Below are 59,898 nucleotides of genomic sequence, written 5' to 3' on the forward strand. Positions count from 1 at the left end.
CTGATAAATTTTAGTTTTGAAAACATAATTTAAAGTTGTTAAGCACAATTTTCGGATCGAATATGGGCTGTTAAATTATGGTTTAGGCACCACTTCTAAATGACAACAAAAAATCACCACACATCAGAAAATAACTTTTGGAGCTGAAAAAAAATTATAATTTGAAAAAAAAATCAGAACTGAACATAACTGAAATTTTTTTAAGTTGGAGCCAAAAATTTGTACATCCCCATTTTGGGAAGGGAAACACTGATCGCAAAAATGTACGAGCACTTGTTTAGAGTATACACTAAGATATCCACGAACTCAAAGAACACTATTGCATCGAACTAACAAGTGTGGCTATTAACATTTATATGCTGCAGTTGTTCATTTTCATATATTTTCCAATTATTGCTGAATTATTTACTTAGCTGTTTTTTCATAATCAAATGCCATACATTAGAGGCACTTAGTGGTAAGTTCGTATCATCCCTGCTTAAGTCAACGAAATCAAATATTGCTTCAACTTGAAACTTACAATGTAAACGTTGACCTAAATATATCCACTTGATTAACCGATTACTAACGTGTAGCAGTGATGTTATAAATTATATTTGTTTTTATTGTTGATTTTCACAGAACCACCTTGTACATAGGACCGTTAGAAAATGTTCGACAAAGAAAAAAGTGGTCAGACGATACTACAACGATACAAAAGTCTTAGATACACAGAGTCAATTAATGTATTTTGCTTCTTCATCAAGATTAACCTTTAGTTATCAAGTTTGCTAGAATCACCATAAATTGCTAGTTTGTGGAGATTTTTTACAAGAAGCTAGCAACCCTACTGTCATTGACCGAAGCCTTACAACCTTTAGTACGACATTGAACATAGTTTATCAGTTAGGATACTCTTGACTTCAATCAAAATATTAAAAATCAAAAGTGACATTGTACGACATTGAACATAGTTTATCAGTTAGGATACTCTTGACTTCAATCAAAATATTAAAAATCAAAAGTGACATTGTACGACATTGAACATAGTTTATCAGTTAGGATACTCTTGACTTCAATCAAAGTATTAAAAATCAAAAGTGACAGTCCTTTAATACGTACAAAGCTACCAACTATTTCGACGCAATATTTAGTCAATTGGACAAAACAAGCTGAACAGGCCGTGAACATTGAATTCCGCTGAGTTATGCTAAAACGGACAAAAAAAGACATGGATGAGTGTTAAATGACGTTAGACTGGATAGAATCAGTGGCCAAGCAGTCTAACCCTAGTTGGCTACTAACTCCAAGCTTTGTTGTTCACTGTCCAAAAATAGACGACAAACATTTTTCAAACCAACCCCGCTTTTTCAACAGAGTGAAGAACTCTCTTAGGTGACCTTGCGTGAGCAGAGCATAATTTAAAAGTCAGAAAACCATATATCAACCAGGCACACGGACCCGCAATTTCAGTGGCCCAAGACGACGCTTCAACGTCCAGTAGCATCAGCATTCCTGAATACGCAGTGAATTCCAAGTCTGAAGCACAACTCTAACAACAGATTCATCGAGAGTCGAAACCGATTTACCAAGAACGTCCTGTTGGAAGAATAGTCTACCGGTAATTCATACGTCATTGCTGATAATGAAATTGGTCATCAAAAATAATACGCCTTTGCAAAGTCATACGCTCACACGCTTAGGGTGTTTGGTCCCGTCGGATAAGAGAGTACGTACCCAGGCCCACTTTTGCGGAGCAAAAACTTAAGACCGGTTGCTTGGTTTGGGTAGCAGATGAAACAATGGTTTGGGTTGCAGAAGTCCGTTACGGTTCCATTAGCGTCGCGCCCTCCGCCATCTTACGTAGGTCAACCCGTTCTCTCGTTCGTTTGCTTGTACCGCTTGTACTATTTTTCACAAAATCTTCTTCCAGGACTGAGGCTGTTATGAAATAATTGAAAAAATGTTGTCCAATCAGAATCTAGTATTTCTAAGAGTTTAAAACAAAAATTAAATACGTTATAATTTACGTAGAGAGATTCTGCGTATATCAGAAAAGTTTGTTTTACCTAATTTTATGTAAAGAATCAGTGAAACACTGTGAGTGCAAATGGCACGAATCATTGCGGACTTCGCTGGCAGTTTTGTGCGACCAATAAGAGTCAAAATAGCACATGGAGAGCCAAACTGGCCAGTCGTGAAGTTTGCGCCAGTATTCTTTGATGTTAATTACGAGATAGATAACAGGGCCAGCGATTTTGTTGCCACTTTTGAACAACAATAAGAATCTTAGACAGCAGAGAACAACTATTGAAACAGAAGAAACTCAAAAAAAAAAAATGTTATACAAAAAATTTGTACACAGCCCGGTTTTGTGAAGGTAAACCCAAAGGTATTAGCAATTGAATAGGGTACATTCTCATTCTATGCTACCCACGAGCCCAGCAAATTTTGTTGAATCAAACCCACAAGTGCCTCTATTAACACTTGTATAGTGCAAAAGTATTTTTTTCCAAAATTATCCAACGATTGCTAAATATCCTAATAAATTATTTTTTAGTTGATATTATTAATTTTTAGTTGTTTCTTCATAATCAAATGCCATTTATTTGAGGCATTTACTGCTTCTTACGTATCATCACTGCTTATATCATCAAAACAGTGCAGTAACTTGACATTTACCAATTAAAATTTGGCCCTAATCTTTCTAGTGTGTTAACCAATCACAAACAAGTAACAATGACGCTATAAGTGATATTTGTCTGTTTAATGAGTTTCAACGAATTGTTTGAATAGTGGAACCGCTTTGTATTAGAACCGTTAGAAACTGTTAGAAGCTGTTGATAGATCGTAGAATCGACAAAAATAGCTCATTTAAGCTTGCTTACAAGAAATTAGCAATATTACTATCATTGGTTGAAACCTTACAAACGTCCATACAACATTGAACATTGTTTACAACTTAGGATATTCTTAACTTCAATCAAAATTGAAGTTACATTCTTTTTAATACGTTCAAGCAACTAATTGTTTCGACGCAATCTTTGGTCAATTGGAACAGAGTGAAGAAGCAAGCTGACGTAAAACTCGAGAACCAGGCCGTGAAGACTGGGCTCCGCTGAGATTCTTGAGCAGCCGCAAGATATGGAGTGAAAATTAACTGCAGCTCGAACAGCGGCAGCGCCTTAGATCCTGTGATAGCTTGCCAACGTTGGAACCACAAAGCGACGGCATCCTTTAGTTATACAACAATTGCGACGTAATTAGCGGAAACATCAACTTCCGCGCAGTAATTTTTGCAATGTACCTAACTTTTCCGAATAGATTGAATGTTCCAGAATTAATGCATATGATTTGATGTTGTTTGTTTCGGATACGTTGCACTCGACAAGATCAGGTTTTGTTACACCGCATTTGACCGAATATACCATCGTTGACTTCTGATTTAATTGCTTCAAAGCCGCGTGTCGCTGTAGCTGATATGCAGATAATATATTACTAAAATTTTACTTTTTCTCCGCTTATATACTTTCGAGTCCCATATCAAGGAATCCGCGGGCAATCAAATATTTCAAGGCAATTCCTCCTTGGGTTTCATCGTGGATGCCCATTGAACCGTTTAAGAGTCGTTGACGCCGATGAAAAAGTTCATGGAATAGTTGTCTGTCATATTTGTTCTCCAGGTAAAAACAAAATGTTAAAACTTTGGAGCTCCAAGGGCGAGAAGTGCAATTCTGCAAAAAAATTACTTTGGTAAGCGGACACATGAAAACGTTTGGGATGTCAAATGGTAAAAACCACTGCCACAAAGTTTGCAGATAATCTGTTCAGTCTATTTAAGGGCCAGAATTTTGAAATGCGCAGTAAAAATATTTTTTTGAGAAACTGTTTTCCAACTTGTTTTCTATTTAAGTATAATAGAAACTAAATGACTTAATTGGGCGTCATCGAGGTTTTAATTACGGGCATCTTCTAACGTCTCTCAGATTTTTTTATCTCTCATTTGAGGCAGTTTTCAAAATATGATATTACTCTGTGGTAGAACACAATGACATCGAAGCGTTTGTTTTAAAAAAATGTAGACTAAATAGTAACAAAACATGGTACATGTATCAGAAATATAGCATTCATTGACAGTTTTCTACATATTTCCCATGTTTCAGATTTTGAGCCCATTTTCTGACAAAAACCCATTTTAAAATGTAACGTTACCAACTCCACTCGCGAGGAGAAAAAAATGTTGATCAAGTCGTTTCTTTCTTCTTTGGTTTTCCAGAGCCGGAATAAGTCAGAAATTCGTTGTACGGAATCTAATATAAACATTAGTATGCTAAAGCTGGCTAAGTTTGTCTCAGTAAATGTTGACCAAAAAAATTATTGTCGAATGGAATGAGCAGGAGCAATGGAATACAATAGTTAAATATATGGCGCATTATCAAAATGCCACAGTTCGCCGACTATGATGCGATAGAACAGGTAAAGAGATCGAAGACGAGTCATTTGTTTGGAGAGACCCAATTTTGTTTACGATAAGATTCTCTCTTCACTTATAATATGAGTTTGTCAAACATTTCCGATACTACTTTGGTCCAGGCCTAGACTAATGAAATCCAAATAATCTAGTAGGCAGAGGGTTCAATTTTGACCAGAATTAAACATTCGAGCTTCTTAATTAAGTTCCAGCAAAAGTCTTTTCATGGATCGAGCAAAAGACTTTTTTTTGGTCAAACATGGTCTTCTCATTAGCTTTTTGCACCGAACCTGGCCTTTTCATGGGTCGAGATAAAAACTTTTCATAAGCGTGATTTCTTGCAAATGTGGTATTTGCGGGTGCACATAGTAAGGCAGCAATGGAACCAGAAAAAACAGCATTGCATCACTGCAATGCAACTTAAAACACAAATTGATTAGTCTGGGAAATTCCAGACTCATGAAAATAATTTTGCTCTCAACCAATGAATTGGCAATAGCTCTGCCCACTTTTCACTCTTCTATAACTTAGTCACAGAAAACTCCAGTGCAGCGCCCAATTTTGCTCGACAAAAACTCCAAATTAATTTTCGGGCTGAAAAATTGACCAAAGTGGGGAACAAAGTGGGGCCAAAAAATTGTCCAAAAATTTGGTTCGCGCAAAGGTCAAAGGTGAGTAAGAAAATCTAGGATAAGTCTAGGGTTAGTCTAGGATATTTATAAGATAATAATTAGGCCAAAACGTCTCCTAATATATGTGGAGCTCAAAAACTAAAAACCACACTGACCGTCGTATTCAAATTTGTTATAAAAAAACTGGTGAAATATTCCGGAGAAAGGAGTGCAGTTAGGGTCCCTGGGCTTCAAAGACGAGGAAAAACATGATTAACAAATTTATGATTCTTAAGATCTCAATTCGCGTTCAATTTTTCTGAAATATTTAAATTTGTGAAAAGAACAATTAAAATTTGAGTTTTGTTATATTTGTGGACTCATTTGAAAAAAATACCCGAGCTTTAGTTAAAAGAGGGGGATATCATTTGAACTGCACGCTAACGATGATCATTCTGAGAAAGTCACGTATCATCGAAAAACGAGCAATTCGAATTCGAATGATGGAAAATTTTTGAAAATTCAAATGGTTGCGCGAATAAAATTTAGAAGCCAAGCTGTAGAGGTCGAAAAACATTAGAACTTTTTAAAACTACGGACCTTTGATCAAGGTAGCTCAATAAAATCTGGAAGGAAGAAGGACTGAAAGTTGAAAGTTAATTAACTTTTTTTGTAACGTTGTTTGAGGCAATTTATAAAAATTTTCCAATAACAGGTAACAGTGGGCAGCAAATTACTGCTTTCAACGACTTTAAATAAGCTGCAAACAATTTCTAGGTTGACTTAGAAACAGCCGCAAAAAATGATTTTTAGATATTTTCAGAAAATTATTAAAAAACCAAAAAAGCTCATCATTCAATGACATTTAATTGAAAAAATACCGTTAAGGCTGAGAATGAAAACAAACAAATTGAGGCACTTCAAAGTTGTAATGACTACCTCAGTTTGCAGTTTTGAGATGAAAAAACTGGCAGTTTGCAGGTTTGAGAAAAAAAGGGACACATAATCTATGTACTTATGTTTTATGATAACTTTCTATCAATCGAACAAATAAAACAAAAACCGTTGTTATAAAATCTTTGCAAAGTCCGCAACGTTATTTTTTTTATACAAGCCATCACATTGTTTTAAAATTAAAATTGGTTTTATTGAACAAAATTATGTCTGAATTTCGCAACAAAGGTATTTAACCAAAAAAAAATTAAAGACAAATTTGAAACGAAAATGATGAATCTGTCATTATTTGGAGATAATAATTTAAAAATTGACTTTTTTCAATTGCCTTTTTCCATTAAAAACAGTAGAAATATAGCTGATTGAACTAAGAACGGGCTTGTGAAAGGTTTTCTCTGAATGTTTTTTTTCATTTGTGACATTTGAATCCGAAAAGGCATTGCAAACAGAATACGTTGATAGTAGCTTGGCTAAATAATTTATCACAGAACTAGATTGATCGAATATTATTTTTCAGAAAAAGTTAAAATTAATTGATACGTTTCATCAAATCTTTCAAACATTAAATATTTTTTTAAATATTCTCCTCGGAAAAAGTGATTATAACTTTTTTAAAATGATCTAAATAATAGCCATGGCTGTACAAACAGGATGGAAAACGCTGATTTAGTTGGAAGCTAAAAGTCATATCAAATTTTAGAAAATTAGTTTGTTTTCATTGCGGTAGTATCTACAATAAATTTTGTTGGGTGTTTAAGCGTTCCAATTTAGAAATTACTAAAAAATGTCATTTGTTTTGAAAAGGACTGGGTTATGTTTCATTTCCATCAGAGGCGAATTTTGATTTTTTTTTCTCAAAGATATATATCAATATTTTAAGAAAAATTTTCAAAAAAATGTCGTTTTAAAGTTTTTTGAACTCCAAAGCCACGACAACACTTTTTTGTGTAGTTAGTACAATAAATTCAATAAATATTTAAAGAGGAGAACAATTTAATGAGAACAAATTTTACTGTCAATTTTGTTGAGAAAATGAGGAAAACCACTATTGTTGATACAAATTTCAAAAAAAAGAACAGGTTTTTTTTTAGAAAACGTAAAAAGCTCTAAAATAAATCATGAGAAGAACATTGGTACAATTTGTTTTCTAAGTCTCTTTGCCCTTGACAAGATCGAAATATTTTAAAGATCACATCTGACGGCAAATAAACAATAAGTTCCCGCTTTTTCTATAGTAGCAACTTAATATACTTCATACTAAAGCCTCTATTCTCTCACCACTCACTATACTCCTCAAAGTTCTTCGCAAACAAAAAATTGGAAAAAAATGCTGAGCAAACAAACTGAACGACATTTTGACGCAGAATGGAAAAAAGAGAGTAACACGTGTTAACCGCTTGAAAAAAACGTATATTTCCATTTTTAGTTTTCTTCTTTTGACATGTTATGTATTTCAACACTTGTTCAACATTTCTAAAGAGTTTATGTACTACTACAATGAGTAGTGATGGTAGTGTGTGTACAAACGCAGCAAATCCAGTTGAACGCTCTTTGTGACAAAAAAAGAGAGAACGTATATCTGGCTGGTACCGCTGGTAGTGTGAATTTCGATCCTTGAAAAACGCTTCAGGTTAAACCGTCCACATTTTCCTTGTTATCCCATACTTGTTTACTCTGCTGTTAAGTACACTTTACTCGTTTTTATCTGCTACGATGAAATGGTTCAAGGTTAGTTGTTTGCTATCTTTTTTGGCTCAAATCCTGACACCTTGTCAACATATCCGATTTCAGTATATTTGGATGTTTTCAATTTAAGGCAAGGTTTTTTCTGAAAACTATATAACGTTCCATATATAGTGATGAAAAGTAATTCCGAATAACTTTTCGTTGACACATGCTCAACATTTGTACACATTGTGAACAGTTTTGAGTGATGCAGATTTCGAAGTTAGGACAAAAATTTTTTATTGACAAATATTAATATTCAGAAATCAAGTTAGTAAAAGAGAGCTGCAAATCAGAATAATTATTCAACACCAAATAGGTTTTTGAAGACTAATAAATATATTTGCAGGATTCAATTGATAATCAACTATGGTCATGAGCTCAACACATTGGCAGTTTAATTAATAACGTATCAGCGGTTCATTGCACATCTAAACATGTCTCTGATAAAACAATTTCATAATCAGTAGATCGATTTCAATTCGTTTCAAATGTAAAGTATAAAGCAACGTATAGCGAGAAATCAATAATAACAACGCATTAAGACTATAACGTATTAAGTATAGTTCGTACATAGCAACTAGTGAGAGTTTAGACGGCAAGGTTTTTTTTGATGCTCTTTTACTGGTTTCTTGTCTGATGTCATTGATGTCAGAATCAGTTAATAATCGATCAACAATCGTCTAGAGAACCTAAAAATATTAAGCCTAAAACCGCCTTATTCGATACATATCATGGTATTATTTACTTAAAATTAGGTTATACGAACTTTTCCGGAACTTTTTGTGTATATTAGACGCAATTCTATACGTAATTTAAATACTCGATTCTGATTGGTTAATATTCTCGCTTAGATTTATTTAGTTACTAACATCCTCCGCCCCAGAAGAAGATGCTGGGAGAATTGGTACTAATTTTACAAGCGGGCGAACGAGCGATCCGGAGGACGTGCGCAATACGGCGGAGCGTGCGACGCTGTCGGAACCGTAACGAAGTTCAGTGATCCGAGCAGTGGGGTAGTAACCCCTTGGGTTGGTCTCTTCAACTACCCAAACCAAATCACCGGTCTTAAGGTGATGCTCGGCAGGCGTCTGCCACTTGGAACGTCGGTTCAGCGCCGGTACGTATTCTTTGATCCAACGAAACCAAATAGCGTTAGCGTAAGACTGCGCGCGGGCGTAACGTTTACGGTGATCAAACTCATCTACGCCAATGATGGACGGGAGACTACGTGCTTGGTTACCGAGGAGAAAGTGATTAGGTGTTAATGCTCCTAGGTTAGACGGTTCGGCGCTTACGGGCGTTAGCGGACGTGAATTAAGTGCATGTTCGACCAGACAAAAAGTGGTACTTAAAACCTCATCCGTGAGGCGACGCGTTCCAAGGATTGTGTAAAGTACGCGCTTGAAACTACGTACTAGCCTCTCCCAGATGCCACCTTGTTGTGGCGCACTGGGCGGATTGAACCTCCACTTAATGCCTTTGTGGGCAAGTTCGACGGCGATGTTGATGGTATTCCACTTCTCGATATTCTCGTGTAGTTCTTTTTCCGCGCCAACAAAGTTAGTGCCATTGTCTGACCAAATGATGGCAGGTGTACCTCGACGGGAGACAAAACGCTCCACTCCCATTACACACGAACTGGCGTCCATGGAAGGAACAATTTCGACATGAACGGCACGAGTAGTTAAGCATGTGAAGAAGAAACCCACCTCTTCTCGGTAGTCCTACGTACAGTAACATAAAACGGGCCGAAGTAGTCGACCCCGGTGTTCGTGAAGGGAGGAGACTGGTATGCGAGTCTTTCTACTGGGAGGTCAGCCATAATGGGTTGAATAGTGGCAGCGCAGAACATTCTGCACGTGACGCAGTTGGATTTATTTGAACGCAGTGAGGATCGTAACTTAAGGATGGTATAACGTTCTTGTACTTTAGCTCGCAGGTAGTCATAACCTTGATGATGATGTTTAACGTGGGTGTGATTGAGGAACAACTTTACAAATGCATGGCGTGCGTCAAGAACAATAGGATGTTTTACATCAAAGTCAACTTCGACCAACCGCTTGATGCGGCCTGCCGATCGGATAAGACTATTTGGCCCAAAAAAGGGAGAAAACGGGGCAATACGGCTACTCCGTTTGACGGTTTTGTTTTCGAGGAGATCTTTTCTCTCCGCATTAAATGACTCCCCTTGGACAAGATACTGGAGATGACGCTCGGCTTCTTCAAGCTCCGTGGGGTCTATGATGCTACCATCGGCATTACGGTAACATTCGTGAGAGGTAACAAGCGGAGTGCGTACGCTGTTATCCGTAGCAACTTCTGATAAGAACTGTACTTATCGAAGAGAATTAGTTGCGGGGGCGGTTCCTTAGTTGACTTGGTTACGGATGCGGCCAATGATGTATTGGTGTCGTCAGTTTCCTTAGTCACTATTCCAAGTTTGATGTTTTTAACTACTTCGATGTTTGGCTCGAACGGGAATTCTTTGGTTCTTAAGAAATCTGGACCCCTCACCCAGCTACTTGATTGCAAAACCTCAGCGGACATACCACGAGTACCGGCATCTGCTGGATTATCGCTTGAGGCAACGTGGTTCCATTCGTCAACGCTAGTGTGTTCTAAAATCTCGCATACGCGGTTTGCAACAAATATTGGCTGCTTGCTTGTGGAGTTGAGCCACTGCAAGACAGTAGTGCTGTCAGACCACATATAAACTGTGTTGACATGCACAGTAAGGGCTCGACAGATATCTTGTTTCAACCGAGCGGCCAGTAAAGCAGCTTGCAGCTCTAGCTTTGGGATTGTCATCACCTTCATAGGTGCTACACGAGCTTTACCCAGGACAAATGCAAGCTCTGTTTTTGGCCCACTAGAAGTGTTTACTTGAGCTCGGAGAAATGCAACAGCGCTGAAGACCTCTTGGGAACTATCGCCAAACATGTGTAGTTCCAGGTGTTTAAAGTTTCCCGAAAAGTAGCTCCTAGGAATAGTGATTTCTGCAAGCTTGGGTAGTTCTACACTCCATTCGAGGAACCTTTCAACAGTGTCTTTTGGTAATTCTTCATCCCAGTGCTGCCCGCTGACACGCCAGATGTCCTTTAGTAACAATCGGGCACCAACAGTAAATAGTGCCACTAGGCCGATGGAATCAAACACCTTAGACACTAGGCTCAATACCAAGCGTTGTGTTAAGGACTTAGTTACTGTACTGGAGGTACCCCGACTCACAACTAGAGTATCATTGTTGTGATCCCATTTCAACCCAAGCACGTGCGAAGAATCCTCCTTAGATGAGGCAATTACTTTTGGTTCGGTAGACTAAGTTGACCCATCAATTCGATCAGCCAGATTTGGTACTTTGCTTACAAACTTAGTAAGCTTGAACCCACCTAGATGGAGAAGATGTACCAACTCCTTCGATCTTTTGAGAGCCCTCTCAGGTGACTCCACCGAATCCAAGTAATCGTCCATGTAGAAGTTTCCTAGGACGGCTTTGGTTGCTTCCGGGTACTGATTAACATTGTCTCGGGCCGTGCGTTTCAGTGCATAGTTAGCGCATGTGGGCGAGTCTTTAGCCCCGAATATATGGCGCGTGTATTGATATACTACAGCATTTGTTGTGGGGTCCTCCCGCCACAAAAAACGCAGTGATGGCTGGTCCCAATCAGGGACACCCACTTGGAGGAACATACCCTCGATATCTGCGGACACGGCAAACTGATGTTGACGGAACCTAAGTAGTACGTGGATTAGATTTTGGAGCAGGTCAGGGCCAGTGAGCAAAGATTTATTCAAAAAATTACCGTGGAACTTTGCTTCACCATTTAATACCCTACGCACTTTTCCCGGTTTGTTCGGATTGATTACGGGATGGTGTGGTAGGTACCACTCTCTATCCGACCGCTGCTCTACCTTGTGAGCATCAGGGACTGTAATCAAGTATTCTTTTTCCAAGTCTTCACGGATGGTATTAGCATAAGTTTCTTTCAATGATGTATCTCTCGATAGCCGCTTTTCGAGAGACTTGAGCTGTACCTGTGACGAAAAGTAGTTATTCGGGAGCTGGGTGTTGTCATCAGCCCATAACATACCGAAATCGTATCTTTGGCCGTTATGGAAGGTTGTTGTTTCAAGTATTTCCTGCGCGCGAGCATCCGCTGCGGATCGTGGGTCAACTTGCTTGAACGCGCCGTATGATTCCATATCATACCAAGATTTAACCTTACAAGCTAATTCAAAATCCTGTTCAATATTGGCTTTGAAACACACCGAGACTAAACTTGAACTTGACGGGAGTGGGCCACTTAAAACCCAACCTATGGGCAAGCGGACAGCAAACGGTGAGCACTTTTCGTCGGCTGAAAAATACTCTAACGGGCGGATGGCATGGTAGACATCCTGTCCAAGCATCATCTCAATTTCTCCATAGCTATATTTTACTGGATCTAGAACTGCCAAATGTGGGTACGTTTCTTGCATGGACTTGACGTCAATGATGTCGGAACCTACGTTTAATGTTTCCCTCACGTAGGGACGCACAGTGAATGCTTCGAAGTCTTGATCTTTTTGAGGTGTCACAGTCAATTGAACCACCTTTATGTCTATGAGTTCTTCCGTGTTTATACCCTTGACGGTCAGTTTTAATGCGGTACCCTGCAAACCGAGTCTAGCTGCGAGACTATCGGACACCCAAGAGTTACTGCAAGCGGTATCGCATAAAACCAACGCCGTAGTACTAGTACCAGAAGAATTAGTAACTTTCAGTTCCGTGACCTGAAAGAGGCCTTTGACATCCGTCACGGAAGACAAAGTGGTTGTATTGCTTGGTTGCTGTTGACCAGTAGATTGCCTACTTGTACCTGCGTTCGATTTCGAAGTATCGATGTTGTTGTTTGTTGAGGGTTTAGCTGGAAAAACCCTTTCAGCTCCATGAAGTAAGGTGTTATGGGAGCTGTTGCAACCATCTTTCCTACACTTACGGGGACTTGGGCATTGCCTAAACATGTGTTTATCACGCAAACAAGAGAAACAGAGCTTTGCCTCAGCCACGACCTTGGCTCTCTGCGTGGGGGTCTTTTCCTTAAATACACGGCATTCCCACAACCGGTGGCTGCCTTTGCATACAATGCAACTGGAGATTGATGTTGACGGAGATCTCTGTTGCGGCTTGAGGTTACTCTTGTGTTGCGTATTTGCAGCAAATGCTTTCGAAGAAACTTTTGATCTTGTTACTGAGTTGTTGGTATCCTCAGTCCTTGCTTTAGTGGCGGTATTCTTCATTAAATCGTGCGCTTCGGCCTTCTCTTTTAACCATTCGTTGAAATCAAGAAGAGTAGGTTTGACCCAATGCTTTTTGACCGTGAAAAGTGACAATGACTCCTTCATATTGGGTGGTAGCTTCTGTACGGCGGTGTTGAGAAGCGCAGCACTCTTTAAATCCGAATCGTATGACAGCGATTTAAATACCCCGACAAGACTTGAAATGCACCCCGAGTAGTTAATGATGTTATCGCTATTGTGCATCTTCAATGGTGGAAAGCTGTTGAGTTTGTCCAAATGTGCACTTACGACCGCCTGTGGTTGGCCAAATTTACGTTCTAAGGTCCTCAGTGCATCTTTGTACATTGCGCCGCAGTAGGCAAACTCAGCTATAGCTGTTTTGGCTTTACCTGTTACGAGAGTCTTAAGGTATGTCAATTTTACATCATCAGTTAAGGACTGAGAGTCAATTGCGCTTTTAAATTGACCATACCATTCGTGCCACTGTAGAGGATCCCCATTGTATTGGGACAACTTCCATTCGGGTAGTGGGTCATTCCTCTTGCTAGATAAGGCGTCAGTGAATGCCTTAATCAAGCTTGCATTTTCAAATACTGGCGCTGGAGGCGTGGGATGCGGTGGGCCACCCCAGCACAATGGTATCGGAGCAGTATGTCCGTATGTTGGATGTATAACCGGCATGATGAAAGGTGGCGCGATGTTAGTAGTTGTACTAAAGGGGTTAACAGGGATGCTACAGTTTGCTGCGTGGTTGCTATTTGGATTATGTTGTGTACTCATTTGCAAGATGGGATGGCTGATGGTTGGGTTAGCTGTCTTTGGGGGTAGGTTAGATTGAACGTTATAGACGGTTGCATTATTTTTCGCCTGGTTTACGTTTGGGAGAATATTTTGAGGAAAACGCCACAAATTATAATCGGGGTTACGGTTAAGGGGAAGTTTGGGTGCGGTAAGGCAAGGTAACAGGCGGGCTTGAGGTGAATGGACAATGTTTTGTTGTGGAATGTTGCGGACGGATAAGTATGTTGCTGTGCTCGCTGGAGGGGGCGACGGAATCACGGGAGGCTGAGGAATAAATAGATGTTGAGATGGGATCGCGGGAGGCGGGTTCACGAGTGGGTTTAGAGGTGGAGGGACCTTATGCGGGGAATGGGCATTAGGGACTTGTGTTTGGTGTGGAATGTTACTTTGAGTGAGATTCTGTTGTTGTTGAACATGAGGCATTGACATATGTAATTGGCAAGGCACACTGGAGCTTTTCGGACCCAAGAACTGATTTACTTGTTGTTTTGTTGAAAAATCAGGTACAAAAATGGAGTTCGTTGGTGCCATAACGGGTGTCGGTGGCCGGGGAGGTTGCATAGATGGTTGAGGTGGTGGGAGTGCGACATTTTGTACGTCGACTGGTACTTGGTTCACTTCACCACTGCCTGAGGGACTATATGCCCTTTGATCAATGAGTGATTGCTGCAGTTGAGCCTGGAGATATTCCCGATACAAAGCTTCCTGTTGGGCAACAGAAATCGCAACTCCTGGCCGTGCTTACTGAGAAAGCATTTCAAGATGATGTAAGTTATCGGCAACATTACTTGGGTTTTCTGGAGGAATACTAGGGGAAGTATCTTTAACAGGAGGGTCGGCGGTTGCTGAACCAGGACGAGAAAAGTTTAACTCACTTGAATTACCTGCTGGAAACGAATTTACCCAATCCTGAACAAGTCCCTGACTTCAATCTGATCCCCTATCTTTAAACAAACTCAGTTCACTTGAGTGGTGACTAAACAATGAATGATTATCCATTAAATCAGCCTCATCTAATTTAGCTGCTGCAACACGCTGGCGGTGGTCTTCCTCCAATTCTTGAAGTGCCATCTCTTCCATTTGTATTTCAAGCTCCTTTTTTCTCATGACAATTTCGTGTTTTTGTTTAGCGAGGCGCATGGCAGCTTGTTCTTGTTTCTCGGCCTCTTCGCGTTTTAGTTTTGCCATGAGAAATTCTTGTTTACGCTGGCTAGACATTGATGATGTTGTTCGGCGTGAACTTCTCTTAGATTGGCCTTGAGGATTAACGCCCTCACATACGGTGTCTCGGTCAGCAACTGAGTCAATATAGCTTCTAGCCGCAAGCAAGAGTTTATCATTGTTCTTGGTTTTATCATCCAACCATTGCTCAAGGACAGGGTAAATTGAACCTGGGTTTTCCGCTTTACTGGCCAAGTCAAGTAGTTCTTCATTCTTCTCCACCAGTTTACTGAAAACATCCTTCAACTTAGAAACCAAGCGTTCAACCCTCCTGTCTTGACGATCTATGGCATCTGTGATGTCCCTATGGATGTTACGTAATTCATATTCCAAATTAGATCTTGCATTAAAGAGCTTTTTCGATTTATCCTGCTGTTCGGCCATGATATTGAATTGACTAGTTTATCAATGTAGCGTAACTTTCAACCAAACACGTGGAATGCGGGTTATACCGAACCCAAATGACGACGACTTGATAATCAAGACGTCGAAGAGCAGAAAACAAGTTACCGAGTAATGAATTACTCGGCGAAAGTGAGTAAGAAATTATAGAGTGCGTCTAACGTGCTTGAAAGCAACGTGAGACTAAACAGGAACACAGGCAACCGGGGAAAGAGGACTGGGTGGACGAAGTAAGACGAAACGGGAAACGAAGCGGACGGGGCGGGAAGGACGGGCGAACGGCGCGCAAGGCAACAGGGAACGGAACGGAACTGGCAAAAACGCGGGTAGTAAACGGGCGACGCAACAGACGGGACGGAAACGCTGAACGAGCGACGCACGAAGAAACGAGACGGGCAGAACGGAGGCGTTGAGCGAGTAGCGCGCAACGAAACGGAAAGGCGGGTTGGAACGGGTGGGAGACGATTACGCAGCGAGCGGGGAGGTCGAGAACCACTATGTTAGCAGATCACAGCAACAAAATCAACCAAACAAACTAGCCGTAACTCCAGAACAAACTTAAGTCACACCCTAGGGAGAAGGAGAGATGCTACTGCAAGAGACAAACTAGCACAAGTCATTATGAGGCTTAACATATGAAAATAACAAACTAAATTACGGCAAATAGTAGTATACTAAAAGGATGAAAAGAGCAAGAAAATTACTAGCCGTAACTCCAGAACAAACTTAAGTCACACCCTAGCAATAATCAAACCTAAACAACCGATCAGCATACCAACAATATTAAACAAACTACAGCAAATATTAATTAATATGCAGCGCTTTTGTAGTCTATGAAAGCTGGAAAAGTGAAGAAACAATCTAGCCGTAACTCCAGAATAAACTTAAGTCACACCCTAGAAGGCAAAACCCTAAACCAACTAACATTCATACAGTTACACGCAAAAATACAGCAGCAAAAATCAATATACTACAACAGGGGTGCTAGTAAATTAGTAAGTTGGAAAAGTCCAGGAACCAACTAGCCGTAACTCTAGAACAAACTTAAGTCACACCCTAGAAAGCAACAAGACCAAAGCAACTAACCAGCATACTAGCTTAATCAACAAACTGCAACAAAAACAACAACATACTTCATCACATATGACATACTACATCGAAAATTGGAAAAGTAGCGAAGAAAACGAAAAACGAAGTTTTGGGAGAGCGACGTTTTTGAAGAAAAAAACGGAACACGTATAATTGAGAAGTTAAAGGACGAAAGGGACGCGGACGAAACGGTACATAAAAGAGCGACGAAAAAAATTATAGGGAGTCGATCAATTTTTTCTGTAGGCCGGAGGTTGTGAAAAATTTCACAACTTTTTCTGTGTAATGAGTTTCACTCAATTAACGAACCTCCCGTACTGAACTTTATTTTCGCACGTGTATTAAGATTTGCCAGGTCTTGTCCAAGTCTGACAAGTCTTAATTGTGTTATGGTCGTAGCTCTGAATCAGTACTGATATCTAGACTTGGAATTAGACTTGCCCGGTACTGATATTGACTTGGCGTTCAGTACGGGCTTCTTGTTGGAGACATTGATTTTCGACAACCTTGTCAAAAATTTATGCTTTTGTCCAATTTTTTTTCTAATTTTGGTCAACATATCTGCAAATTTTTGAATACGGAACGGTAATCCGGTAAATTGGACGGTTTTATGCTTGAAAGTACTGTTTATCAATATTCAATATTGGTGTTCTTTGTTTTCTTTTTTAATTTGCATCAAAATTGACCAAAAATTTTCAAAATTGGAAAAATAGCATAATTTTCTCGCGATTTTCTCTTTATCAGAGGTTATTCTTCGATATACGAACCGACTATATCAATTTTCTCGACTTTTTGGTAAATCTACCAAAAATTTTCAAAATCGATGTTTTTCGTCTCAAAAATTATGTTAGTGAGGTTAATGGTTACCGGTTACGAATAATTTTCACAGTAATTGTTTGATATTAATACCCCTGAATTATCGAAAAAATACGGGTTGGGTCTCTTGCCGTCTAAATCAATATTTACTTTAATTTACTGCCACAAAAATAATTGTTCTGTTCTTACAGTTTTGTCGTTTTCACAAAGACACTGATGCGGTTTAATCTATTGTAGTAAGCAAGCCATGCCACAGATCAACCTCATCAATTTTTTTCAATGTGTCGTCAAGAACAGGCCGTTGACCGTTCCTGAAAAAGCAGTTGTTGCTCGTTTCTCAACTTCTTTATCAGTCGTGTGTTTGCAATGACAAGCTCTCTCTTCACTGCAGCTTTCACGTCGTCTTGAATCCATTCCAAATCATTGTGAAACTTCGTCTACGAGCGGTGTGCACAAATATTCAGCTGTTTTTGCACACTCGGATGTCAATTTTTTGACACCAACGGATCCATCATTGTAATTTAAAGGTGTTTCAAGAAGCTGTAACAAATTGTCTGGAACTCAATAAATTGAACAGCACTGAAAATATGTGATATTCTAATCATAACTGTCAATTTCATCAGTTAATGACATATTCGTATGTCGACATTTACTCCTATTTAATAACCTAATTGCGACATTTACGCTAACAAATGGTGTTCGTAAGCGTCGCGGTACCAAAATGACTCTGATAAAACAATTTCATAATCAGTAGATCGATTTCAATTCGTTTCAAATGTAAAGTATAAAGCAACGTATAGCGAGAAATCAATAATAACAACGCATTAAGACTATAACGTATTAAGTATAGTTCGTACATAGCAACTAGTGAGAGTTTAGACGGCAAGGTTTTTTTGATGCTCTTTTACTGGTTTCTTGTCTGATGTCATTGATGTCAGAATCAGTTAATAATCGATCAACAATCGTCTAGAGAACCTAAAAATATTAAGCCTAAAACCGCCTTATTCGATACATATCATGGTATTATTTACTTAAAATTAGGTTATACGGACTTTTCCGGAACTTTTTGTGTATATTAGACGCAATTCTATACGTAATTTAAATACTCGATTCTGATTGGTTAATATTCTCGCTTAGATTTATTTAGTTACTAACAAAACAGGTGAAATGGGCTATTTTTGCTATTTGTTTTTGTTCTACACATTTTGGTAGGGTTGAAACAGTAACTCGAGATGAGGTATCATCTCAGGTATCCACTTGAATTGAGAAATTTATTGGGGTTATCTTAGGAAGAGAAATTCTCCTCCCCCACTTCACTGGGTAAGAATTCCGAGGTGCGCACTGGTTGAGGCCTAGTTTGTGTACTATTGCTAATTGGGCAGTCATGAGATCAAATTTGTGATCATTTTCAATCAGATGCCGATGATTGGGCATCTAATTTGAATAAAACGATTGCGGATCCCTGCATAACAGTAATTGAGAATGCATAAGCCAGTGGACTGAATGTTACCAAGAACCCTGAGCGCTGGAAACTTCTTTTTATCAAGGAATGTGTCATTCCATTCGAGCGTCTTGAGAGCTGTCTACAATAATGTTCCAAAAACGCCAGGGAACCAACATGATCCCAACGTCGCTAAGATATTTCAGCGTTTTGACTGTTTCTCTTTTCCCGGAAAGCATTGAGGGCGTACCAAACGAGGAAATAAAAATCCCCGTTTCCAGATTTTTGAACAACAAATGTTTATGTTCTGATTTTTGAAAGAAAATAGTTGCAACGTCTGCTGATTATAGGAGACCTCTCATTGGATCATGGCGTAATATCAAATCTCAAGGGCCACTGCATGAAACAAAATGATACCCCATGATATAAAGAGACCACGATTTTCAAAAGGGGGATTTATATCATAAACTGTGACAGCAAGATGATTTTTAACCGCTACCCAAAACTTGTCTGCCGGTAGGTGTAGCCGCCCTTTTTTTTACACTTTTTGATGAAAATGGCATTTTTGATCTAAGGACGAATTGCATCACAAAAACCGTCTTTGGTGCGTCAAAACGGTTTTGTATAATACCAACCGAGCAAACTGGATCATTCGACAACGATGTGATTGTCGATAAAATCCAAATTTTACGGAAATTAAAAATAAGCGGAAAATTTTTCAGCACCCAGTACATGGATGTTTTCTAAAAAATCTTCTTGATCATGCTATTTGAGTTTTTGATAGCATAAAAAAGCAGTTCAAAATTCTTGTTGCTCGGCTCTATACCTTGAATTTTCAGTACATTGAAAAAGCCTACAGCACACCATAGGCTTTTTCATCATTTTCATCATGTTCATCATTTTCTGTGTCTGTTAAAATCAATGACATTATCATGATACAGAACATGTCGAGAGCTTTCCTGTTTGTTCATCATATCTAATAAAAGCGGCGAAAAGCCAAGAACAAAAGCAGGCCACACTGCGGTGTCAAAGCATGGGCCCAATATCTCAATTATCTTAGTGGCATGTACATTGATAGCACCCTCAAATTGTTATGTGCCAAGCAATTCTTGGAATTCAAAAGCTGTTTTTTGGGCAGAAATTAACAAAACGCTGAACAAATTCACCATCTTCGATACGTTTTTCACCGGATTTAGTTTCTCTGTGCGCTGTCAGTGATGCATTTAACAAGCTTCTGAGTGCTGTAGGCTTTGGAATCTATCCCTCGCAGCAAGGTTTATCAATCCAGGTGTTGCAATTCATTTATTGGAGGACATTGGAGTAGTTCATTAGAGATGATCAGATACATTTTGAACAGCCTGCAGCGGCAAAGTTGCTTCATTCAACTGATTTGGTACGCTAATTAAGTCTTCAGTCTGGATCGTGGTTGGATTCTTCCTTTGAAATCAATTCTTTCGGTTAAAATTTTTTGAATGTTGCAATTCTGTCTGCTATGAATTTCACCCTGAAAGCAAACAAAATTTAGATGGGGCTGCAATTTTTTTTCTTCAAATTGTAATTTAACTTTTGTTTTTTTTTCACTGCAGCCGCAGCATACTCGTCAATAGTCAATCTTTCAAGTCTTCGTCAATAATCCTTCATCCGTCTCCTCCTCGTCGAATTTCTATAACGCTGCTGATGTTTTGTCGTTTCAACTTGAACATGCTAAAAGCAAAAAGTCTCATCCATTGTTAAATGCACACAGGCTGCGCGATGTGATACTCTGAAGCTGTTGACAACCATTGAGACAAATCGCACAGGTGTCTTTCTAAGTGTTCTCAGTAGCTAATCATAATGAGAATAGGCAGAAAACAAATCAGAGCAAACATCATTGATCAAAATTAGGCCTTTTTTAACTTGCTACGTATCTGGTGTGCGCTGTCAAACAATAATTTATTATAGGTTGCCTTTTTGGTCAAGGGAGAATAAAAATATTCCAACTGGATCTTGGAAACCCACATTCTTATCGTTTATAATTTTTGATGCGTCTCCTGTGTCAATCCGGTTGAACATCCAGGTCGCATATTTTTGTTTAAGGGAGCCACCAACGTCGGAAGATAAACCACACTGTTCTTTAACCATCAAATCTATCTTGAATGCACTTTTTAACGTTAATAGTTGGATTGTTAATTTCTGGTTTAGATTTTTCAAAATGAGTAAGTTGTCCTAGTCAAGACCAGATGGTTATCTTGCAAGATCTTCCACGATTCTTGCAAAAAATGGTTATATTGCACGATCTTGCAAGAAAATGATTATCTTGCAAGATATTGCAAGACGATGGCTATCTTGCAAGATCTTGCAAGAAGAATGGTTATCTTGCAAGATTCTTGCAAGTTCGTTCCGATAGAGCTCTGCTATCATTGGTTGTTTTAGACGCATTACCTCTCATTTAGCTCAAACTATTACCAAAATACAGTGGAATGAGTTTTCAGAGATCAATTGAAACAAAATTTATACCAGATATCTGTATTTTATTTCAGCCGTTTCATGAATATTTCAGCAATTTTATCTTGAGCGGAAGAAAAAGTTGATGCTATTTTGGTTGTAATTATGTATCACAATGTAAAAAAATTGACGGGAAGCATTGTTCGCGTCTCATTTTGATCTTGTTTGATCATGTTCCATTTATTTGCATATTTGCAAGATGGATGGTTATCTTGCAAGATTCTTGCAAGACAAAGGGTTATCTTGCAAGATCTTGCAAGATTTTGGAAGAAAATCTTGCAAGACGATGTGTCGTCTTGCAAGATTTTGCCAGAATCTTGCAAGATCTTGCAAGATAACCATTTGTTGTCGACTGGGGGGTCCAAAAGTGTCTTGCTCGTAATTAGAACTGCGTGATAAAATTAGGGGAACAAAGTTGCAGAACGCGGTGAAAACACATTTCAGTCGTGCTATATCGGCGAGGTTTACCAAAAAATATACAAAAAATATCCCAAATAAAATTGAACATTGAAAAAAGAGGTGTGGGTTTAAAATAGGGTCCCTAAATTTGCAAAAAATGGCTATCTTTTTTCAACAAACAGTAAACTGATTTGCTGAAAACATCCGGAGCCGATAATAATCGTACTTTAATTTTTTCATTCGTAAATTCTTGTCATGACTTGCCATCCAGGATTCACGTAGCCAGGACAAAAACACTTTTTTGACTTGATCTTGAAAGGGGAACTGCTATCTTTAATGATCACTATCAACTGTAGAAAATACATCAATTCTGGACCTTTTTTAGTAACTTATTTCGACCATGATCTACGCGTATAATTTCTATGCATGATTTGATATGCGAAATAGGAATAAGTTTTCGGCTGGAAAAGGCACCACACAGCGAAACTTAACTATCTTCAGTTCTTCTGTCGATCATTGCGTTGCAAATGGCCCATTTTGTAATTTTGAGGCTTTTGGGACCTGTCATGAACAACAGTGTCAACACTTCTCATCAAATATGTTTAATTTGCGTGAAAATTTTGCACGATGAAAATAGATAGGTCAACCGACACGATCTTAAAACACGGTCGTGAACAAAACTGAACTTTTTAAGTTTATTTTCTTCAAGAAATTGTTAGCTGTAGCTTGCCTAGCTGTAAACAAATGCTTTTTATTCAAAAGATGGATGGAACTATTCTGTTTTCTCCCTTCACACTCGTTTTCTATGCCCCCTTTTCTTTTTCATGCCCCCCCCCCCTAACTACAAATTATGTAATGCTATATAGCTTATTACTATGCCCACCAAGCTGGGGTAGCCGAAACAGAATAGATCCCAAAAGATTCTGATATTTCTCATATGGAAACAATTGAGTATTTTTATAACTAGTAATAACCATTTCAGACGATTTTCAACGGATCTTCCGGTAGTGTCAAAGGTGAGCCACAGACACCTCGCCACTTCCAGCGAACCCAAAGTGTGACTAGTATATTTGATGACACAGCTACAGCCCCACCCCAGATTCAGCCGCCAGACAAAGCAACTGCGCAATCCACACCTCCAGCACCATCTGAACCGGATATAAGCAAGGACGGAGAGGAGAAAGAAGATACTATGACATATATGACAGTTCCAGAGCAGACAGGTCAGGTCACTTTAAGCGTTGATTTCAAAGTCCACACTAAACAAAATTATGGTTAGTTATCTGAAACGTTAAGCCTTACCTTAATTTATCCAAATGAAAACGGAAAAAATGCAAAATAAACATGGAGAATCAGAAAAAGGGAATTAGAGTGAGATTGAAAGAATAAAAAAAAATCTTCATAAAATTTTGAGATTAGACGTCTTTGACGGCATATTTTATTAGTTCTGTTCTGGTGGTATATCTTATCAGTGACAACGATTCGATGCGTTCTAAACTAATATTTTTCATATTTTCAATTTATAGTTATTAAAAGTTATTAAAAGTCTACCTTGAGACCACCGTGAAAATAAAGGGGCTCTGCCTTAAATTTTACGTTAACTCCATAAAATTACCTTGAATTTTACGTTAGCAAAAAGGAAAACTAGCACGGGTGGGCTGGGCATGCTCTACCTCTCAGTACCACGGTTCTGAAAGCGATCTCGGTGATAAAAAAACCCATCAAAATAAGAAATCGAGAGTTAAAAATTCAGTTCAGAGAATTCAATTAATAAGTAAACTATCTTTATTTGCGTGTTAATCAAAAATCTTTCTTCATTTTTTGTTGCAGTTTTCAAAAAATAACATTTTCGAATCAAAAGTTTGAGTCTTGTCTCGGAAACTGCTGTTTCATGTACTTTCTTCTCTAACGAACTTCTTTTTTGAACTTCTTTCACATTCAGGTGGTGATTAAAAAATTACTGTTACTTACCAGATTTCACCACATAAAATGAATTCCCGATTGCCACTCACGATTCAATAGTTCATAACAAAAGGAGCAGTCTAGACTCACATTTGACACGCAGATCCTTTGATTATAAATGTCGACAAAGATTGTTACAATCTATTGTAGGTTACTGATAATCCCTCAAAAACAACTCAAACTCTCAGAGAATATGGCCAATCTCTTGGGAGTCTTTTTCAATGATCATCGACAGACACCCAAAAGTTTCTAAAACAAGCGGATTAAAAATGCTTGAAAATTTTTGTGTTATTTGCATTGGATTTTCGTTACTCTGCTACTTGGAGCGCCAATCTTTCCAATTGTCAATTGTTGTCCATTGTCCATTGCCAATTGTCCAAGATGTTGCCAATTGTCCAAGATGTAATGAAGAATGTCACATAGTCTGGTTTTGCTTCTACGTTTCAAGTGCTTCTTCTCTTAGAATTCAGAAAAGAATTCAGCGACCAAAAATCTGCAAACCCCGTTGCCTGAAATGATCATGCCTCGCGATTCCGTCTGCTTGACCGTGGTCGGTGAACATATTGTCTGCGTAGAAGTCTATGGTTCCGGTTCTGCAATGTTCATGAAGTTGCAATGAAAGTCCAGTGCGGTAATAGGTGGTATTGCAAGCAATGCTTCTGCTTGTGGAAGCGATAGTGACAAAAAGCGGTCCTTTTCTTTTTGTCTGTTTGCGTGACTAATATATCATTGAATGTTTTTGCATTGAAGGCTTTTTTTTGTTTTGTGTATAATTCACAATGCCGAGATACGAGATGACTGAAATTCGATAGAGTTAAAATTATTCATCTAGCAGAGGAAACTGAAGCTATACAGCCAATAAATGCATCTTTTACTTCATCCACAGATTTTTCTTATCCCTAATCTCATTTAATTGATCGGTAGGCCTGCTCAAGATCATGTTTCTTCTGACAAAATTGTAGCAATAATGTTTTCAAAAGTATTTTTTGCCGGTTTTGAAACAATCTTAATTATTTGAAAACTTTTTTGAAAAAAGTATTGCACTTTAGGGATTAAAACACTTAGACAAAACTAAGACAACGAAAAAAAGATTTCCAAAGCGCATTGAGCATAATCGATGTTAACAAGGGGTCCCAACAGTGCTGCTGATTTAATGGCTTGTTTTTGCGATCATAAGGCTACATGTTCTTGAATTCTGACAGCAGCAGCAAAGGCTTCAAGTCTCAGCTGTTTTTTTGCTGAGTTGATTTATCTACTTCTAGAATTTCAGAGGTTGACCAAAAGTCACCTTTGTCCTCAAAATTGGTTCTCTCTATCCTTTGCTTACAAGGGAGTTGCAGTGTTAGCTTTAAGTCATTTTTGGTCCCCAGCTGCAACGTAGTCCTCCAGATACCACGTTTTTTTCAGCTTTTCTCGCACATTCTGGGTGATTGATTGAATGATTGACAAAGGAAGTAATGCTAATAAAAAGAGGTCCTAATGGGTCCCATTGCTGCGTTCTAGTGATGATTTTGTCCAAAATGGCTGTGGCTCGTGTAACAAAAGAGAATAAAAGCCGCTATTCCAGTCATAAACTTGGTGACTGCATTCAGAAGACAGCTCTTTTCAACGGAATTGAAAGCGTTCCAAAACTGAAAGCGAACTCAATCTAGCAAATTAGTTAGAAAACCACCTTAAGAACAATAACTTTTACGCCTTTTGAATTCTTTTTGTGTCATGGTTAATCTTTCTTGATTTCAATGCGAAAACCAGATCTGTTCTGCCCCTCCAATGTTTTTATGCCCCCGTTACACGTTATGTGTTGTTATATAGAATGTTACTATGTAAGAAACGACACGTATTCGAGGGTCGTAAAGTTATATACGTAGTACTAAGTTGGGGGGGGGGTTAAAGTTATATACCCATATCCCAAAGATTTTGCAAGTTCTCGTACATATCTTGACGTTTTCTTGCCATGTAACATGAACCAGATCTTCATAAGAGTTACCATGTATCAGTATGATTGTTTTCAAGGTAAATCAAGCTTCATTTCATTGGCTAAACTCTCTCCGAAACTGGCCTGGAAAGATTAATCAAAAATTCAGTTGTTGCCAACATTTTTCAACATATTTTCTTATTTTATTCAACTCATGGTTTAAAGGGCTTCAATCTGATAGATTACAGAACAAGAGAAGAGAGATCTATTCTGTTTCGGACCCCAGTGTTTTTTATGACCCCCAGTAACAAATTATAGGTTATATAGCACGTTAATATGTAAGAAAATAGCACGTGCGCCTGGGGGTCATAAAAGATTCATGCTCACTAAGCTGGTGGTGGTGGTGGTGGGGGGGGGGGGGGGGGGGGACAGAATAGATTCGAAAAGAGTTCTCATGCTTTTTAGGGCGCAGACTGTCAGCGGGTAAACTGTTTTTTGACCCCAAAGAACACCAAAAGAACCCAAGAGCCAAGACGAAACTGAAGTCGCTCGCCAGTTCCGATGAACCCAACAGCGATCAACACTCAGGACCTGAGGGTATGTGAATTCAATTTAAGGAATTTGGAGAATTTCAGAAAACTTGGAAATATACAGGCTTCACGGTCATAAATACAAACCATTCAACTCTACTAAGGAAAAAGGCTACCCCAGTGATTCTGGAATTTTTATCGCGTAAGATCTGATAAGATGCTGACTAAGAATTTTTATCGTGTAAGATCTAATCAGATCTTACACGATAAAAATTCCTCTTATCAGATCTTACACGATAAAAATTCTGGTAAGAGGAATTTTTATCGTGTAAGATCTGATAAGACATCTTATAAGATAAACATTCCTCTTATCAGAATTTTTATCGTGTAAGATCTGATAAGACATCTTATAAGATAAACATTCCTCTTATCAGAATTTTTATCGTGTAAGATCTGATAAGACATCTTATAAGATAAACATTCCGCTTATCAGAATTTTTATCGTGTAAGATCTGATAAGACGGAATTTTTATCGTGTAAGATCTGATATGACATGTTTTAATTGTTTCATTATAACCGTATAACGTAGTCAAGGTCCTATGAAAGTAAAAAAATAATCGGTCAGCTAACCAATTATGAAACATGAAAATGCTTGTTGATTCTGTTTTGGCGGCAGTTTTATTGTGAGTCTTAACTGGGTACTATGGCTAAATTAAGCAGTCCAAGATAGTTTTGGTCTATGAAAAAATTTTCAATTTTGTTCGATAATCACCGATTCGGAGAAAGCCCCTGTCACTCAAATAATCTTTTTTTAAAATATCTTATAAGTCTTAAAAGACAGTATAAGATATTTTTCTCTTTGTTGCTCTGACATTTAAGTGTTGCATGCTGTAGTTTTTCGGCTACTGCTTGAGAGCAACTCTGAATTGTCTTCAATATTAAGAATATACCATACTTCAGGAATTTATATGAAAGGAAATTTTTATCGTGTAAGATCTTATAAGAGGAATTTTTATCGTGTATGATCTTATAAGAGGAATTTTTATCGTGTAAGATCTTATAAGACGGAATTTTTATCGTGTAAGATCTTATAAGAGGAATTTTTATCGTGTAAGATCTTATAAAAGGAATTTTTATCGTGTAAGATCTTATAAGACGGAATTTTTATCGTGTAAGATCTTATAAGACGGAATTTTTATCGTGTAAGATCTTATAAGAGGAATTTTTATCGTGTAAGATCTTATAAGAGGAATTTTTATCGTGTAAGATCTTATAAGAGGAATTTTTATCGTGAAAGATCTTATAAGACGGAATTTTTATCGTGTAAGATCTTATAAGAGGAGTTTTTATCGTGTAAGATCTTATCAGAGGAATTTTTATCGTGTAAGATCTTATAAGAGAAATTTTTATCGTGTAAGATCTTATAAGAGGAACTTTTATAGTGTAAGATCTTATAAGAGGAATTTTTATCGTATAAGATCTGATAAACGTTTTATCAGATCTGATAAGAAGATGCATCCCCTTACAGGCTATTAGCAAGATGGTTTTGTCAGAAGTTTGTCAGATCTTACACGATAAAAATTCCACAATCATTGGGTTATAGCAAAAAAAATATCCATATCAAAAATTATATATTTGAGCTATATTCAAATTTAGAACAATTTTCAATGCTCAATAGCATTGATGAAATCGGCCCATAATATTTTCTCCTCTTTCCGAATGGGCGAGTAAATATCCATAATCATGATTGAATTGGCTTATAATCTTTAGTTTCATTTAAGCTATTAACGATTTACGTTCTACTATGAGCTTTGAGAAAATTTGTATTGTCTAAATGTTTGTCTTGCATACGCCAAGAAACTGCTAAAGTGCAGCAACCCGATCTATTCTTTACGCCCATTTCATACCCTAATTTATAATTTATTTGCCTTTTTAAAACAGTATCGCAACCTTGTTAATCGAAAGTTAAAAAAGCACAAAATCAATTTTCAAAAGATTTTTCAAGAAAACTGAAACCTCAAAAGAGAAATGGAAATTCATTAAAAAAAATATTGGAAAGAAGAATAACAGTCCAAACATCACTGAAATTGATGAAAATAATCAAAAACGAAGGATAAAAAGTCAATATGTAACGCTTTTAACAGAGTTTTTACCGAAATGGGCATCTACAGAGGGCAGATTGTTCCATTGAACTTCAATAAAACAGAGCCGAATTATCAAGAGTTTAACTTTGGACCTTTTACTCTGAGAGAAATATATATAACTATTGACAATCTAATCTAGACAACAACAAAGCACCAGTGCCGGGATATATCAATACTTCGAAATTGAAATCCGGAAAATAAGCTATTGGAACGCATATTCAGATTTTATTTAAAAATTGAAAGAAAGCAAACTTTTTTCCAACAAAACTTAGAGATGCACACATCAAACCAATTTTCAAAAAAGATGCTTCTGTTTTAAATAATTATCGTCAAATTTCCTTAACAACAACTTTTGCAAAAGTTTTTGAAAGACTTTCGCTTAATCAGTTAGTTGAATATCTTGAAAAATATACCGCTCTTGAACAAAAAACAATTTGATTTCCAATCTAGAAAGTCATCCACTGATGCTGTGGTTTACTTTATTGAAAAAACAATAAGAAATATGGAACATAACAACCACACAGGTGCTGTTTACTTAGATCTTGCAGAAGCTTTCAGTTAAATTGATCATGAGATCTTTCGCAAAGAAATCTAATAAATTCAATCTACCTGAATCATCAATTTTACTTCTCAAATCCTCACTCACAAAGCATACACAATTCATAAAATTGTTTATTGACTTATCAGATGAAATAACTGATAACCATAGTGTTCCACAAGGAATTGTGTTAAGATCTCTCAATTTTTTAATAAAGGTCAACGATTTTTCTGAAAAACGGAGGCAAAAATGATGTTGTTCAATTTGTGGATGACACTACTATTATCTGTAAATTTGTAGGTAATGAAAATGTTCCACAAAAAAATGAAAATATAATTAAACAAACAGACAAATACCTGACAGAGTATCAACTCACTTTATATGTCGATAAAACAGAGATGTGATACTTTACAAATCATACCAATTCGGAACCAGAGTGTAGTTTTAAAGGTGAAGTTATCAAGCCAGCTCATGCTTTTCGTTATCCGGGAGTACAAATTGATTGAAACTGAACCTTTGAAAATTACCTGAACTCAGTTGTAAGGAAATTGACTAATGCAATCCGTTTTTTGTATCTTGTTACAAATCAAAGTCCTTTGAAAGTAAGAATTGATGTTTTCAAGTCAGTTGTACTCTCTCATCTTTCTTTCAGTGAAGTATTCTTTCAAACTCTTATTGCGAAAAAGATACATCGTATAAGCAGGCAAACTAAATGGGGAATAAATTTTCTTTTTTTTCGACAACATTTTGGCCACTCCATTGACCTTCTCATTAAGGATCGTATCCTGTCAGCCGAATTGTTTATCTCAAAGGTTAGCCTAACAGATATAAAACACTGCCAAAAATCCAAAAATTTTAAAATGTATACTAGTTATCATAGCGCTAGACAGAAGAAGACAGCAAATCAAATTATTATAAAAAGAGAACAAAAACGAAGTGGAGTAAAAAAGTCTTTGATCTTGAAAAGCGTTCAAAAATGGAACAAATTGGCCTCTTCAATAAGACCTCTTAACAGTAAAAAATGATTTGAAAATGTGCAAACGGAGTTTTTGCTCGATCAGCACAAGAACTTACTCGTCAATAGATAACGAACAGCTGCAATTATAAAATTATTTTATTAGAAACAATACTGATTAGGTTATTTGACCTTATAAAACATGTAGATATCTAATCTTAGGGTTATATTCTGAGTAATTTACATGTTTGAACAAAAAAGTCTGCGTACAGCACGGAAAGTTTCAACAAAACGATTTTGCTCCGTGAAAAAAGTAATGTGAGTATAAATTTTGAGACAAGAGTGTAACAAAAAAAGACTGTTATGTTTGTTTTTTAAACAGGTATTTCGTATTTTGATAAATCACAGGAGTCTAATTGATAAGAGTTTTAGTTCACACGTATCACTCATCATGAGCCACGTACACGTAGTTCATTTCGAAGCAAAGTTCTCCAAAGCAGACTACTAATTTGGACTTGATTTTAAAAACCAAAATTTTAAAATAATGTAAGAATTAAAAACACGCAATTTAAAAATTAATTTTTAACAACAGGTTGAAAAATTAAGTTGATGAAAATACTGAGCCTGAAAAAATTGCAGCCAATTGTGAAGCTGTTCTAAGAAAAAACGTATCATGTTCGACTTAGAAATACCAAAAAGGAAACGACTACAAAATCAAAATTTGCGGGGGCTTTTTAAAATGTCATGAATTTGCATTAACAAAACTTGCTTTCGAACAATGAGAGTACGTTAATCCCAGGTATGGTAACAAACTGAGAAAAAAAACGTTATCAAAAAACTACGTATAATTTCAACTTTGAAAAAGACGCATACTTGTGTAGTGGATAAAACAAGGAAACCAACCACCAGTAAAATTTGACCCTTTGTCCTAACGCTAATTGCGCATGTCGAATAGGGCCAAATTTTACTGCTTGTCGGTTTCCTTGTTTTATCCACTACTAAACTCACCACTATAAATACATATTACACGCACAACCTTGTGTGCAAAAATGTACATAGCTAGTATAATTTATGTATTTCATACGCTAATATACAAAACTTCTCAAAGCTAGTTTTAAGCCTAATTTAATATCTAATATGACAAACTATATAGAAATAAATCGAGTTAATCATCTCACAAAGTTTTTTTCAATCGAATCGGATGGACTGAGAATCACTCAAAATTGCTTAGAATTGGACAAAAAAGAAACAAGTTTCTTTAAAATTTTGATTTTACCCTTAGAGACGATTGATCTATATTGTTTAACTGAGTGATTCTATGTACCAGGGTACATTTTTTTGAGCCGAGTCTTGAGAGGTCTGGTTAAAAGGTTGACTCGCCTTTACCACGCTACGGCAGTATTGCTCGACCTTTCTTAATGGCAACTGTTGGGGAGGGTGCAACTACAGCATGCTTGAACACATTTAATTTTAATTATTAAGCTGACTGAACTCTTAATAATCAGGTGAATATATTAATGTATTAACACTAAGGATATCAATATTAATGTATCATTTGTAGGGATATCAATATCAATATTAATATTAAATATATTTCTCAATAACCAATCACTTGTTTATCATTAATGAAAATTGTAGTTCTGTCATGCACCTAGATTGTAGCTGGCTATCCTTCTGAACTTCTGTCAAAAACATTGTAAGGAATTTTTTCCATTCTGAGTAGTAGTTTGTTGAGACTAAGATCCTTGGATAGCTTTCACATGCTGAGAGAAGTTGATATAACTCTGGACAGTAGAGTAGGAATATCCTTTATCGGTCAGTAGTTGTTTCCAGGGAATATCCTTATTGTTTTCTTGATGATTTTGTTTCACTTTCCCCCATATGTATCCTCTGTCAGAAATCGTCTGTAGATATAAACGATTCAGCTTCCCCTCCATGTTATTGACTGTGGTGAGATAAGACTCAAATTCACCAACATTGAACGAATTCCTGAGTTTATCACGAAAAAATAAATATTCTGGCACATTCACTTCAATCATGTCCAGTGTTTCCTGAAGCTCGTAATTTAGTAGGTCCTTCTTGAACTTGAAGAGGAGTAACTGGAAGAGTTCTGTTTTAGTTCGTTTTCCAGTCTCACTTCTTTCATGTTCGGCGGTGTTGTCGGGTATGCATTTGTTCTCCTTACAAAATGTAATCATTTGAGTTGTTAATTAGTCAACTCGTTTAGATTTTCTTCAGATAAAGAAGTGCTCGATAAAGCTCCAGTTTTTAAAGTCTCGACAAATGACGAAAATTGTTTAAAATTTTTCGCTAGTTTTTGTAGTGAAGTGAAACTCATGATGAATAGCCAAAAATTGTCGTGGAGAATAAAGGTCCCCACATGGAGAATTATTCTAGAACATTCTTTTTTCTAGAAAATTCTGACAAGATTTTTAACTAAAAATTAGTTATCCTTTCCCAAGTAATCACCTGTTTGAAAGTAAAAAAAATAATTAAATCCTTCTATTGAATTGAATTCTTTGTTTTATTTATTAAAAATTAAATAAAAATTTTTAAAAAATACTCACTTTACTAGCTAATTTTTAAGGGCATCTTATATTCGAAATTTTTACTTGTTTGATTTCATTCTGTTAGTGGTGGTGGCTTTCTTTGTCAATGGTTGCGGCCATTTTAGCAGACATGCACTTTTCATTCGATGTGTAATGCAATGTTATACCCAGCTTGTTGACTTCTTGTACTATTATTGGATGCTAAATATGTAAGAAATAAAATTTTACATATTTTTTTCATTTTAAAAAATTAATTTTTTAAAAAAAAAATCTTTTACGAGCGAATCACTCTTTAAGAGCGAAATCGCCCCTATCGGAATGATTTCGCATTACAAAATCACTATTTATCGCAATTAAAGAGTGAAATCCTTCTTTTTTAATTAATTTTTAAAGTTATCTAAATTTTTTATAAATTTTTACTTTTTTCTTACTTTTCAATTTTTTTTATTTTAAATTATCTATACTCTTCAATAAATTTATATTCTCTTTTACTTTTTCTATATTTATTCCATTATTAATAAAAAGTGATACAAAATTATAATATTTACACGAACAACTTTCCCCAGTTTGGCCAATAACAGATGTGTGAAACAGTTCACTGATCCACGTTGTGGCAACTTTGTTGATCTGGGAGCCGCTGATCTCTCAGTTAAATTTCTACTAAATCCCCTAGGTAATTCTACAACTGGATGTTGTTTCTTTACATGAGCTCTTATCCCATCATATCTCACAACAGAAGGACATTACAGACAATTAACTTTAGCTGAAGTACAATTTTAACAAGTATACTTACTCTCCTCAAAATCAGTTATCAGTTTTACAGAATTACTTTTATTACAATTTCTAGTTAAGACTTTGGTGTTAAAGTTAGAGTTAGAGTTAGAGTTATAGTTAGAGTTAGAGTTAGAGTTAGAGCAAATGCTAAAGTTATAGTCCGAGTTAATGCTAGGGTTAGAGTTAATGCTAGAGCTAGAGTTAGAGCTAGAGTTAGAGTTAGAGCTAGAATTAGAGTTAGAGATAGAGTTAAAACTAGAGCTAGAGTTATATCCAGATTCATCTTTAAAAGAACAATCAGTTTTCATAGAAATGCCACTTAATGTTTTATCACCACATGCACATATACTAATTTTATCTTCATGATATATTGAATGATGAAAAGCTAAACTAAAAGGGAGTCCACATTTATGTTTACACTCTAAACATTTTATAACTATTTATAATTGGTCAAATTTCAAGTACACCCATCATATTTAGCCAATATTTCAATTAAATCTTTAGTATTATCTTTATATAGGATACACCTAGCTAAATTTTCCCTCCCTGTCGTATTGAGTGTATTAGTTTTATATCTTCTATTTAAGGTCTAAATCTTTTTTATCTCTAACAAAATTTATAATTTCTTCTCTAAATTCTTCAATATTTCCTTATAGACTGTTTAAATAAATTAGTCCCTTTTTTTAAAATTCCGGTCTCTTTATTTATATATTCTCCTTGTAGCCTCTCAATGAACTGTTTTATTTGCTCTTCTTCTCCGCATCCAAAGTTAACCAATGTACTTGCTCTATTTAATATTTTACTTGCACTCGTTGCCACATGTCCAGCAGTTTTTACTATTGTATCAGGACTCATATAATAATATATCATAAATTATGTACCTATATTTCCTAAAATAGTTGATGCTAACCTAAAACCATCAGCTTTAACCATTGCTTGTGTTAAAACATCATTCTGTATTTTAATAACTTTTAATGTAAGAAGTTCATTAAAATAGAACTGATAATTATCATGATTAATAGTATTTCTCTCTGTAGCATTAATCACGAGTGGTTTCATATATGCTGTGAGTTTATTTTTGTCTTCACTGTCTAATTTATCTTTTAAACTAAGAGCGTTTAAATCAAGGAAACCAACTCTCGAGTCAAATATCATAGTTCTATTCTTATCAATCAAAATTAAAAGTATTCTCTTTCCTATTATATTTAATTATTCCATAACGAAGTTCATCTGACATTCCATCTGTACAATTATCATAGTTACTATTTAACTCACTTACTATTTTATTGAAGTTATGTTCACATTTATATTTTTCATTAACATTTTTAAATAGATCAGCTCCATTATTAGTTGTTAAATAAATGGTATCATAACTCATTCTTGCTGTATTAATTATTTGAGCTGGTTTATGACACATTACAATCATTTGAATATTCTGATGTCTTCCTTCTGTGAAATAATAAGCTATATCCTTATTTAACTTATCACCCATATCATCAAGAACAATTACACTATCTTTGAATTTAGACTTATTTTTTGATGTGATCATATTTATATCGCATGTATTAAACCCAATATAAAACTCACCAGTCTCAGGATCTATCCAATCTCTATCATCTTTGCATACTATGATTATATTTTTTGCTTGATCAGTGGAACTGCTTCCCAGATCTTGGTCTTGGTCTTGGTTTTGGTTTTGGTTTTGATCGGTGTAACCGCTTCGCGGATCTAAGTATAACTTTAAGTATTATCTAACAAAATACGTTTTGCCTGTACCAGTTTCACCATAAACAATAGTATGTAATGGTGACTTTTCATATTCAAATCTAACTAGACTCCGATTCGTGAATCCACCAAAGATTTCTTCTAGTTTTGTATATTTACTTGTTATTGTATCATAAATTATATAAAAAATTCCAATTAAGAAAACAAAAATTATAATTGGGCTGCCTGTCTCCATTTTTATACCTATTAAAAATGCTTGTCCTAACTTTTGAGGAATTCAATAATAAAATTAATGTTGATAATAATGCTATGAGTGATATCAGAATAAAAGATATAGGAAAAGATATAAGTCTAACACCAATTGAAATTGTAATGAGAGAAAAAACTCCAGATAACACTAGTGAACCTAACGTCAACATTATTGTCAATCTACATCCAACTGATAGTACACATTGGGTTTTAGTTATAAGAAGAGAAGGTGGTCCAGTGTATTTCTTTGATAGTTTTGGTGTTGAGACCCCACCATTATTCTTAGAAGAGTCTGTTGATCTAGGCTCTAATGAGAGAATACAACAGTATGATGAAATTTATTGTGGGGCTTATTGTTTATATATGATCTATCTTATTGATAGAGGATTTAGAATTAACAATGCTTTGAATATTCTAGTTAATCAATGTAAATATCAAGGAATATATAATGAGTGTTTTTGTTTAGGTTGTAGTAAAGATCTACGAATTAGCTTTGCTAATAATGATAATGTTAATGATAATTTTAATGATAATGATAATGTTAATGATAAGGTTAATGATAATGATAATGATAAAGATAAAGTTAATGATAAAGATAATGATCTACTAAGTAGCTTTACTAATAATGATATTGATAATGATAATGATCTACGAAGTAGCTTTGCTAATATTGATAATGTTAGTGATAATGATAATGTTGATGATAATGATAATGATAATGATAATGTTAATGATAATGGTAATGTTAATGATAATGATAATGGTAATGATAATGATAATGATAATAATGATAATTTTATATATCTATTTGATGAAAAACATCAAAAGGTTAAACCTAACAACACAGAATGTCTTAGTAACATTATCTCTGTAAACATAAACAAAGATCTACAATCATGGCTAAATGATGATAATATTATTATAGAAGCTACACTCCCAGTGAATTTTAGATGTATAATATCTGGTCCCAGTAATTGTGGTAAGACATTCTTATTAAAAAAAATAATTCTGGCTAGAATATACTTTGATAAGCTATACATCATTGGTCATACTGGTGATCAATATGAAGGTGTAGAGAGTTATAACCGACGAAGTCGTAATTCTGTTGACAATAACGCAGATGTTGAGTTTGTAAAAGATATAAAAGATTTACCCTCTCCCGATCAACTACCAAAAGACTTAAAGAAACTAAGGATATTAGATGATGTTAGAGCCAAAGAACCAGTTATTAATGAATTCTTTTGTAGAGTTAGACATAATAATTGTAATATGATATATCTTAATCAAAATCTATTCACAATAGATAGACAGAGAGTTAGAGAGAACTGTAATCTATTTATTTTATTTGAACAAAGAGTTAAGGTCCTCATATCTATATATCAAGATTTCTTTAATAATGTTGAACTTAGTTATAACGATTTTGCTAATATATGTAATAAGGTATGGAAAGAGCCTTATAATTATATTGTCATTGATATAACTAAAAATGAAAATTTTAATGGTAAACTAAGAATTAATTGGGATCGGAGTGTTTTGTAGTTTAGTTTAGGTTTATACTAATATGTACCGTTAGATCACTAATTTACACCAGATCTGCGAGGCAGCTTCACTGATAGGTCTTCGACCAGCTGTGTTAACACAGATGGGGCTACGCTCAGCTGACTACGTCAGATCAACGAAGTTGTTGCTGGTTACACCAGAGGTAAAGTAAAACTTAGTACATCCCCATTAAAGTCTATAGGTCTTCCATGCTCATCTTTAATATGAAACTCTATATATTCTATTCTATCTCTAGTTACATTTTGTAATAAGATATTAGTTGGTATAATATTTATCAAGTATCCTGGTGGTTCTGTTGGAGTCAAAGTATATAGTATGTCTTTGTTATTCCCGTTATCTTTAAAACCAGATATCACATTACAGATGATTGTTAATAGTACTAAAACCCATAATGTCATCATTTTTCTGAGATGTATATTTGCCTTTTTTTATAAACTGTTTTTCTAAAGCCCAGTAATGGGGCTATTGAATTTTCTATGTCAAAAATAATTGCACCTTGTTTTATTTCCATTAAACTTTTCATTGGATTCTTATCAGGTTCTACTATAACATTACCATTAGTTTCTTCTTTTATTAAATTTGATATTTCGATTGATTCATATGCAACTGGTATAACAGCTAAAATACGGATACCTGACCATGTTTCACCTTGGGTATCGTATAAGAATTGATTGTTCCTTCTATGCACTTTAAACACCGAATTATAAACAGATAATCTAATTAAACCTAATTGTGATGAGTTAAGTATAGGTTTACTAAAATAAAATTTTTCTGTTAGCTTTATCATTCTAAAGTTAAGTTTGTGTTCTTCTTTAGTTTTAGTTAAAGCATCATGTATCTTTTGAAGTTCATATAGAATTAAGTTATCTTTCATTTTTTATTTTCAAATATTAGATTATATTTATGGTGAAACATGGGCGAAGCCCCATAGTTATAATTATAGCTTTGGTTATAGTCATAGTTATAGTTTTAATTATAGTTATAGTTATAGTTAAAGTTAATTTTTTGGATTATAAAAATGAACTTTAATTTGGATACAACGTATGGTTATAATAATGATATAAACAAAAGTAAGATTATAAAATATAAATTTAATAATTTTAGCAACAATGAATACGGTTAATATTAATATTAATATCATTCTCAATAGAGAAAAGAATCATTTATTTTGCATGATTCGTATCTAGAGATAGAGTTTGTTGTATCAGATGATGCTGGTGGTGTATTTGCTAATGATGCTAATATTAGATTAGTTAATCATGGTATCATGGCATTGTTTAGTTCAGTTAAGCTTGAAACTATTGGTGGTAGGACTATTGAATATACAGATCATTGTCATCCTAATCTATTGATGTATAAGTTATTAACTAGCACTGATCATGAATATGAGAGTGCGTTTGTTAGAAATATAGATAATAGGAATAGTCAACTCAAAGGTGATCATTTTGCTGGAGAAAGAGGTTATATGTATATGATGGTTCAGATGAGAGATCTATTTGGTTTCGTAAATGATTTAGAAAAGATTATATATTGTTTAGTATTTAAACTAATATTAAAAAGAAATAATAATGATGGAGCTCTATATAGATTTAATGCTAATCCTGTTGTAGTTGCTAATGATGCTAATATAGAAATTAGAGATATATCATGGTGTGTGCCTAGTATTGATCCTAGTAATGACAATAGAATTATTGTGCAAAAGGTTTTAATTAAGGGTATAATGTAGACTTTAGCTATTATGAAATGAAAACATTTTATAAGAATGTACCCAATGCTACTAATTCCTTGTTTGATCTTGGTATGGAAAGTGGGATGGAAAGACCACAATATATAATAATTGGTTTTGAAAATAATAATGTTAATGAACAAACTCATGATGCAAGTACATTTGATATAATGAATGCTACTGAATGTTATTGTAAGATTGGTAGTGAGTTTTATCCCGAGGATAGAAAGAATATTAATTATGGTACCAATAAATATAATGACGTTTTTAAAGAGGTTGTTAGCTTTAATAAAGATTATAATGGGCTACCACATAATATAACACCAAATAAAAATCATAGAACATTCAAAAGTAGTTATAGAATATATGTATTCGATACTAGATGTCAAAGATATCATATAGGTCCACAACCAATACAACTTAAATTTAAATTTAGTGCTGCAGTTGCAGATGTTATATGTCATGCATTAGTATTAACTAGAAAAAATATTAGTGTTAATAGTGATGGTAATAGGATGGTCGATATTGTATCATAATTATAATTATTTTTAATGACTTAATGAATGACTAAATCAATGACTAAATCAATGACTAAATCAATGACCAAATCAATGACTAAGTCAATGACTAAATCAATGATAATCAAACTATTTCCTACTAGTCTTAACAAAACCTTTAGCATAAATGGTATCCAGTTTTTTTTATTATCTAGAGTCAACCCTTAGCTTCAAGTTCAGTTTTAGGCTTTGGCTGAATCTTAGCCTTAGGTAATGGTTTAGCCTTAGGCTTAGGTTTAATAACAACAACAGGATAATACTTTTTAACTTCCATTATTTTTCATATATAGAATTGAGTCTTTTAAATAAGTTCAAAACTAATTCTTATTGTGTTGGTGGCAGACATTATATTGCTACTAATAATATAAGTGGAGCTATTACTTCAAAAGGTACTAAAATGTTAAAAAAACACCTGACTTATTTTTCTTGTTCTTCCTATATTCTTCATATACCTTAACTAATTCATTATATTCATTATTATTTTATTATAATTCATTGATTTAGTATATAATTTATTAAACTTGTCGCTAAACTGTTCACTTAAAATATACATTTGTGAATACTTTATAATTTTATTTCTTATTTTAGTATTATTTGTTTTTGATAATGAACCACAAACAGTTGCTGTAGCAAAAGCTGTTGGTATAGAATAAGGTAATCCTATACCTGTTAATGCAACTGATGTTGTTGTTGCCGTTGTTGCTATTGATGATAAAACTATTTCTGTTATCTCAGCTGCGTTAATATAATTTTTATGTCTACTTAACTTCTTATTATAGTTATTAGTTTCAGTTTCATAATAATTTCTAATATCATTTATAATGTTAATATTGTTGTTAAATTTATTATTAGCTTGAATCTTTTCGGTTATTAATCGTTCTGATGATGATGACAAATCTGGATATAGTAATCTCTCACTCGGTGCTGTTGGATTGGTCATGGACTCCGTCATTTCTATTTCTTTCATTATATCTTCTTGTTTACAACCATAATGCATCTCAAGTTTTGCTTTCTCTTTATTATCAACTAACGTACTTTGTAAAAGTATAGCTATTATATATTGTACTATATTTTTTCTAAGAGATTTATTGTATTCATTCATTTCTCTTAGTTAGACCGTTAGTAAACATATCATCTAAATGTATGTTAGTAATATTTTGATTAAATTTATTATTATCAAATTCTTGTTTTAATTGATTATATTTAGAGATAGTATTAGCAGCAACTTTATTACAAAACTTAACAGTATTTGTGACTTCATTTGCTGATTCAATAAACTCGTTAATTAGTTCATCAGTAACTTGTGTTTCATTTAGTTTTAGTTTTAATGTTTTAGTTGTGACTTTATCAAATTCGCCTTTTCTTAGCTCAGTTATGTTTTTACTTAAAATATCTATTTTATTATTAGAAGATAATAAGTTATTTTCACAATACTCTTTATTAACAACATCTTTTTCATCTATTGGAGGTTGAACATTTGTAATTTTATAGGTGTCCTTCATATCAATATTATCATTATCTTTTAGGAATAACCCACGAGCCTTACTTAGTGTTAAGTTGTTTGTTGATTGATGATAACAGTGCCCAGCGGATCTAATTGCTTGGTTAAATCTATTTCTTGTCATCTTTGTATTTGGTTACAGGAAGAACTACATTTAATGATTCTAAAATTTTATTATTAGATTCAATGTCAAGTTCGGACTTTAATAATTTCTGTTCGTAATATTTACCTTCTATTATATCACCATTATTATTTTCTATCTTATATGTTAGTGGTTGTGTGTTCAAAAGTTCATTAACTTTAAATAGTTCTCTATTCCAATTAGAAGTGTAACCTTTAGAAAAGATATTACGTTTTTCTGCATTTCTAACATAATCACCAACTTTAAATTTTGGTGTGGCTTTGGTAGATTTAACATAGTATTTAACTTTATCAGGATTATTAGAAGCATCAACTGGTGTCATATTAATTGTTGAATCAATGCTATTGTTATATGTTATGATTGCATCATTTAATATATTTACCTAATTACCATCAGCATTGATGAACATTGATTTAATAATTATGTGTAAAAATGTTCTATTAAATCTCTCTATAAACACAGCTTTTAAATTACTATAAGTAGAATATAGTTTTGTTTCATATTCTTTAAGTAAAGATTTAAATGTTTTATTGTAAAACTTACTACCTCTATCCACCCATAACTTTACTGGTTTTCTACTTTCAGAGCCACCCTGTGGATGTTCACTTAATACTACTTTAAAACCATTAGTTATAGATAAACCAGATTTATTCTTCAATGGAATAGCCCATGCATATTTTGTAATATATCTATAACAGTTAACATGAACTTTAATTATTATTGTAATTACTTAGAGATGACTTATCAATTAAATCAGCTGACCCTGTTTCATCTTTATATAATGGTATTATTCCTTCTCTTTCAAACTTTGTTGTTTGAGGACTGAATACTTCTTTAGCTAATAGTTGTTGTTGTTTTTCCATCATTATTGATTTACCATAGTTAAAAACAAAATTATATAGTTGCTCTTGATTAATAATATTCATAGATAATAATTGCTTAGATATATCTAGCATTTTTGTTGCTATTTAAACCCCTGTCAAATACATCATCTTTTACCCCCACTATACGGTTTATTGCTCTATATCTAGCGCTTTTCTTACCCCTTTTTCTTACATCATATCTAATATCCTTTAAAAATTTTTTAATTTTGTTTTCATCTTCCTCAATATTATCATTATATGTTATATTTGATTTAGTGAAAAAAATAATAATCCCATCTGAAAATTCATATATTTTATCCTTAACTAAAAACGCACCCTGCTCTAGGGTTATATCAACATCATTCATTTTATATCTTCTAGTAGGCAAATCTACACGATTTAATTTTAATTGGGGATTAGTTTGACCCCCTATTAAATGAAGAAGTTTGGCTGTCTTTGTATCAACAAAAACTGGTGCTATATCTTGAGTTTCCTTTATAGTCACCTTTAGCGTTTCATTAATCTTGGAAGTGTTTTCACCGATCTGGAAACCAGCTTGCTGGATCAACTTAGTTTGTTTATCTAACTCTTGATTCTGCCAATCTATTGCTCTTAATGCTTTTTAACTTAATGCTAGATTGTGTTCATTGTTTGCATTTAGTGTTTTAGTTAAAGGATCAAATAACTCTTCTATTTCGCCATAATATTGTTGTTGTTTTAATTTATCTTCTAATCTTTTTCATCTGTTTTGTTTTTCTAGATTTTTTAATTTTATAAGTGTTTCTAGTTTAGTCATTTTTTATGGTTATAATAATACATTATATAGTGTAATAGCAGCTTCAATTAACTTTCTATCATCATTAATGGTTAGTTCTAAAATATTATTAACCAATAGGTCTTTGTCTCCATCTAATGATCTGCGAAGCAGTTTCACTGATGCATTCTTAATCGGGGAAAGGGCTTTGGCCTTGTTTGGTGTAACAAGGCTTGCCCTTCCCCAACCTGCTTTGCAAATTTTATTTACTAGATCTTTTTTGAATAGATATAGATTCTCATCATGAGGATAGCTTTTAATATTATTTTTATAAATTCTTTTATCATCAAATGTGTTTAGACTAATCTTACTTGTTTTTGTTGTTGTCATGTTATCGCCAACTTTTTTTATTCTACATTCATCTACACTTCTCTCTGTGTTATACATTAGTGCATTATAATATTCTTCATGTTTAGCATTGTTACAATTCTTATTCCTTTCTCTTTAGTTTTATTGGGGTAATCTTTGAAGCTATATGTCTTTGGTGTTAGTGCCACAAACTCTACTATTTTTCTACTTCCCATTTCATGTTGCAATTTGCCTTGAACTTTTTTATTAGTTTTAATTGGAGGTTCGAGATTGGATAGGTCCATGTGTTCATTGTCAACATTACCCTCGCTAAAACTTAATACAAAACTATCAGTATCCATATAATGGAGTTGTAGATCTTTGAGAGATGGTTGAAGAATATTATAGAATACATCATGCATGTGTAATTTACTTAATTCTAAGATAGTAACACCTACATATACTGGAGAATCATATTCTATTTTTTTCTTTATATCTTCAATTATAAGCCTCATATCTAGTTATATTCTTAAATGTTGGTTTACTTATACTTTTCACTATCTTTTCTTCATCATGTAAGAACATACTTTGAAGGAAGCGGAGGGGAATCATGCACATTCTTCCATACAGTGAAATGTTCATTAATTTCCTTACATCCTTTTCTGCTTCAATTTTAGCTGTTGCTCTTTTATTAGTATTGTTTTGTATATAATCTCTACATATATAATCTTGTTTAAATTTAATTACTCTATGTGTTTTAGTTATTTTAACACCCATCTTAACATAGAATTTTAACATCCTATAATGAACCATGTATTCTGTTTTGTTGTTTTGGTCTAATATTAATTTCTCTGTTTTTGTTTTGCCTTTCTCTCTTTCTCGGTATCCCAATTCATTATCATTTATCTTTCACTTATCGGTCATTAATGCTAGTTGCTCTGTTCTATCTTTACATGTATCAGTATAATCAATATCGCAAACTATACAATAACCATGATCACTATCATCTGGAGTACTTAATATAGTATCAAGAATAGTAGTAGTAGTAGTAAACTGGAAGTCCTTATAAGATAGCTTTTGCATTATTGCATAGCCTTATAGGTTGTTTGCATCAATGTACCTGATATTTCTGTTATGGTACTTTATCCCTGTTTCACCATTGTTGACTATCCAATCTCCCATTATACCACATATGCCCCCTCTCTTTGCTTCAACAAAACCATCTAGCATTTGCTTATCTTGTAATGTATCTAATGTTACACCGCTTGAAATTAACCAACAATCAAACTATAGCCTGGGAGACTTACATAGTGTAGGGGATTGAGCGTGAATTCTTTCAGTCTTAGTTGAACATATTGATTCATGTAGTAGTCTAATATTTCCCCATCATTTTGTAAATACTCTATAGTTTGATCTTTACCAGTTTTATGACTGTTGTCTTTATTAAAGATGTCGACTTTTTCTTGTGTTGGTAATTTATTCGAGAGAGAGAATTTGAAGTCTTCTATTCATAGATTACCAAAAATTTTATCATACGAGTCCAAACCAAAGTATTCATATGGATATAATGTTTTAGTTTTACATCCGTATATCTTCGCCATTTGATCTAGAGGCATAGCTAAGAAATTATAACTATCTAAGAATTTGAGACAACCGATGCTAAATATCTAAGACTTACCAGCAGCTAGTGGTGTGTTATCTACTTTTCTTTTATCATTATTCTGTTTAAAGAGTTCACTATATAGTCGATTGAAATCATAACCAGAGCCATTGTGGAATATTACAGGAATGAAGTTTTGTTGTTTGTACCTCAGATTACATATTCTACATGCTGGTCCTCTATATTTACCAGTTTCATGACTATGATCTTTTGCTTTATTAATACATATTTTACTGCATATATGACAAGTGTTATTAGTTTCATGATATAATTTATCTTGTTCATTAAATATCATTTGTTTGTTGCGCTTGAAGGTATTCTCATTTTGTACTTCTAATAGATCACTAGCAACTCTTTTGATACAATCAAGACCGAAATAGTATTTGAAATTACACTGCCAGATGTAACCCACACTTATCGGTATGTGTACAGCTATTACATATTTGCTAGTTGAGGTCGAGATGTTGGTGACACAATAAACTATATCAACAGTTATAATATTTTTTATATTCTGAAGTTTGTTTTCATTTATAAAGGTAGTTTTCTTCTTCTTAGGACAAACAACCTCGGGTTTGAAAGAGTGGCTGCATTCATGTTTGTCGTATTTAATTTGTGAATCAAACCAATATGTACATCTATCACAATAATGATATTTAAAGTTATTTTTATTTGGTCGTTCTAACAAGGTTTCTATGTTTTCAATTAGAGCACAGTTTTCTGTAGTACCGTCTCCCCAAACCAATATTCTGACATCTTTTCTATCTTTATCAAAATCATCCACTGGTTTAAACAATTCTACTTTGCCCCCACCACAAGGTGTGTATACCCAAGTATTAATATTGTACAATTTCTGTATTCTCATTATATAAGCAAAATCATCTTCATCTCGTTGTCGTGCTTCGATTAGATTATTTACATATTTACTCTCGCGTGTTGCATTTTTGAGAAAGCCACTTCGTGGATCGATAGAAGAGTTTAGCCAAGCAGTAATAGCCAGTTGCATGCAGTTATATTTGGAATTGCGTATATTCAATATTGATTTAGACTTTTTGAGATCGGGGGTAAATCTATATAACTACCAATAGATGCTTTAGTTGGTTCAATATTTATCTGAATACCTCTTAATCCGAGAAACTTAAAGTCATAGCCAAAACCCTCATGTATTTCTTTTTCAATTTTTAACTATTGAGTGAATATAGTCTGTGTTGAAAAATATTTTAGTAGTTTTTACTTCTTCTTTGGTTCTCTTTTTGTACTCACATTCAGCTGTAATCTTATATTTACAACTCTTAACTTTTCTATACTGGTAACAGTTTTTAATTTCTTCTAAAGAGTTATTAATGGCTTCGTCTATGTCTTCAATGTAATTTCCAGCTTTGTCAAAAAAATAAAATTCTCTCAGGTTCTGGAAAGAGTTTATATCAAAGTATTCTGTGTTTCCTAGATACTTGCGATTATGACTATATGAATGAGTAGTTAGCGCTATTTTATTCCTAAATTCTTCATGACATTCTTTACAATCATACTTAATTCTGGTGTGGATATTATTATCACCATGGGTCTTTGACCATCCGCGAAGCGGTTCAACGGAGTTGTTTTGCCAATTCACCGATGTTTCACTATCAATTTTAGTTTTAGCTTTAGTGTCAGTTTTAGGTTTAATAATATCCTTAGTATTATTAGCAAAGCTATTTCGTAGATCTATAGTTTTGAGAATATAATCATCTTCATCTGGATTATACACCCTCTCGAAGATTTCATCTTCCACTTCATACTCATACTCCTTTCTCACCCTGCTAAGTGTTCATCACTTAAATTGTGTTTGACAAATTGTTTTTTGTTTCAAAGGCCAAATCACAAATATAACAAAGGTTTACGTTTTCTACTTTAAACATCTTTATTTTTATAGACAAAAAATTCATTTTTGAAAACATACAAATAAAAAAAGTCTACATCAGTAAAATGTGGTGATTGTAAAGATAAATCATGGGGAAAATGTTGTGATAAATGTTTAGATAGTTTATTTGAATGTTATATCTGTAAGGGTTACTTTAAGAATAGAGATTATATTAATCATATGAATATACATTATAATGATCCTAGTCTATATATAACTTGTATTATGTGTAAAGAAAATCAACACATCAGCAGATTTAGATTTAAAAATTTTAAGTGTAGATTATGTTTTTATTAACATAGATATAGATATACACATACCAAAGATAGATTCGAGGAATATGCTGAAAGATTTAACATAAAAGTGTGAAAAAACGAAAAACGATGAATTTGCAAACCACCTTATTATTATTTTCTAGATTTAAGCCATTTCATAATTTAATGTTAGACCTAGAGTGAATATGTAGTAGTGGATAAAAGAAGGAAACCAACAAGCAGTAAAATTTGGCCCGATTCGACATGCGCGATTAGCGTTAGGAGAAAGGGTCAAATTTTACTGGTGGTTGGTTTCTTTGTTTTATCCACTACTTACTTGTGTTAATTAGATGAAGAGGGAAGGGGAAAATAAGAAAAATGAAGAATTTACCCAGGTTTTGATCATTCGTGCAATGTGAATATCAACCTTTCTTATCAATTTGTTCATCAACTAAACTTTGAAGAAATACACAAATACAAAAAAGTATTAAAGAAAATTTTAATAGAAAAGGCACGTTGAAAAAACAATTTAAAAAAACAGTATTAATTTCATCACTGAAAAAAAACGTAATTTTGATGTTTAATGAAGACATCCATCACAATAATTGACCAAGGAAAAATGTTTGAAACAAATGCAATCGTCTGAAGTTCACTCCGTTTATACGACAAAATTTGTTTCGAACTAATGAACTCACAAGCTACAAATCGGAACCACCAAATCCATTCCTTTTAGACAATTTATTGTGTTTATGAGAGCAAAATTTTAGCCTACAAAAATACAACCACGTTTAAAATTCAAATAACGTTCAGATCACTTTAAACTTTTTGTTGCAATTAGGCCTTGAAAAACTCAATACATTGCATTAAAAAATTAAAAACGAAATATCTTTATTTCAATTAAGAAGACAAGTGTTTAGAACGTTATTAAAATCATGGGCTGCTAACCGCTGTTGTTTTTCACGCTGAACTATATAAGATACACTGCTTTTTACACGAGAGACTAATTATCGATGCAACAAAGAGAAAGTTTGGCTGCAATTTTTTCAATGAGACTTCATGTTTATAAAACAGGCAAAAAAACTGGAGCAAAAAAAGTTGAAAAAGTTTTAAGAACCACGAAAAAAACTTAAAATCACCGACAATTTTTTGAAAACAGATGGAGAAAATTTAAATATAAAAAATAGCTACTCGATTGCACACTGAAGTTTACCCATCTTTCTTTTTTTAGCCAAACTGGAATATCGCTAAGAGTGGTCACTATTGAAACTAAATTAAAAAGCAGTTGAAAAAAATTGATCAAATGGTGTCAAAAAATTCAATTCAAATAGTGTCAAACTGTTAGATTTGAACTGGAAAAATTGGATGAAGATTCATTTAAAACTCACCAACCAGTATATACGACATTTCAATTATTAGACAAAACGGCAGGACAGCAACAACAGTGAATCACACTAGCGCGCAAACTCAAATGCTAAATAATTTTTTGAAAACAAACAGTCTAACTTAACGAAATCCGAATAGCATAGATATCATGATTTTGGCTGCCTGAAAAATTCATTATGTCTCCTTGGATAGTCAATGAGAATGAGTATTAGGACCACAAGAAGGAACACGAAAACTACCGTTAAAAAACATAAAAAAACTTTTAAACTAATTGTCTAAACAGCTATAAATTGAGTTGTGAACTGAAACAATTAAATACATTTACATATTTCTCTCTAGTGAGCCAATCAGTCCTGTTATTAATCAGACGCAGACGGCAAAAGAAACAATAAAAACGGGAAAATGCCAAAATATTTCACAAAGACAAATAGTGTCAACTTTGTAAAAACCAATAGCTGCAATTTGATTAATAGAAAAAATCCAACCAGTCCGTTTTTTATTAGTTGCTGATTATCAAAAGCATTCATTAAACAGTCAACAGCTAAAACATTTGAAACTGGCGCAATGATGAATTCCCTGAAAAACCGAAACTTTGAGCAAATAACGTTGTCATGCTCCACTTTAAACTGTAAAAAGCACACTGGTAAAAAAAATTTACACTGAATTAAGTTGCTTCTTGCTCGTTTTATTCCTTCACCGCGATCAAAATCGCTAATAAATTTGATTTTGAATTGATAAAAAGTCTGACAAAGTATGAACCAAATGTGAAAATAAGACGGTGCCCTAATACATTTCAAATTTTTTGAAATCTCGAAAAACAGCAGTACCTGGGTAGAGTCACATTGCGCCCGCAGAAATTGAAAATTTATCTGTTTAATTCCAGCAGCTTTATTGGTTAAATCTTGAACTAAGAAAAACCATTTTGCTAAAAAAAATGAGTTAGTCAAATGTCGAAAGAGACTCAGATGAGTTCTTTACGATTGATTAATCTCAGATAAAGCAATAAAATGATTGTCATCACGAATTAGTAATAAATCAAAATTGCAAGAAATGCATTTTTTTTGCATTTTTTGGCACTCTGATGGGCTGGGGCGACGGATGTTCACGTTTTTAGAAAAAATTTTCTTTTGGAAATGGAATTTACACCTGCGGAGTTATAATATGTTACCTCTTTTATCTTTCTGAAATGCTTGAAACGTTTCGGCGAACTTTAATGGACGACCTCGCATATATATTCGCAAACATTTCTAAATGTATGTTGGAACAATAAATTGTCTTCTTACGTTAAGAAAAATCACAAGTTTTTCTTTTACATAGTATACGTCACTGAGTACATGGTGATTACTATTGGGCCATTACCCGTTCTCAAGTGTCTCAGAGGAAAAGATATAAAAAATAGCGCTGTATATACACTTGTACCTCAAAAAGTTAATAAACCCATTTTTGAGGATTAGTTTATTTTGTTTTTAATGATACATGTACTGTTTTGTAATATGCAGAACCGTAAACAATTTACGGTGCGTCTATCATAAAGTTGAAATTAGTGAACCTTTCAAAAACTCACTGGACAGACAATAAAGGTCAAAGTTCAAATGTAGACAAAAATAAAGATGAAAGCGAGATGAAAGTAAAACGTTGGCATTAAAATGGCCACATTGATGCTCAATTGCATGCTTTTGGCCTTTTTCGAACGTTGGATTATTTCAACTTTATTGGACAGACTATATTAATATTAATATTATTGTTATTTGTCATTAAAGGTAACGAACAACAACCCAGTGCCGAGACAGAGAGTAACAATGTGGAGCCCCGTACGGGTGTCAAAAAAGAAATTCCAGATGTTAGACCTCACCAGCGCAATGACAATGACAGGAAACCCAAACAATCACAGACCAGGACAGTCGAAGCTGAGATAAATGAAGTGAGGGGTCAAAATTTTTCCGATACTTTTCCAATGCTATTTTTCAATACAATGATACAGATAATAATTTTATTTTCTGTTTCAGGAAAATATTTCTATGTTCTGTAAAAAAAATGTCACAAGTCTTAAATTTTACCGAGCCAGTAAGCTTCGTGCCCAGCGATAGTAAAGTAAATAATCTTTTTGCTGCAATCAGGGGAAACAACAAAAATAGCCATTCTAATGCTCTAATGTCGTAATGGCAAAAAAGGAAAGAGTGGCTTCTAACTTTCTGAAAACCTCGTTTAGGGTGCAGGGGTATAACGGGCAGATGCGGAAATTTGATGGAAATCAAACCAAGTTTTTTGGCAATTTTGATATAGTTGGATATACTCGATCAAATATAACTAGCAGCATTATTACCTTAAAAAAGCAAAAAAAAACAGTTATATTGTTCAATTGATTCATTTGCAAACTGACAGAACGCGGAAATGGTTTTTACTTTTACAAAAACTTTTTGACAAACACAGCTAAACAATGTATAGAGCCAATATAAACAACCATGAGATTAAGAAAAAAACAAAGAAAATAACGACGCCATTAGGAACTGTCAGAAGCTACAATAAACCTTGAATGCATCATATAGTCATCAATATTTTTCTCAAAACAGCTTGATAAACAAAAGCTTATTTTTTGATATGCGCAAAGGAAAATATAAGATTTCAATACTTATATGACCTTATGAAGTAATATATTTGAAGCTTGTAAAAATTTCTTAAAAGGCGGAATAAAAAATTAGTTTTTTACAGAAATTTCATCTACCCTTCTAAATAATTGATCCAAAAACTTTCGTTCATTATTTGACAATAGGAATATGCATTAAAATCTTATTTATAAGAAAAAAAAGATTAAAAAACGTCATAGACTTACCCAACAAAAGGTTAATGCGGTTCCATGAATTAAAACAAAACAGTTTCTGTCTTTTCTTAATATCGATAAAGATCTAGCGTTGTCAACAGTGCCAAATTTGGTGTAACAGTTGGGTGAGCAAAATTCGAGCATTGCGCGGAATATGTCTTTTAACGATAGAGTGCTTCCCGCATTCGAATAAATGAATTAAAAATTGATTTTATAGCAGATTTCATCAATAAAATGTTATCAACAGAATCCATTTTACGGCATCAACCTGGGACCATTTTAAAGATTTCAACCCTTTTAAATCTATTTAATTCCGTTGAAAAAATGAATTATAGTTGCTTAAAAAATCTTTGAAATGGATCTAAAATTAAGCTTGGAAAACTCTATTAATTGGATTATTACCTACTTTTACTATAGTTTATCCGCTCGGTGGAAACTTTTATACAGTTTCAGGTTTAAATTAACAGTTCATTTTTTTTGAAAGTTTTATTGTACCAATTTGAGTTCATCAGTTTTTCAACATTTTCAGTCCGTCCCCTCTATGCAATACCTTCGCAACAGCAAGTCTATCGGCTCAACAGGTGCTTATGTGAAGAAAACGTGTAAAATTCGTGTATAATTAGCAAAGTGTTTGAATGAAATAATGAGATATTCCTGCATAGAATCTTTTGAAGGTATATTGAATAATCTCTTTCTTTTAAATCGATTTTTGACTCTAAACAAGGTTTCAAATTACATTTTGGCCAAACCGAAAAAAATTGAATTGAACATGAACTCACCGAACGGCAGAGGAATTAAATGAACTCGAGAGCTCAGATTAAATGAAGTGTCATGTATCAATCAAAATCATCCTTGCTTGCAATTGCTCAGCTATGTCATTAGGTTAAGAAAACGGAATTAGTTTTATAGCTGAAATCTAATATAGTCGTTTTGTGGACCTTTATTCGACTAATTTTCAACTATTTTTCAGCTAATATATTTTTTGGACCTATTTTTGACTATTTTTGGCCAATATATTCGTTTTACAGACCTATTTTCGACTGTTTTTGAGCTAATATATACGTGTTTTTGACCATTTTTTAGTAATATTCGTATTTTTTTGAACGTGTTGACTTACTGTTTTCCAGGTTTTTTTGGAGATCGGTAGCCTGAAATCAAGTATAACTGGATTATGTGAAGTGAAATTCAAAAAATCTAAATTAAACTAACCAATTTTTGGGCTTTTCGTGTTGATTTGGGCTGTGACTTGTTGTTGATTATCAATTTGAATCTGGAAAGATAAAATTTTGAAGCCAAAGATTTTACAGCAAAATCTATTGAATCAAAATTACAATTTTCAAATCTCAATTTAAATCTGGAAAGTAATCTGGAAACCATCTGGAAACAAGGTTGGATGCAAAGTTGGAAATAAGTCTGGAATTTTTGAAACAAATATCAATTCGAATTTGTAAAGAAAGCATTGTGAATTAAAAAATGTATAGCCAAATTTGTTGAATTGAAATTACAAAACTCTGTAAACGGCGAAATTATGCGCGGTTGTGATGTGTTTCAGCTGTTGTGTGTTCGCAAACCTAAAAATCGGTTGGCTATAAATCGGTTGCGAGAAAACAAGACAACTCTTGAATCGCTTTAAAACTGTTCAAAGATTTGCTCGCTTTGATAGCTGCAAGCTTCTATAAATAAACCCCATGTAATGGAAAAATGTAGTTTTTGCCTAAGAAAATCTCCATAAAATCGATTGCTTTCTTAGGTTTTACGACCTGGGTGAATACTTGTTCTTAAAAGTGTTCCCCAAGATGTGTTAAAAAGCATTTTAAATCTGTCCATCCATTTGATATTTATTATTGGATTCCGGTAACCGGACACAGGTGTGGGTGTCATAATGATTACTTGCAAAAATCATAATCCCCTAAGCAAGTCACCTATGGACTGAAAACAAATTTGCGGTGAATTCCTTGTCAGTCCGATACTCATCAGCGCAGGCATGAGCCTGAGATGAAATAGTTGAACAGAGCTCGGAATAGCGCCCTTGATAGAAGGGAGCAAAAATGGTTGTTGACAGGACCCTGTGAACAAAAGTGGCTCTTACAGTCATGTCCCGTAGACTTCAACTGTTGGAAATGTCTCTAATAAGCGAAAGATGGTCAAAGTTTACTGATTGGGAAGTCAACAAAGTAACGAAAGTGAATTCGAGACTAGTAAATGACGTTTTGATCGTTTAGTAGCGAAGTGGCTAGACTCCAAACATAGTCTCTTGCGAGCTCTAATCGACCAGAAACCCTTGTTTGTAGGCAACAAACGCAAGGGTAGTATGGTTGAGATGTGAGGGAGCTTGAGATGAATGCTACACTGTATTGACTGAGAGTTGATTAGTAGTGGAAGAGAAAACTGTGTGTGATCCCTGCGCACAATTAGTATCTGAAAACAAAGTCTTCTAATAGGAAAAACTGTGTATGGTCCAGACAAGATAGATGTATTGGTAGTCACACAAAAAACATCACAGAGTAGTGTTGCAACGGTGATCGCAGAGCTGAAGATAATGAGTGATTACACTACATGCTTGGTCCGGACAACACATGCTCTGCTTTGTCCCGAAAAATGGTTTTAAGGAGGCTTGAAGCTCACGGGACTCAACTCCTCAAAGAGCTGGACCCCAGATGGTCTTAGCACCGATGCTCTGGTCTTCATGACCAGGAATTCATTCCTCTAAAGGTTTGATGACTAAAAACCTGAGGCTTCGGCCAAAGGGGAGGTGCACTTGCAAAAATCATTAGCAAGTTCAAAAAAAACCAAAAAACCATTTGACCAAAAACCGGCAAATCTACTAAAATTATTAACTGAGAATGAACAACTAAAATAGCTTTTAAACAATTTTTTGGGAAGAGTTTTTAGAACAGGTATCTAGCTCCCTATCGTTATTAGACATATTGCGCGCAAAAGTTGCATTTTCCGCACGCAATTTTTACCAATTTTGGCACCGTTGTCAACGCTAGAGTTTTATCAATATAAAAATTAGACAAAGACTGAAACAAAACTTATATGGTGAATAAATGGATACACATAAATGATTCTTATTAATCATATTAAGTCATACATTCGGAAAAATTTTGCTTTCGTTGTTATACATTAGATCAAACCCATTTACATCCTTGAGGATTTTTTTTCCTGGGAGAGCTATTTAGAGGAACCAAATATGAAAGTCTTTACGAGTCTTCAGCAACCATACAAAGATGACATATGGCTCTTACTAATAATCTTAGAAAGATAATATATGATTCTTACTTTTCATTGTAAGAACATGCTAAGAAATTTTTTATCTCTTATATGGAATCATATATGATCTTTGTATGATTACCCAGAACGCTCATCCCGTGTTTTTATGGACGATATTAGCAGAGCACTTGCTAAAGACATCGTAATGTAAAAAGTGACGTGATCAGATATCTCAATCAATAATGAAATTGATTTGGCTAATTACTAAATACTAATTATTTAACACTCGCATTAACAACTGCACAAAACGAAGACACATATACATATTAGCACTGGAAAACAAATTAGTTACTGAATTGGATCTGAATTGAGCATTAAATTAATTAAAGAAACAAAGCTAGTTTATGCAATGTATTGAGAAGGATTGGTTGTGCAGTTTTTTGAATGCTCCCCGCCTTTTTCAACGTGTTATAGGTAGAAGATCAAGCTGATCTACAACAAAAATTTCCAAAAGTTGCCCCGAGGCAACAGAAACCCCCCTCTTCAGTTCCTGCGAAAGACAGCACCCAACGATTCGTAAATCGTCTTATCACACTATTTTTATAGCTACTGTTTATATAGTAACAGTGGTGATAGAAGAGTGTGATGAACTCGTAGTCTAATGACCAAGATTAATTCGTAGTGTTTGTTGGACTTTAACGTGTCATTTCATCGCTAAGTTATGCAGCGGTTGTCATCGGAGCGAGAGTTGATCAGAGTCTAATAAATGTCTTGACCAGATGACAGAGTCCATAAATTGATCTGGGGGGGGGGGTAAAAGTTAGATGCCTACTAAGCTGTGTGTGTGTGCTGTGTGTGTGTGAGCTGTGTGTGTGTGTGTGTGTGTGTGCGTGTGTGTGTGTGTTTGCGTGCGTGTGTGTGTGTGTGCGTGTGTGTGTGTGTGCGTGCGTGTGTGTGTGTGTGTGTGCGTGTGAGTGTGTGTGTGTGTGCGCGCGTGTGTGTGTGTGTGTGTGTGTGTGTAAATGATTCTTGTTAATCATACTAAGTCATACATTCAGAAAAATTTTGCTTTCGTTGTTATACATTAGATCAAACCCAGTTACATACTTGGGGAAATTTTTTTCTTGGGAGAGCTATTTAGAGGAACCAAATATGAAAATCTTTACGAGTCTTCAGCAACCATACAAAGATGACATATGGCTCTTACTATTAATCTTAGAAAGATAATATATGATTCTTACTTTTCATTGTAAGAACATGCTAAGAAATTTTTTATCTCTTATATGGAATCATATATGATCTTTGTATGATTACCCAGAACGCTCATCCCGTGTTTTTATGGACGATATTAGCAGAGCACTTGCTAAAGACATCGTAATGTAAAAAGTGACGTGATCAGATATCTCAATCAATAATGAAATTGATTTGGCTAATTACTAAATACTAATTATTTAACACTCGCATTAACAACTGCACAAAACGAAGACACATATACATATTAGCACTGGAAAACAAATTAGTTACTGAATTGGATCTGAATTGAGCATTAAATTAATTAAAGAAACAAAGCTAGTTTATGCAATGTATTGAGAAGGATTGGTTGTGCAGTTTTTTGAATGCTCCCCGCCTTTTTCAACGTGTTATAGGTAGAAGATCAAGCTGATCTACAACAAAAATTTCCAAAAGTTGCTCCGAGGCAACAGAAACCCCCCTCTTCAGTTCCTGCGAAAGACAGCACCCAACGATTCGTAAATCGTCTGGACCAGGTGGAAAACCGACTTCTATCCTCAATTCATAAGCAGGGAGTTAACTTAAAAAGGCTTAAACAGGAACTAAACGAACTAAAGAACGAGATAGAATTGATGCGGAGACAGAACTATACAATGATGAATGACATTGAAGACCTCCAGGTTCACGAGTTGAGAGAGGAGATTGTTAATTTGGCTGAACAACAACAGTTACTTCAGGAAGCTATGCTCAGAGACCAGGTACAGTTATCATTCCAGGCTGAGGTGCCAGACCCATGTGGAATACGAACAGCCTGAGTCTGGTTCGCCGGGGTCTGCGACCATAGCCATTTTGTGAGCTTATAATTTTGTTCGCAAATGTGAAAACGCTGTGATCAGAGATTAAAGAATATTATACCAGACGGTTGGTATTGCCATCGAGAATTTATCAAACTCCGAGACGAAGCCGAGTTGTTGAATAACTTCGAGAGGGTTATAACAACCTTGTGGTAATGTATTTAATCGACATTCGTTGCGATTGCAAAAGTTGCATAACTTAATCAAACTGTTGCCGTGATTTGACTACGAGTTTATCACACTATATTTTTTATCGCTACTGTTTATATAGTAACAGTGGTGATAGAAGAGTGTGATGAACTCGTAGTCTAATGACCAATATTATTTCGTAGTGTTAGTTTTGGGCTTTAACGTGTCGTTTCATCGCTAAGCTATGCAGCGGTTGTTATCGGAGCGAGAGTTGATCTGAGTCTAATAAATGCCTTGATCAGATGACAGAGTCGATAAATTGATCGTTGGGGGGGGGGGGGGGGGGTAAAAATTAGATGCCTACTAAGCTCTGTGTGTGTGTGTGTGTGTGTGTGTGTGTGCGCGCGCGCGCGCGTGTGTGTGTGTGTGTGTGTGTGTGTGTGTGTGTGTGTGTGTGTGTGTGCGTGTGTTTGGGTGGACAGTTTTCAACTTTGATAGTTTTTACTTGCTAAAAAAGTTAGCTACAAAAGTGTAATAGAGGTTACCACTACATAACATAAATTTCCTGAGTAAAATGGGTTCGCATTTTGAATAGTTTGAGATTTAAAAACTTGTGAATTTGGTGATATTTGCAGATAATCCAGCAGAACTTGTACCAATACTCCGCACTCAACTATCTCGACAAAATGGGAGCGATAAGGGCCAATCATGACCCGGAAGCAGAGTACGTTCTAGTCCCCAACGAAAACCTTGTAGCCCAAAATTACTGGATGAACAAACTTGTAACCCAGACAATGAACGCAGATTTCTTCAGCCAGTCTTATCCGAACTTGAGCTCACACGAGGCGGGCGGATATCCTTATGAAAATTTGAGGTTCGCTTTCTCTAAACAAACAACTCAAGACAGTTTTTTTTAAAGATCAACTTTCGTTGCCATAAGACATCATTGATGAAATAACTTGATTCAGCGTCCCCCTATTTTCGCCCCCATTTTTTAACCCCCAGTCATTTCACCCCGGTTATTTAACCATGCTATCGTTGTCCCCTCTAACATTATCACCCATCTATTATTTATCAGAGTTGACTCAAAACTTTTGTCACATTTTTTCGTTAGTCGCTTTCAGAATCTCACAAGAATCTATTTCATCCCTTGCAAAATATTTGGTTTTCATTATGCTAAAGTAGCTGAATTTAACTAAATGCTTTTAAACCTTGAGAACCTTAATGACCGGGCAATAATATTAAATTGAAACCAATCTAACAAACACACTAAATGCTATGAAATAATTTATATTTCAGAGACCGGGGTGCAGTTGACGACACCAATTTTCACCGATTGTCACAGGCTAGCGGATTTCAACAAAAATGATTTTAAAAAATATCATCAACAAATTAGTTTAGATAGCGATCGCATTTTAAAATTCAGTTTTGCACCAGTGTTTTCTCTTCGCATACTCAAACTAAGCATTGATTTGTATTGTTCTTACCCCGTGAAAGCTGGGAGAACACTAGCCGGTCATTTTGATTATCAATAAAAGTGTTTCCTACGCTTGACGAATTTCTACACTTGAGATCTTGCAAAATTCTAGCAAATGACGCTTATCTTTCACGAAGCAAGATCCGGACGCCAAAAGTAGTGCAAAACTTTACAAGATATTGCAAGATAGATGTCAAATAATGTTAGAGAAAAAAGTGCAATTTTAAAGACTGATTAACTCAAAGATCATGTTCACTTATGAGTTCAGTCCATTGAAGGAAGCTCACTCTCGGTTCAAAATAGAAACCTTCCTATAAATTCTACCTTCAATAACGTATTTGAAAAACTCATTTCCAGAAAAATTGTTTACTGATCGTTTCAATGGTTCATTGTGTACAAACCAAGTGTGAATAGGTTGGTAAGCAAAAAGTTCATTAAAAAGCCTCCAGTGCCAAAGATGCTAAATGTGTTATAATACATTTTCTTTCTTTAATGAGATTTTTCTGTGGCTCCCTTCATTTTGAGTTATTATAAGGTAGCAATTACCAAAAAGCCATCTGTCAGATATCAATTGAGAATGAGAGAACATTTAGTCACTGCCAAAAAATCAATAATGCGTTAAGTGCGCTCCTTCTAGAGCTCAGTAAGACACCGACTCTAGTCATCAGAGAAACCAAAAAGCCCCACGCTCAAGCTAAGACTAGATTTCCTGATGATCATTCTGCAAGGGTCTTGCAAGAGTTAGTCGCTTATCTTTCAAAATTGTTGCAAAATCAGACGCTGCTCTTGCAAGAATCTTACAAGATCGACGCTTATCTTGCATATCCGACTAATATCTTGAAAGATCTTGCAAGATAGCCGTCGGTAATAGACTAGGGTAATTACCCTCTCATTCGTATACGAATTTTTTCATTTAATTTTTGTTGTCTTGGAAAAAAAGTATTAAAAATTGATGTTTTTTCTCAGACAAGGGCCAACTTTTGAATTATAAATACATTTAAAAGTAGTATCACTTGTTCTCATCGCGTCAGAAGAAATAATAACCAGGAGAATACAATGGGAAAATTGGGTCTAAGTCCCTCCAACCGCTTAAGTCGGCATAACACTATGCCCTCCAAACGCTCCAGCCACTTTTTTTTACACTGTAACATACCATAAAGGAACGCTGGCGGTTGGGTGGGCGTTTCGGGTTTGGGTGAGGTGGAGAGGGTGGGTAGAGCGAGACCCAATAGTTCAAAAATACCTTTTTTCTTTTTATGTATTGTTACTGATTTTTTTATGTCTTGTGAAACAAGATAAAATTGAATCAGTGTATTTTTTCGAGAATAATGAGGCGTGAAAAACTTCTCGCGAACTGGAATCAAAAGAATCTTCTAGAGCAAAAGGCCAAGCGAAACTTTTTCACACACACACACCATTACAATAATTGCTGCGAACTTCGTTCGAGAGCAGTAAAATTTTTTTATTCTTTGCGTACAAAAGTGACAAGCTGAATGCCTCAGATAGCAAACTACAGTGCCTTAACGACGGCTATCTACGATGATCTCGCGCGAATTGCGCAGATTATGTATTACAAGCCTCCATTTTGTAAGAATCATGCTAGATAACCGTCAGTCTTACCAGACCCTCGCTTGATCAGAGTCCAACTCGTGCTAGTATTTTGCAAATCTTTCCCATTATAGCCCCCACCCTAGTGTTCTGATAACGTATTCCACCCCCTCCCCAATCATATTAAACGTACAATAACGGTGTGTTTTTATTTTTGTGGGTGTTAGTTGTTATGGAAAAGGCGCGAATTGCGAGTAGTGCCTGTTCACTGTAGTTTTAATCTACCTATTTATGTACTTCTAAGGTGTCACAATCTGGTCACAGTATCACAAGATGGGCTGGCTACTTCAATTTTTACAGAGAACTCAGGGTGCAGGCCGAGAGTATGACCAGTATGCGTTAGAAAACCAAAAGTACCATTTCATCGGTCACTAAAGCTTCGAAGCAGAGAGCTTAGTTTGGAAAAAGGAACTTAGACTAGAAGAAGTAGGGCACTAAATTTAGGGCAAAAAATTAGACTGAATGAAAAATCTATTTTTTGACACTTGCTGTATCGTTGTCGGAGACGGAGACGTTTGCTTTATTACAACTTCTGTATATTTTAAAGACTTTTATTTCATTGATCTGCAAAATTGTACTCTTAACTTCAATTTCAAATGATAGTCAACGCTTTCGTATCCGCCGTTGGATCTCTAAATATGTTAAAACATCCTTTAGAGCAACCGCTCTCGTGCCACGGCACTAAGTCCATCAAGCGACTAAGATTTTGTCCTAACGTATTTAGAGGAACAAAGGGTATGGAAATGTTGACTTTCATTTGAAAAAAGATGTTAAGAGTACAATTTTGCGGATTAGAGAAAGAAAAAATTTTCTGCTTAAAAATATATATGAAATAAACCAAACGTATTTCATAGCGAGGCAGCCGATTATTTTTAGTGGTTTGATTCAAATCTCAAAATTGAGATTT

General features: G+C 34.8%; 1 protein-coding gene across 2 annotated transcripts; it reads left to right on the forward strand.

Moving 5' to 3' along the window:
• Positions 1 to 3,179: 3,179 nt before the first annotated feature.
• LOC142344260 (uncharacterized) lies at positions 3,180 to 57,308 on the forward strand. Of its 2 annotated transcripts, none has more exons than XM_075395828.1 (7): positions 3,180 to 3,268; positions 22,659 to 22,899; positions 26,019 to 26,150; positions 49,423 to 49,583; positions 55,340 to 55,681; positions 56,542 to 56,780; positions 57,206 to 57,308. In XM_075395828.1, the coding sequence occupies exons 2-7, from the start codon at positions 22,869 to 22,871 to the stop codon at positions 57,273 to 57,275; spliced, it is 975 nt and encodes a 324-aa protein (XP_075251943.1). In that variant the 5' UTR covers positions 3,180 to 3,268; positions 22,659 to 22,868; the 3' UTR covers positions 57,276 to 57,308. The 2 variants fall into 2 exon arrangements, with proteins under 2 accessions (XP_075251943.1, XP_075251942.1); XM_075395827.1 differs by lacking the exon at positions 3,180 to 3,268 and adding an exon at positions 7,572 to 7,743.
• The last annotated feature ends 2,590 nt before the right edge of the window (positions 57,309 to 59,898 follow it).

The sequence above is a fragment of the Convolutriloba macropyga genome, chromosome 8 (genome assembly GCF_964194025.1).
Source record: "Convolutriloba macropyga chromosome 8, txConMacr16.3, whole genome shotgun sequence".
NCBI classification, from domain to species: domain Eukaryota; kingdom Metazoa; phylum Xenacoelomorpha; order Acoela; family Convolutidae; genus Convolutriloba; species Convolutriloba macropyga.

Bases quoted from the DNA above. Each gene is read 5' to 3' on its own strand.
- LOC142344260 (XM_075395827.1), top strand. The intron at 22,900-26,018 runs GTCAGGTCACTT...CATGCTTTTTAG, and splicing joins GACAGTTCCAGAGCAGACAG to GGCGCAGACTGTCAGCGGGT. The intron at 55,682-56,541 runs GTACAGTTATCA...TGATATTTGCAG, and splicing joins AAGCTATGCTCAGAGACCAG to ATAATCCAGCAGAACTTGTA.